The 72089-nt window shown below is 36.6% G+C and overlaps 2 protein-coding genes across 2 annotated transcripts; both read right to left on the bottom strand.

Moving 5' to 3' along the window:
* Positions 1-2988: 2988 nt before the first annotated feature.
* CRISP2 (cysteine rich secretory protein 2) lies at positions 2989-17768 on the bottom strand. Its single transcript, XM_008691810.2, has 7 exons — positions 17685-17768; positions 13402-13518; positions 12425-12512; positions 8342-8487; positions 7829-7926; positions 5140-5228; positions 2989-3165 (listed from the first exon to the last, which is right to left on the bottom strand). The coding sequence occupies exons 1-7, from the start codon at positions 17751-17753 to the stop codon at positions 3038-3040; spliced, it is 735 nt and encodes a 244-aa protein (XP_008690032.1). The 5' UTR covers positions 17754-17768; the 3' UTR covers positions 2989-3037.
* A 13357-nt stretch (positions 17769-31125) lies between these two features.
* Positions 31126-60117, bottom strand: LOC103664017 (cysteine-rich secretory protein 2-like). The gene is made up of 8 exons (XM_008691809.2): positions 59209-60117; positions 49383-49453; positions 45983-46099; positions 45091-45178; positions 38774-38919; positions 38256-38353; positions 36285-36373; positions 31126-31781 (listed from the first exon to the last, which is right to left on the bottom strand). The coding sequence occupies exons 1-8, from the start codon at positions 59234-59236 to the stop codon at positions 31654-31656; spliced, it is 765 nt and encodes a 254-aa protein (XP_008690031.2). The 5' UTR covers positions 59237-60117; the 3' UTR covers positions 31126-31653.
* Positions 60118-72089: the final 11972 nt, after the last annotated feature.

Genomic DNA, 72089 nt, shown 5'->3' on the forward strand with positions numbered 1-72089 from the left:
GGCCAACTCTGAGACCTGTGGGGAAGTCAGGTGCTCACTTCGCTCTACTTTCCCCAGGATCCATGCTGGGCTGCCTAGGACTTGGGGAGGTGAAGGAGGTTGAGTGTGAGTCTTTACTGTGTCTTTTCTTATTTCTGTGCTTCACTCAGTTGCTGTATCCCTCACCTAGCATCCTTGGCTCTGGTGAAGGTATTTTTGTAAAGGATGTTTTTGGGTGGGGGATGAGTGCTAGGAATTCCTGTGCTGCCGTTTTGCTGACATCGGCTTGCAACCAACACTGTGACATTTTAAGTGCTTACCTGTATCATTAAATTTTTGCGAAATATCCTCATGAGATTATATATATAATGATTATAGTCATTTCGTAAAAGAGGAAGCTGAAGTCTGATCTGCTTTGTCACTATATTAGTTGGCATTTTCAGGATTTATATGAATAGAATCACACAGTGTGTACACTTCGATGTCTTCTTCCACTCAGCCTAGTGACTTTGAGATCAATGCTGTTGGTTTATCCGGTTACATGTGAATGCGTGTTGGGATTGTTTCTAGGTTTTAGCTATTACAAATTAATCTACTATGGATGTTCAAGTACAAGTCTTGACGAGATCTATGTTTTCTTTTCTCATGGCAGATAGAAATGGAAAGGCTGGATTTAGGTGTATAACTTTTTAATATGTCTGCAGATTCTCTTATATCTTCTAAACATTTTCTCATTTCTTTATTTGGGTCTGTGATAAATTGGAGAGTTACTTCTTGTATACACTGCAAAAGTCTGGATCAAACTTAATTTTTTTTTAACTATGAACATCAATTTTTCCACCACCATTTGTTGATAAAACTATTCTTTCTCCATGGAGTTGCCTTTCCACCACTGTCAAAAATCAGCTCTCCATATACAGCTGACTCTTGAACAGCACAGGTTTCCATTGTGTGAGTCCACTTATATATGGATTTTTTTAATAAATACATTGACAGTACTGACAGTACCGTGCTATACAGAAATGATTTTCTTAACAAAATTTTCTTTTCTCTAGCTTGCTCTATTGTAAGAACACAGTATAGAATACATATAAATGCAAAATATGTGTTAATTTACTACTTATATTATCAATAAGGCCTCTGGTGATCAGTAGGCTATTAGTAGTTAAGTTTTGGGGGAGCCAAAAGTTATACACAGATTTTCAGCTGCGCAGGGTGTCAGTCCCCCAACCCCTTCGTGTTTTTCAAGGGTCAACTGTATATGTATGTCTATTTCCAGACTGGTGATTTTGTCTGTCATTTCTTCTGTGCATAAGGTCAGTTTTACTCCTTCCTTTCTAATTGGATGCCTTTTGTCTTATCTGATTGACTGGCCAGATCTAGTGTAATGCTTGGTGATGAGAGTGGACATCTTTGCCTTTTTTTTCTGATCTTAGAGGGAAAAAAATCAAGTCTTTCACCATTACAGTGTTAGCTCTACATTTTTTATAGCTTCTCTTTATCAAGTTGAGAAACTTCCCTTCTCTTTTTGATTTGCTGAGAGTTTTATCAGGATTGGACATTAGATTTTGTCAAATGCTTGTTCTTTTTATCTATTGAGGTAAACATACAGTTTTCTTTAGTTTGCTAGTATAGCAGAACACAGTTTGCTTTTAAGTGTTAGCTCAACCCTGCATCCATAGCGCAAATTCCAGTTGGTTAGGGTATATTATCCTTTTACTAAATTGCTGGGTTAGTTTATTAAATTTTTATTCGGAGTATTTTCATCCATGCTCATGACAGCTATAGATTTGTAAGGTTTTGTTTGTTTGTTTCCTCTTGCAGTATCTCTGGTTTTAGGAGTAGGATAGTACTAGTTTCAAAGAACAAATTGAGAAGTATTCCCTCCTACATAATTTTCTAGAAGAGATTGTGTAAACTACTGTTAGTTCTTTAAATGTTTGGTATAATTCTTAACTGAAATCATCTGGGTCTGGAAATTTCCCTTTTGGAAGCTTTAAAATTGTGAATTCAATTTCTTTAATGAGTATAGGATAATACATATAGTCTGTTTCATCTTGGAGGCATCAGTAGTTTATGCTGGTTCTCCAGCTGTCTGGCCAGACCTATTTCTTGACGACTTTCAACACCTCTCTCACCTTTTTTAGATTTGTGTGTGTGTGTGTGTGTGTGTGTGTGTGTGTGTGTTTTCATCTACAAAATGGGCCTATTTAACCCTGTTGTTATCAATCTTAAATGAAAATGCATGTAAAAATTTATAAATGACAAGTCTCTCTGAAATATCATTATTTTTGTTCTGTTTTTTTCATTCTTGGAAGGCTATATTTGTATATACTGTCAGATAATGCCCTCTTTTAATTTATCAACCAAACCTGTAGGGAGGAGATCAAAATATCAAAAAATAAGTAAGAACAGAGCTGATTCTTGTTTTTGTTAAAATTTAATTTTATAGACAAATATTTTGGAAATTTTGTATTATAATCATTTATCTGGGCTGAGTCTAGCTGGGGTGAATTATAAATATAGAAAATATCACACAAGAATCATTCATGGGGTTGCTTACATAAGTTTTTTATTCTAAAAGATAATTAATTTTGCTTAAAGAGGAGGCCATGCGACAAAGGCAGCTGTCAATCTTTGAATTTATTCTTTATTCAAATAAAAACTCATCTAGTAGGAATGACAATGATGTTACGGTGTCTCTCTCTCCCTCTCTCTTTTTTGCATATTGTTTCAGGAAACATGTACTTCTCTATTTTAATCCAAAGTTCTAGCGACCGAAGGTCTATGGTTATACAACTTTCAAAATTGTCAACTTGCTTCAGTTTGTTAAGTTTAAAGTACCAAATTTCTATCGAAGTCCAAAGTTGTCCTCATAGACTATGCTGTTAGTGTAACTCGCTGCATGAAAGAGATTTCTGTAGATCCAGGAGGAAAAGATGAATTACTGAGTGGAACCATATTTGTAACTAACATGCCTACAGTTTCTCCTGTGGTATGTGTCAATAAGATGATGCAGCTCTCTTCACTTAGTGCTGTGCAATGCACACCGGGCATCTCAGTAAATTTTGTTTTCACATAGGCAAGTAGCCTTGCACTTTTCCTTAAGCAATTCATGTCCACAACCAGCTGTTTTCTTCAAGGAATCACAGTTACTAAGGAGATCTTCATACTCGCAACTGTTGGCTGTGACAAAAACAAATGAGTTCCTCATTATCGTCTTCCTCAGTAGCAGCAAAACAATCCCATACATTCAAAAGTGCATGAGGTCGGTAGGACTGGACAAAACAAGTCAACATCACTTACACAATGATGGGCTTCCCTTTCTTGCGGGACATATCATGTGCCTTAGTTGAGCTCACTGATTAAACTATCGCTTTTTTATTTTGAACTTGGTGATATATTTCCAAAATAAATTGAGCTATTTCTTTCCCTTAGCCAAGAAAGTTAAATAAATATAAATAAATCTCTCTACACCTGCAGAGTCTAGTATGGGAACCACTAGTCACATGCAGATATTCAAATTTAAATTATTCTAGATTAGATGAAGTAAAAAAATTTAGTTCCTCAATTTTACTAGCCACATTTCAAATATTCAAAGGCCATATGTGACTAGTGGTTACTTGTAAGACACATGCTGATGGAGAAGATTTCCTTCATTTCATACTATTGAATAGCACTGCTTTAGACTCCAGTGCTTGCTTTCTGGAGAAATGAATTTCTATGGGACGATAAAGATGCAAAACCATGATAATATGCCCCCTTTCCTTCTGGTATTTCTTCTTGGATCCTCCCCAGGGGACACAAACTCAACAAATCTCAAACTAAACTCATCAGACTACCCACATGGCTTACAATTCTTGGGTATGGTCTCTCTGTACCAACCCTAACCCTCCTACAATCTCAGAGAAATGGCTCTCCGACTACTCAGTAATTTAGGCCAAGAACTGGATCAGTTTGAATTCCTTCTTCCCTAATTCTGACCAGCACTCAATCGGCACAGGTAACAAACACTGGCTATTCTATTCCTTGTTTTCCAACCCCGTCCAATTCTCTTCATTTATTGTGTCGGTAATGCAGTAGAGAGATTTTTTTTTTTAAACCCATGGTTTTCAATGGTTTTCTAGCTGGCTTCCATCCAATTGTTTTTCTATACTATTCCTAGAAAGCTCTTTATAAAGCATGGTTCTGACCCTGTCACTCTTTTGTTTAAAATCTCTCAATTGAGTGCTTATTGATAATAGGATAAATTATAAACTTCTTACCAAATAGCATTCAGCAGAGCTATAAATATGTAACTTTCTTTCTTCTTTAGCTTATTTATAGTTTTAATATAATCAATATTCTGAATTATAGCTATATAATTCAGTCAGTAAGAATGCTAACTAAAGATGAATGCATTTGAAAGGTAAAAATCTCAATTAATGAGATTCTTTCAACTCTATTATTCATAATACTTTTAATACAAGTATCCCAACTATAAAAAGCTAAGAGCTATTTCTACTTCTATTCATTACAATTTTAGAAATTATATATATGACATTTATTTTCTCTCTTTTGGTAACAATATTTTTGTGGGTTCTGTGAGCCAACACTATATACAAATTTGATTTTGTCATTAAAAATGTGCAGTAAACTACTATCCAATTGTAGGGAAAGTGATTATTTATTAAGTTAAACACTATGATTCCAATTATACTATAGAAAAAAAGAGGTAGTCAGCATAATGAACTCATTAGCACAAAAGTAGTGTAATATTTGGTTTGCCTATCTAGATTCAGCTATAATGTGATCTTACACCCATAAATTTGCATTTCAAAATAGGACTTTTGACACACTCATACTAACTTTGATGAAATGAACTATTTACCAGAAATATGTATAATTAATATTAGTGAGCTATGCATAGTCACAAAAAATACATTGATGACAGATCTTTCATTATTTTACATATGGTAATATTCTTTTCATTATAAATAATATGTAACTTACTAAAATGTGTAAAATGTTTATATAAACACACACTGTATGGAGGAACATATTTGTTCTCTGCATAAAGATATTATTTAAATTGGTTACTTTAGGAGATTTTTTAACCCATGAAAGATAATAAAATATCAACTTTTTATTATAATAGCAAGGTGATCACTTCAAACTTACTGCAGAGTCCATTGTCACAGTTACCAGGGCAACTGGCACAAGGTGTCCCTTGTTGGTAAGGGGTATTCTTTTTACTCACATTATTGCCACTGAAATTTAAAATACATAACGTCAAATGTTTTTTACTTTACAGTTTAGTTTATACTCCCCAAGGGCAGTATAAATTACCAAATATACATGACTACAAATGCTTTCAATTATGTTAAAAAACTGAAAAATTACAGTTCCCAGTGAGTAATTCAGGTAACATTCAAATTAAGGAAACACTTCACATATTGACCCATCTCCTTGACTATAATTCTTCAGACCGAGCAACTAAATCAGATTAACTGGAGTCTAAAGTTTTCAGAGTATATTTCAGTGTGGCCACACTCCCTTCATCCCCCAGTAGACTTGGTCAAATTAGTGAGGCAGCACCGCCCAATGTGCTAGCTAGAGGTAGAATCTGTCCCCTAGAGAGACAGAAGAGCTCCTGGGGGCAGGAGGCTGGAGTTTGGAAAAGAATACTGAATGTTACAATATCATTTTATATTTGAAAGATAATAAAGTACAAAATTTCTCTGATATAATCTAGAAAGAGTAAACTCCAGTACATATATACATCTATATGTATTTTACTTTTTAGATGGGGATAGTGATATTCAAGTAGTTAGTGGTGTGTGTTTCTGGGACAGGCAGGGAGAAAGAAATTCGTGAGCTTCTAGAGGTGTGTGAGAGATTTTTAAAGTTACCAAAAAGGGAATGTTCATTAAAAAATGTTGACAAGCATGAATAGCCAGAGTGTGATCACATTACAGTGACTAACTTACAACTTGCTGGTGATCATTACTTATTGGCCACTTAATTTATTTGAAATACAAGTGAAGTCCAAATCTCAATAGTGTCAAGTGGGCCAAGAACACAATGCCATGCATCTGAATCTCACTCCCTGCAGAGAATCTAACTGACCATGTGTGAGCCCCTGGAAAATGTGAGATAGACACAAACATGTTCTGGAAGTTCTGTCACCCCTGCTTTCCCTCATTATTCACTCCAACTCTCACTTCAGATACCTGGCTCCAGACCCTTCTTTCTTACAGCCAGCCGTGAGTTTGGACGCATTCTCCCTAGACCCTCTCAATTCTTTCTACTCAACCCTAAGAAGTGCTTGCAGGAAAATGACGTTGGAGGTCATACGTCTCACAATGGAGATCCATATGCTCGGGTTATCTACAGTCTCAAAATAAATCCCGTAGGAGTCTTGGTTCTAGGGGTCACCCTGCCTCCAGTGGCAAGAAACTTCAAAGATTAAAAGAAATTAAAGGTAACAGATAAGTGGAGATTAGATCTTCAGTATACCCACAGAATTTGTTATGGGTAAGTTCAAACATAATCCTTGATGAAAGGACATATTTCCTGCTACAGGTCAAGACCTTAAAGGATGGTTCATTATGGAGATTTTGTGAAAACTTCCGAAAAACAAAGACTGAAGATGTTCTTCTTTTCTGGACTCTGAAGTACATTAAAGATCTCTTGAAAAACCTTTAAGATGCAAAGGAACGAACCATCTGTGATGGTAATAATGTAGGTATTTTTTTAGATAAGCAGGGCAAGGAACATTTTAGCAGGAAGAGCTGAAATCACAATCTGCCATCCCCTACTTGCCACCCCACTACCATCCCTTGCTTAACCATCAAGCTGCCGTCCTGCTAAAGTGTGAAGTTGATGAGAACGGATGATATCAAATCTAGAGCAATCCACGCTAGCCATGCTCACAGAATATCTGTGAGCCCAAGGGAAAGGCGGCTGAGAGAAAAGATGTCACTTTATAACTGAGGAAAGAGAGTTTCTGATTTTATACTTGGAATTGAGAACCTGGTCTGTTCCCTAATAGATTGAATGTATCTCAACCTCAAGGCATTTCCAAAGATTTATTCTATCTGGATGGACCTAGAGGGTATTATGCTCAGTGAAATAAGTTAGAAAGAGAAAGACAGATACCGTATGATTTCACTTTACTGGGGATTCTAAGAAACAAAATAATAATAACCAAAAAAATATAAAAGCAGAAACAGACCATAAGTACAAGAACAAACTGAAGTTTGACAGAGGGGCAGTGATGGGCAGCGATGGGGGAATGGGCAAAATAGTGGAAAGGCAGTGGGAGGTACAGGCTTCCAGTTATGTAATAAATAAGTCATGGAGATGAAAAGTACAGCAAAAGGACTATAGTCAATAGTATTGTAATAGTTATAATAGCATGGGATGCCTGGGTGGCTCCGTCAGTTAGGCGTCTGCATTTGGCTCAGGTCATGATCCCAGGGTCCTGGGATTGCGTCCCACATCAGGCTCAGTGGGGAGCCTGCTTCTCCCTCTCAGCCACTCCCCCTCCTTGTGCACTCTCTCTGACAAATAAATAAATAAAAATCTTTTAAAAAGTAAAAAAATAGTTATAATAGCATTGTATGGTGACTGCTGATAGCTACAGTTGTGGTAAGCATAGCATAAAGTATAGACCTGTCACTATGTTATACACTTAAAACTGATGTGACGTTGTGTATGAGCTATGCAACAATTTAAAAAATAATAAAAGGAATTATTCCTTCCCTTTACTGAAATATGTTTTATATTCATTTGTTAACTATACAAGAATTTTAAAATATTAAATTGCACATAGGATTATTGCATCAAACACTAAGTATATACTTACGCGGGACAATATTGGCAGACATAGTAGTATTTTAGACTCTCTTGATTGGGACAATAGGCAATTCCACATCCAACGCGGTAAGAAGAGTACCAAACAAGCTACAATTCCAAGAAGGAATATATGAAAGTACATTAAAGAAGGGGGAAAATATTAAAAAAAAATAGTAGCAAATGTAAAACTGAAAAAATGATACTATTATAGTCTGTAGCCAAGTACATCTGAAAATATTTACTTCAGTTACTGAAGCAAATCATAAATTTTAAAATATTAAATCTTAATATCCTTCACTATTTTATCCATTTCTCTTTGATAAAGTACAGAGTATACTTGCTTACCAAGAGTTTTGCAAGCGATGGAAAAAAATGACAGCTCTAGAAGAAGTACCAGCCAATGCCACGACTATTACATCTCTTCAGGCTCTTACCCAAATTGAACATTGGACTTTGTCATAATTTAGAGATGCTTTCATATTAGAGCATTTGTGGTAGAAGTATTTTCATTTGTTTGTCTTACCTGGGTGTAATGTCCCACAACTGCATCAGAACTCTTAGGTCCCACGCCATAGACAAAATTATGGCTCTCATCATACCAGTTTTGGATTGCATCTGACCATGGAGCAGGGTAACTTGACATATAGAGATTCTCACCACATTTCGTACCTAAAGAGAAACGGATCATTTTTGAGGAAGCAATAAAACATGCAATGGCAAAAAAAAAAAAAAAAAAATCAACTACAGGAACACAAGGATGTTGCCCTTCAAACACAGTGCCTATACCTGTAACTCTTAGTACATAATAAAAGGGTTTCTGTCCTTCTCAGCTCTAAAGCTGAACAGAAGAGAGATCTGTCTAGGGGAACCTGGGTAGCTTAGTGGGTTAAGAGGCTGACTCTTGATTTCAACTCAGGTCTTGATCTCAGGGTCCTGAGACCTAGCCCTGCATCAGGCTTCCCACGCAGCAGGGAGTCTGCTTGAGGATTCTTTCTCTCTCTACCTCGGCCCTCCCCCTTGCTCACACACACTCTCTCTGTCTAAAATCAATAAATCTAAAAACAAAACAAAATAAAAATCTGTCTAGGACATGGAGACTGGCATCAACATGCAAAACTTTGTACATGTTAAGAAGACCTTATGCTTCAAAAATCCTCTGGATTATCAGAGTCACATTCTTTTTTTGCTAAATTCTTCACATTGTAATGACTCTTGTGCCCTCAGCTTTGTACTGTAAATTTGTAAAAGGCTGTGACCAACTTTTATTGTTTTTCTTTTCCTTTTACCCACCCTCACTGAGATTTTTCACATATTGGACCCTATCTAAATATTTATGATTATGATTTGTGTGAACTTGGAAAAAGAGTTCTGCAGGCAGTCTATAAGAGCCCAAATTAACAGACAACTGATATCAGGAGGGATGGCAGATTTCGAAGCTTTTGGATTCTCTCTTAATCACTAAATCAGAATGTCATAAGGCCAAATCTTTCTCAGAGAATTAGGCAAGAAGAGCCTTGCAGAAGGTGACATCAGCAAGATAGTGGAGTAAAGAAGCCCTGGATTCTCCTTCCCCTAACAAACACTCTGATTCAGCCACAATTTCCAAACAAATTGCCCTTATGGGAAATCCACAGCTAATTGAAAGGCTCCTAGACCCTGGGAGAATATGAACCCAGACTCACTGAAGTCAGTAGGGAAACTGGGACACTTTTGCTAGAATGCCTACCCTCAGCACAGTGCCTGCCATATGATCAGGAAGAGGTTCCCTAGCCCCCAGCTTCTCTCAAGGGAAGAAAAAAGTGGGTTCCTGTGTCCAGCATCCCAACCTTCCTTAAGGAAACTCCCCAGATGGCTGGCTTCTGTCTTGGTAGTCTTGGAGCTCTGACAGTCAGGCACAGGAGGAGGAGAATGGAGATGGTGGCTTGGGCTGGTAGATACCATATCTCCTCCCCTTGGCTCAGCACAGAGCAAGCAAATGAAAAATCTTAGTTCTCAGCTTTCTCCTGGGGAAGCAAAGAGTTGATCAGTGTGTCCTATGCTCCAGTTTCTCCAGGGTTGCCTGAAGAACTGAAATCTCTCTTGCTTGTCTTAAAGCTCTTATGGGTTTGGAGTAGTTACAGTATTACTCCCGGGGGGAGAACGGAGATGGTAGTTTGGGTGGTAGATGCCATGGCTCATCTTCCCAGCTCAGCACAGAGCAAGCAACCACCATAGCTGCCTGTTTCTCCCTGGAGTGAGAAAAAGTTGGCCTGGGCATCCAGTGCCACAAATTTTCCAGAGGCTGCCCAGAGGATCGACTTCTGACTTGCTTCTCCGAAAATGTTAACAGATTTAGCATAACCAAGATGTGGAGCTCATGAGGTTAGAGATTTGGGTTCATAGTTGCCACAGTTTCCCTTCCTAGTTCAGCACAGAGTGAGCAGATAAAAAACCCAAGCTTCTAGCATCTTCCTGAGTAGGGAAAGAGTTGGATGGAATGCCCAAAGATCCATCTCTTTCAGGAGGCTACCTGAAGAACTGACTACAGATCTTTTTCTGACCAGAGTTTGATTGGACATTCTCCAAAGATGCACAAATGGCCAACAGGTATGTGAAAAGGTGCTCGATGTTGCTAATCACAGGAAAATGCAAATCAAAACCACAATGAGTTATCACCTTATATCTGTCAGGATGTCTATTAGGGGGGAAAAAAGGACAACAAGTGATGATAAGAATGTGGGAAATTGGAATCCTAGATACTTTTGTTGGACATAAAAAATGGGGTAGCTGCTGTCAAAAAAAGCATAGAGTTTCCTCAAAAAATTAAAAGACGAACTACCAAATGATCCAGTAATAGCACTTCTGAGTATTTATCCAAAAGAATTGAAATCAGGATTTTGAAGAGATATTAGCATTCTTCATATTCATTGCAGCACTATTCACAATAGCCAGTATATGGAAACCTAAAATCCATGGACAGATGAGTGGATGAACAAAATCACACACACACACACACACACACACACACACACACACAATGGATGTCATTCATCCTTAAAAAGAAATTCTGCAGCAGTTGGGTGAGACACTATGGATGAACCTTGAAAACATGATATTAAGTGAAATAATCCAGTCATGGAAAGACAACTACTGCATGATTCCATTTATATGAAATACCTAAAATAGCCAAATTCATAGAATCACAGTGTAAAACAGTGATAGATAAGGGTGGGGGGAAGGAGAAATGGGAAATTACCAATCAATAACCGTAAAGTTTCATGTAAGTAAGATTAATAAGTTCTCGATGGATAAATTCTGTTATACAGCATTGTACCTAGTCAGTAATATGATATAGGACACTTAATTATTTGTTAAGGGCGTAAGTCTCATGAAGTGTGCTTACCACAATAAAAGAAGTAACTTGTTGCCCAGAAACTTTTCTCTATCTTTTCACGCTCTCAATTATGAGTTACATTTTGGTAGCTTGAAATATAATGTCTATGTGCTGCTTAAAGAGAGTATAAAATATTCTTGGCTATCTCTTTTAATACGGAAAAAAGAAACTAAGGATCTAACAGTAGACTTGCATCTATAAGACCGTTTGTTTTAATCCTCTACTGAATGGAGTCATTCTCTTCATAATTTCATTAACAGAACAGCATCAACGGTATAAGTAATTACGTGATGAATTTACAGGTAAAAATTTATTGCTTTCAAATTGAGCTTGCCTATATGTATATTATGGTTGATAACATAAGTATTTTTTGTAAGGTTTATGCATAAAGCATTTTTTCTTTCATAGTGTTTATAATACTTGGTAAGGATTCAAAAATTAAAAAATGAATCAACATACCCAAAGTATTTATCATGATTTTAAAAATTTGAATATTTTTAGAGCAAAATTCACAAAATTCAGGGACAAATCACCATAAATTTGTATCTTATGAATACAAAAGAAGAGATACGAAAACATCAAACAGCTACACGTATCACAAAAAAACAGCAGTGGATTAGAAAAAAATAAGCCTGGTTAACTTTCCAGTATATGACACACTTCATTCAGATTGTGTCTCAGGGAAGTCATTCCTCCCCTGTCCTCATCTTCTCATCTTTAAATTTGGAGAAATGATGATACATGACCTGTTGACTCATGAACTGGTTGAAAAGAAAAAATGAAGTATTGCTTCAGATGTCATTTGCATAATATAAACAATCAACAAGCACAAAATGGTACCTATAATTCTCTCTTCTTCTACAGATATTTTGATTTTAAAAAGAAGAGTATGGGGGCACCTAGGTGGCTCAGTCGGTTAAGCATCCAACCTTCAATTTTGGCTCAGGTCATGATCTCAGGGTGTTAAATCAAGCCCCATATAGGCTCCACACTGGGCATGAAGTCTGCTTGGGATTATCTCTCTCCCTCTCTCTCTGCCCCTTCTCTCCTCCCCACCCCCCGCTCAGACTCTCTCTTCAAAAAATAAAAATAAAAAAATAATAAATACATAGAGCATTATAAGCCACATTTATTCGCTAAGTCTTCTTATAACACCCCAGAATGTTCCATTCTATTTAATTTTCCAGTATTATTTTATTTGTTCATATATTCAAAAAATACTCATTTACGTACTGGTTTTTCTGTCCTCTGCCGCGCTATGTTCTAAAGTGCACTTGTTTGCCCACTTTTGGGCATTTGCTGCTGCTTCTCTGTTCCATTCCTAAATGTCACAAGAAAAAAAATACAATTAAAGATTCAACTCCAATGAAGCGTATGGTTTATAATCTGATTGGTAGTTGATTTGCACTACTTTAAACTTCTAAAGATATATTAACTGATTGTTAGTGGTATGAAAAGACCTTTTTGTTAAGGGTGTATATATGTGTGTGTGCGTGTGTGTGTGTGTGTGTGTGTGTGTATGCGTGTGTGTGTGTGTGTTTATCTGCTCCAGTGCCAATTTCCACATGAAGAGAAGTTCATAAAGTGTCTACTGAGAAAAATATCTAATATAATGTCTGACAATTTATGATAGTACAGGAACCACACATAGGATTTTTAGTAATGGGGCTACTCTAAATACTCAACATGTGAAGTCTTTGAATTATATTTCCTTCATAATAAATGGACCTAGATTATTCCCAATTCCACTTGCAGCCCATTGCATTCAAATGGGAGATAATCTAGCATTTATGAACTATGCTGTGGAAGGTGGGCTCATATTTACCCATAGGACTCTTCAGGTCCTGAGTCTGAGCCTCACGTCGGGCATAGAGATTACTTAAAAAAAATAAAATACATGAAAGAAAGGGACCTCCTTTATTTTAGACTAGGGCAGATAGTGAACAAAAAGCACAATGGCTTCGCATTTGATGTCTGAAGATCTGGCTTCGAATTTTGCCTTCCCAACTTAATAGCCCTGTAACCTTGACAAATTATTTAACCATTATAAAGGAAAATTAATTTCTGCCATGCCCATAACACAGCTCAAATGAAGTAGCAAAATGGAAGCAAAACTTTGTAAGCACAAAGTTCGTAAGAGATGCCAGTTACCAGCTGCCTGATCTTATCACTGCTGGTTCACACCACTAGCCTTTATCACTGCCTCTTACCATCTTTAGCATGTTGCTGGCAGGTGGAGAGACTGATTTCCTTAGTTCATTGTGTTTATTTACAATGTCTTTTTGGACTTGCATTTGAGTGGTTAGCAAAGCAGTAAAGGATGGATCCTAAAGGGAAATAAAATTAGGGTTATCTTCTTAACATTTGTTAAAATTGCACTTAAGAGTGAATAAGCGAATTCGAGGGAACAAAGATCATTTTAAGAGCGTTCAGTTCAAGTCAATATTAGTTGTTAAGCATCGCCAATGAACCTAAGCCAAAGCTATGACAAATAGGAAAGAAATAATTTGAAGCTTTGAGAAGGTGGAAGAAATTAATGGCATGACAAATTAAAATCTCCTCTGAGGTCACAGATGCCAATTTCTAGATTCAAGGTAATTCTTAACATGCTTTTTCTTCTTTCATGGCCCTTCCCAATCCCCTGTTATTTTTCTGGTCCATCTCCTAGTCTTTGTTTATAAAATTATTTAAAAGAGAGATATATTTTGCTCTTTTGCACTGCTACGTGTTTGTTAATCAGATTCTCTATTTTCTGCCCCATGTGGTTTCCTGTACCTTCTCTGTGATTCTTCTAGACATATGAGTGAAAATATTTTATAACTACAAAGGCACACAACATTAAGACATGTTCATTCATATTTGATCAGGTTGTAGCAGGTGGGATGAGGGTGGGGCTCAAGATTCATCCTAGACTTTAAGGGAACTTTGACCTGATGCAGTCTGTATTTAGAGATAATATATTCAGAATGCATTTAGAGAAAGATTGTTCAGGAGTTCAAAGCAAGTAAAATTATTCCTATTATGGTAGATATTATGATTTATTTTATTACAATCTGTATTTCTTAATGCCAGATGAGTTTTCACCCGGTGTCAGAATTCTCTGGTCTGATGAGTTCTAGTCCTAGCAGTCTCTGGTTCCAGGAAGTCTTCCTATATGCCCAGAGTTAGAGATAGGGAAACAACAAAGACCAGAGTTCCTCACATTCAGAGATTTTCTGTTTAAGATATAGACACCTTATATGGACACCTACCCTCCAATCATTGAATTGGAGGTGATTGATCTTTGTTTTGGGATTATTTAAGCAAAGTAGATTATTCAAATTAGAAGATTTGAATTCAAGAGTTGGGCTCTCACATACCAAGTTTTTGAGCATGATTTAGAAAGCAAAACAAACACTAAGACTTTCAGGGGTAGATTTTTTAATGTAAAAAATAGGTATAACAGTGAGTAATGGTGAAAATTAAACGTGGTGATACATGAAGTTGTGCTAATTTAAGGCTATGTTATTGTTAATTTTCTTTGAGATCACACTGAAGCACATTAAATAAAATAAATGGGAAAAGATCTCATGGGGAGAGGACTATCATTAGCTTTATAAATCATAGACCAGTGCATCCATTAGAAAAATAATTCAAGCATGACATGTAATTTTAACTTTTTGGTGGTCACCTTAAAAAAGTAAAACAATCAAGTGCTATTAATTTATTTTGCAATTTTTAAGTGTTATTTCACCATGATAAGTGCAAACTCTAATCCCCATCACCTATTTCCCCCACCCCCTCACCCACCTCCCCTCTGGTAACCATCTATTTGTTCTGTATAGTTAATAGTCTGTTTCTTGGTTTCCCTCTCTCTCTCTTTTCCTTTTCTCATTTGTTTTGTTTCTTAAATTGCACATATAAGTGAGATCATATGCTATTTATCTTTCTCTGACTGACTTATTTTGCTTAACATTATACTTTCTAGCTCCATCCATGTTGTTGCAAATGGCAAGATTTCATTCTTTTTTATGGCTGAATAATATTTCATTATATATACACACATTATATATATTATATATATAATATATATATATTATTCTATCACTATCTATCTATCTATCTATCTACCTATCTATCTACCTATCTATCCTCTATCTATATGACATCTTCTTTATCCATTCATCTATAAGTGCACATGTGGGTTGCTTCCATAGTTTGGTTATTGTAAATAATGCTGCAATGAACATAGGGGTGCATATATCTTTTCTAATTAGTATTTTCATATACTTTGTGTAAATACCTGGTAGTGAAATTACTGGATCCTATGGTAATTCTATTTTTAATTTTTTGGGGAAACCTCCATACTGTTTTCCACAGTGGCTGCACCAGTTTGCATTTCCACCAACAATGCACAATGGTTTCTTTTTCTCTTACATCCTTGCCAATAAGTTGTTTTTTGTGTTGTTGATCTTAGCCATTTTTACAGGTGTGAGGTGACATCTCATTGTGGTTTTGGTTTGTATTTCCCTGATGATGAGTTCCACTGAACATCTTTTCATGTGTCCCTTGGCCATCCGTAGGTCTTCTATGGAGAATGTCTGTTCATGCATTCTGTCCATTTTTAATTGAATTATCTTTGTGTATGTGTTGAGTTGTATCAGTTCTTTAAATATTTTGGATGTTTACCCTTTATCAGATATGTCATATGCAAATATCTTTGCCCACCCAGGGCTTTTTAGTGTTGACTCTTTCTTTTGCTGTGTGGAAGTTTTTATACTGTTGTAGTCCCAATAGTTTATTTTTGCTTTTCTTTCCCTTGCCTCAAGAGACAGATCTAGAAAAACGTTCCTAGAGCCAATGACAGAGACACTACCTCCTGTGCTCTCTCCTAGGATTTTTATGGTTTCAGGTGTCACGTTTAGGTCTTTCATCCATTTTGAGTTTACTTTTGTGTATGGTACAAGAAAGTGGTCCAGTTTCATTCATTTGCATGTGGCTGCAATGTGTTTTCTTAACACCATTTGTTGAAGAGACTGTCTTTTTCCCATTGTATATTCATTCCCTCTTTGTAGAAGAGATTAATTGACCAAATAATTGTGGATTTATTTCTGGATTTTCTGTTCTATTCTACTGATCTATGTGTCTGTTTTTATGTCAGGACTACTACTATAACTTTGTAATGTAACTTGTAATGTTATGAATTATGATATTGCCAGTTTTGCTTTTTTTTTTTTCCTCCAAGACTGCTTTGGCTATTTGAGGTCTTTTGTGGTTCCATAGAAATTTTAGGATTCTTTGTTCTAGTCTGTGAAAAATGTTGTTGGTATTTTGATAGGAATTGCATGAAATCTATAAATTATTTTGGGTAGTATAGACATTTTAACAATATTTGGTCTTCCAACCCATGTGCACGGAATGTCCTTCCATTTCTTGGCATCATCAGGAATTTCTTTCATCAGTGGTTTATGGTTTTCAGAGTACTGGTCTTTCATCTTTTTGGTTAAGTTTATTCCTTGATGTTTACCTGTTTGGGATGCAATTATAAATGGAATTCTTTTCTTATTTTCACTTCCTGCTGCTTCATTATTAGTGTATAGGAATGCAACAGATTTCTATGCATTGGTTTTGTATACTATGACTTTACCGAATTCATATATCAGTTCTAGTAGTACTTTGGTGGGGTCTTTAGGGTTTTCTACATAGAGTATCATGTCACGTGCAAATAGTGAGAGTTTTACTTCTTCCTTACCAATCTGGATGCCTTTTATTTCTTTATGTTTTCTAACTTCTGTGGCTAGGACTTCTGGGACTCTGTTGAGTAAAGGTGACGAGAGTAGACATCCTTGTCTTGTTCCTGACCTGTGCTGGGGGCGGGGGGGAAGCTCTCAGTTTTTCACGATTGAGTATGATGTTGTCTGTGAATTTTTCACATAAGGCCTTCATTATGTTGAGGTATGTTCCCTCTAGACCTACTTTGCAGAGGCTTTTTATGATGAATGAATGTTGTGCTTTGTCAAATGTTTTTTCTGTATCTATTGAAATGGTTGTACATTTTTTATCCTTTCTCTTATTCATGCAACATATTTCATTGATTGTTTTGCAAATACTGAACCACTATTGTTTCTGGGAATAAATCCTACTTGACCATGATGTATGATTTTTTAAATGTATTGACATTATTTTAAGTAATAAATTTTACTTTTAATGGGCTGACTAATAATCTACAAAAATAATATGTTTATATCCTAATCCCCAGAATCTGGCAATGTGACCTTCTCTGGATATAGTTAAGGATCTCAAGAACATTGTAAGTATTCAATAACCACACGTGACTAATGGCTACTGGAGAGCTCAGCCTAGACTGTCATCTAGATAATTGTGCTAAGTGATCTGAGCTACCAATGAGTACTTTGTGATGTACCAGACACTCTTCCCCTTCTACTCTCAAAGGACCTAACCATCCCACAAAGTTGCTGGATAGCTTTAGAAAGATTTTCCAATTTAACTTTACCTTTCCTTCTGTGGGTATAGATGGAAGCAACACAGCAGCCAGAAACACCACTATTGGGAAGAAAGCCATTTCTGGGAAGTAAGTCAAAGAGAACAAAGATCTGCATTAAAACATGTAGTACACGGACCTTTGACTCTGAGGAAAAGCCAATGAAGTGATCTTGGTTAGTTGAAAGGAACTATGATTCCCAAATTCATAAAAAATGTAGCAAGAGAAGACTGTTATTTGGTGTCAGTAGAATCATAGCGGACGAACTTGGTCATTGAGAGGGACAATAAAAAATAAACTGAAACACTTGACTGATGCTCTTGAAGTATACATATAAAAGCTAGGGACATGTCATCATATTTCTGCCCAGCTCTGTTGTCCTAAGTTCATTAAAAATGTGGACAAAACAGATTTCTTCAGAGCTAATTATGATACTGTATTGATTATTTATTCCAGTTTTGGGGAAAGGATTATTTTCAGTGTGCACCATGTCTTGGTTTGTTCTGCTCTATAAAAAGTAGAGCTTTTTATTTATACGTGACTCTAATCAAGATTCCAAGGTTATGATTACATGGAAATAAACGTACAGGGGAGCCTGCGTGGCTCAGTCAGTTAAGCATCAACTCTTGATTTCAGCTCAGGTCATGATCTCAGGGTCATGAGATTGAGCCCCATGTTGGGCTCTGTGCTCAGCATGGAGCTGCTTGTTTCTCTACCTCCCCCTTTGCCACTCCGCCCCACAGGGGCATGTTCACACACGTTCTCTCCCTCTCTCTCTAAAACAAATAAATAAATCTAAAAAAATAAATATGCAAACACTTTATTAGTGATTATTTCCCTGACGGAGGGATTGAAAGTTATTTTGATTTTATTACTTATACTTGTCTATATCTCAAATTTCCCTGTATAAAAAAATAAAATACAAGTAATATATTGAAAATTAAGCCTGTTTAAATTTGCTGAATCCATGATTTGGTACAAAAGTTGTTTAATATCCTCACTAACTTTTTAAAAGATACTCGGCATTGGGTTGCCTCTGTTGTCTTTTCTCAACATGTCAAAAAAATTATTTGTCCTTTAAATGAAGCAACAAGCCCACTACATTTTAAAAAAGCACTCATCTTCTGGCCATTAGTCATATAAATTACTCACTTTGTAAACAGAGGATGCTACATTGATTTGTTTTCTTTGTGTGAGACTGGTACTCCCAAATTCTCGAAGAGAGAGAATAATCTAAACAATTTATCTGTGCTGCTTCTTAGGCCTTATTGATTTGTAAATAGCAAACAATTGGCACCTGCTCCATGTATTCCCTTTACCCTCAATAATGTGCTCATAAAAGGGAGAAGACTGAACATTTACTGACCATGTAATGCGAAATTTTGTCTAATTTCACCATCATACTTCAGTGTGTATGCCCATATTTTACAGCTAAAGAAATCGAGTGTTAGAACAGTTAATTTACCTATGCCAGTGGTAAGCTCCTAAGTAACTTCAGAAATTAGCCTTCTACCAAACATAACGTCAAAGGCAATGCACGTTGAAAGGGACATAGTTTCACCCGAGAAAAGCAATCATTTTGCAGTACACTGGAGGCCCTCTTATCCTTATTTTAACAATCCCTGTATTCGTACATAACCATGCATGTTCATAGTAAAAATCATAATATACACAGTTTGTCATACTTTTACATTTCTTCTAGTAAAGATAGTTCTAGAATAGTTGTTTCAAAGTCATAAACCTGAGAATTATTTATATTATCTAAGATGAAATGTAAAGAATTAAATTAAGTTTTAACTTGATAAAGTGACTAGAGTAAAATTAACTTGATTCCCTTAATAAAAATTTATCCATAAAGTTTTGAAAATCATGGCTAAATGTATTAAATATATAATCTTACCATTGGCAAAACGAAAATGATTGACAAAGTGTTCACACTAAAATAAATGAGTTATCACTTACTGTTGGTTCTCAGAGCTGGATGAAGTATTTGTTTTATCTGTAGGAAGAAGGAAGGTGGATAAGAGGTTAGAGCATGATTTTTGTTACATCTGTTCTGTTTTAGCAAATTCTGGTTGTGCAAGTAAATCTAAGTCAATAAATTTCTGAAGCAGAATTTTTCATACCAGTATCTTCAAATTTCATTCCCAGTTTTCTGATATGGCTTTTGACATTATTTGTTTCCATATAGCATTTTTTTAAGTTTTTAAAAAGACAAACTTTATTGAGATCTAACTTACATACCATAAAATTCACTCATTTAAAGAGTACAATTCAATAGTTTTTGCATATTACATTGTTACAAACTGCCTTTTTTATGAAAGTAGATTATCTGTTTATTCAACCACTGTATTAAAACACAAGCAAAAGAACAACCACCAATTTTAGAACATACTATGAAAAGAATTTGAAATAGTGATGTCAAGGTGGCAATAGATTTCATCAATCTATTCATCAGTCTTATTCTTCACATTTATTTTTACATTTAACTTAATTTCACTTCTACCGTTTATTTTTTTCACAACACTGGGAGGTTCTTTTTTACCCTTTAGAAAAGCATTTCCAAAGACTGTACACATACCACTTCTTTTTTTTAACTTTTTATTTCAATTCAGTTTAATTAAATATACTGTGTTATTAGTTTCAGAGGTGGAATTTAGTGATTATCAGTTGCATATAACACTCAGTGCTCATTCCATCACATGCCCTCCTTAAGGTCCATCACCAAGTTACCCCATTCCCTCACCCACCGCCCCTCCTGCAACCCTCAGTTTGTTTCCTATAGTTAAGAGTCTTTTACGGTTTGCCTCCCTCTCTGTTTTTATCTTATTTTATTTTTCCTTCCCTTCCCCTATGTTCATCTGTTTTTTTTTCTTAAATTCCACATAGGAATGAAATCATATGATATTTGTCTTTCCTTGACTGACTTATTTTGCTTAGCATAATACCCTCTAGTTCCATCCAGGTCCGTTGCAAATAGCAAGACTTCATTCTTTTTGATGGCTGAGTTATACACACACACACACACACACACACACACACACACACACACACACATCTTCTTTGTCCATTCATCTGTTGATGGCCATCTGGGCTCTTTCCATATTTGGTTATCGAGGACATTGCTGCTATATATTTTGGGGCATATATGCCCCTTCGAATCACTATGTTTGCATTCTTTGGATAAATATCCAGTAGTGCAATTGCTGGGTCATAGGGTAGCTCTATTTTTAACTTTTTGAGGAACTTCCATACTGTTTTCTGGAGTGGCTGCACCAGTTTGCAATCTCACAAACAGTGTGAAAGGTTTCCCCTTTCTCCACACCTGCACCAACATCTGCTGTTTCCTGAGTCATTCATTCTAGCCATTCTGACCTGTGTGAGGTGGCATCTCTTTAACATGAGTTAATACAGCATGCTTTCCCTCTCTGACCAGCCCTCCCTTCTTCCCAAGCACACTAAAATCTGGATGCTGCTTTTCTGGCTCCGTATTTTTATAATAACCACTGAAAACTGGTTAATCACTGTGAAGGTAACCGGGATCCTACCTTACAGCTGAATTCATGTGGCTCAGCTTTATTTTACTTCCCAGTTACCAACTTTCTATCACTTACTGCTTAAGAGCATTGTCTTTGGAAACCATCAGTTCTGGGAAATCCTGAGCTTCAATTTTCTCTTCTGTAAAATGTGGATTATCATATCAAGAACTTTGCTTTGAAAAGTGAGTGTCATGATATACATAAAACCCCTAATACAATGCCCGACAAATAATAATGAATAGAAATTATTAATATTTTTATTATGATCCTTTACAATGTGTAGTAGTTTGCTGAGTTCATAAGATCTTTCCATGAATGCATGTTGTTTGATTTTAAATTGCTAATTTTAGAAACGTTTGTAAGACCTGTTTTTACTTCCAGGTATCATAGGGAAAAAAAAATCAGCATAATCTAATCAGAGATTCAAATATTCAAGGTCCACTTCTACTGGAAATCTTCTGGCTAACTTTAAGAAAATGATCTAACATCTGGGCTGTTGTATCCTTATCAGCTCACTGACAGACATACATATTAGCCTGATAATTTTGTATTGCTCAATCATTCAATGGAATTGCATTAGATGACCCACAATCCATACTTCAATAGACCAAGATGCCACATATTCCTCCCTATCACTCTCCTTTCCCCACCCCCATTCACCCAACCCATAACCATCTTTGTTGCATCAGTGAAAGCAATGACAAAACCCACAATCATAAGTAGTTGAAAAGTTTGCCGCCATTTTTTTCCCTTGCTACTTACTAATGGAAAAGTACTGGGCCCTTTTTTGCAGGTGTTTTAAGACTGAGATGGCATAGTTCTAAGGTGTCTGTAGGAAGATCATGGTGTTCAGTTTCATAATCCTAGAACAAGGAAAAAGGTAATATTTAAAATAAAGATGGGAAGAATAAAGAGGTAATATCAATAATCTGTCACAAACTTAAACCTTAACTGTGTTTTAGTATTACCCCAATATTTTCCTGTATTTATTTGATCTCACCAATTAAGACCATAATATCCTTCTGAGATCAGATTATGTTTTAATGTCTTGGTATTTCTTTCAAATAACAAAAAAGTAGACTTCTTCTTAAAGAAGTTCACTTGACTTCCTTAGAATATCAACATATTTTCCAGACTCCCAAATCTTTACATGCTCTTTTAAAAAATTTTTTTAAAAAGATTTTATTTATTTATTTATTTGAGAAGAAAAGAGAAAGAGAGAGAAAACACGATGGGGATAAGGGGAGAACAGAGGGAGAGGCACAAGCAGATTCCTAGCACTGAGCATGGAGCCCACAGCGGCTCCATCCCACAACCCTGAGATCATGACCTGCGCAAAATCAAGAATCCCCGCTTAAGGGACCGAGCCACCCAGGCACCTGCCGCCCCCCCTTCACCCCCGGAAAATATATATACTCTTTAGAAGATAATTTCTGTAAGTAGTCACCCACATAGTAAGCATTTACTACATGGATTTGGGGTCACACTTATATGTCTTCATGTCTTTTTCTGGAAGCCAGTAGATGACATATAGTCCAGAAGAGTCAATGGCCATAAGTCTAATTGTTTGCAATACACAGTTTCTAATAACTGTGTATTCAAAGCACAAATAAACTGAGGTTCTTCATTTGACCTCGTGAAGCCCTCATTTACAAATGACTTTAGGCTTCTGCTATGATTCAGAGCATTTCATGTAAATGTAATGATTACTCTTTTAAGACCCCTAGAGCTCCAATAGGATAAACATCGCCGAGAGGCACGTTGAAAGTCTTCGGTGCTTCGGGGATAATCAACAAAACTGAAAGCTGTCCATCTGCACTGAATCAGCGGATGTGCCCACCAGGGTGTCAGAAGAGGCACGGAGGACCAGAAGACCCCTCACCTCACAGATCTTTATCGTCTTCACCCCACCTCCCAGGCCTTGGTCATTTCCTTTCCCAGACTGCTTCCATTCTTACCCTGGCTCCAGAGCCCAGATCTTCCCCCACGGAGGACGGAGCCAGAGACTGGCTGCTGCCCGCTGCTTGGACAGCGAGAGTAAAATACCCAACCGAGCAGGTGTGAGCGACGATCGACGTCACGAGGCTTTGTGCCTTCAGCGCAGTCGTCAGCTCAGTGAATTCCCACGACTTCCTGGTCTCCCTGTGACGCCCCGCTGACAAAATCCTACACATCTTCCCTTGAGGAAAGGAAATGCCTGCTCACACACTTGAAAAGTAGGAAGAAAACGGAGATAATACTAGGATTCAAAGTGCACAGGGGGTGGTTGAAAAAGGAGGTGTTCCTTTTCAGATAAGAATTCCTGAATTAACACAGGCCAGAACTGAAAGAGCAGCTTGGTAAAGTCCCCAGGTAATTAAATTCACAATGCAACACTAGGGTAGTGCCGAAAGTGCATTCGGGGTTACATAAAATTGGCATTTTGTGGGTTTGCACATAAACACTAGCGTCCTTGCCCCTTTTGCCTTCCAAAACAGTTTTGTGGTTAAGAAATTCAGTAAGAGTATAGATCCTTTACCTCTCTGGTTACGTTTATTACGAAAAAATGAATTAAAAGAAGAAGAAGAAGAAGAAGAAGAAGAAGAAGAAGAAGAAGAAGAAGAAGAAGAAGAAAGGAGAAGGAGAAGGAGAAGGAGAAGGAGAAGAAAAAATTCAGTAAGAGTAACAAGAGCAGGTCTTAGGAAAATGCCCAGAATTCCTGATCCGAGGCTGATGGCTTCAAGTTCAGCCGGTATATCTAACACTGGATAAAGATGTACTGCCTGTCTTCACAGAGGGTAGATGAGCAATAGATGCATTTCCTTTATGCTTAGTTGTTTTCAAGATTTAAAGGAATGAGGGGCGCCTGGGTGCTTCAGTCCTTAAGCGTCTGCCTTCGGCTCAGGGCGTGATCCCGGCGATCGGGGATCGAGCCCCACATCAGGCTCCTCCGCTGAGAGCCTGCTTCTTCCTCTCCCACTCCCCCTGCTTGTGTTCCCTCTCTCGCTGGCTGTCTCTATCTCTGTCAAATAAATAAATAAATAAAATCTTTTTAAAAAAATTTAAAAAAGAAAACGGAAGTCTTAAAAAAAAAGATTTAAAGGAATGAATTAACTCATCACATAGAAGGCAGGTTTGGTGAAAAGATGACAAACCAGGGATCAACACCCATCACACATTAACTCTCTCTACCCCCTGCAAAGAGGCTTGAATTTTTCATTTCAACCTTTGAGACTCACCTATGCACAATTGTTAACTATAACAAATACCGTCTCCTAGTACCGAGTGTCATTTTCCCCTGGCAGTGTTAAAATTCCAAGAGATCAGTGCACAGACATTATTTTAGTTCTCTTTTACTGCTATTTCAGTACAAATACCACTAACAAAAATAATTTGGAATTTAGAAGTCATCCTAGCCTGTTTTACTCTTATGGTTCCATTCAAAGTTAACTTCTGACAGTCTGCCTTTCTGACTGTTTACAAAATCTATCCTTGGATCTGTCTTTCTCACCGCTATATTCATGTTTTCACTGTATCTTGCTTAGACTATTAATTTAACGTTTCAAATACTTATATCCACAAAATTGCTACTCACTTATTTATAAATAGAATTGCTTAGTTCATTATTTTTATTAGTGCAACACAATCGTCATCATGTAACAGTCTATAATTTACTATGAATATCCTATTTTTCATTCTGGGGGACACCATACCCGTAATTATTACTTGTTTACATAGATGATGTCAGAACAAGAGCACCTTAAGTGTTGTACTGATAGATATTGTGAGTAAATATATGAGAAATGGACTATATCTTTTTTGATTACTGCTATATGTCAAAAGCCTAGCATGATCTGAATTATTTAGGTAATAGTTTATAAATATTTGTTGAGAGAATAAATATTGACTTGTCCTAGATTCTTAGGGAATGTAGAGAAAAACACACATCATCTTTTTCCTCTAAGACTTATAGTACTGGTGGAAAAATGCACACATATGTACATTACCAAGTAGTTTAGTTTAGTGCTGAGTCATTGAAACAGGAAATATTTACAATAATTGGAAATTCTGAGTTAATATCATCTGGGTAAAAATTAGATGGTAGAGTGACATTTGCATTCCTTTGAAAAATGTATATGACTTGATCAGAAAAAAAAGTTTTGGACACTTGTTTGGAAGGGCAGAAACAGACAAATCAATGTATCACAAGGTGTATGTAAGTCAGGATGATAGGCTGTTTAAAATTTTGGGATGGGGTGCCTGGGTGGCGCAGCCGTTAAGCATCTGCCTTCGGCTCAGGGCATGATCCCGGAGTTCTGGGATCGAGCCCCACATCAGGCTCCTCCGCTGGGAGCCTGCTTCTTCCTCTCCCACTCCCCCTGCTTGTGTTCCCTCTCTCGCTGGCTGTCTCTATCTCTGTCAAATAAATAAATAAAATCTCTCCCTCTGCCACTCCTGCTCTTGTGCTCTCCTGCTCCCTCTCTCTCTGTCAAATAAATACTTTTTTAAAGTCTGTTTTGTGTAATATAAGTATTGCTATCCTGGATTTCTTTTGACATCCATTTGCATGATAAATGTTTCTCTATCCCCTCTCTTTCAATCTGCAGGTGTCTTTAGGTCTGAAATCAGTCTCTTGTAGGCAGCATATAGATGGGTCTTGTTTTTTTGTCCACTTTGACATCCTAAGTCTTGACTGGAGAGTTTAGTCCATTTACGTTCAATGTAATTATTGATAGATACACATTGATTGCCACTTTGATCGTTGTTTTATGTTTCATCTATAGATTTTCTCTGATCCTTTCTTCTCTTTCTTTCATGTTTTGTTGGCTTTCTTTAGTGATATACTTGGATTCTTTCTCTTTATTTTTTTGCATAGCTATTATGGTGTTTGATTTGTGGTTAACATTAGGTTACTATATAACATCTTCTAAATATAACAGTCTATATTAACTATTGTGGACAATGCTGCTATGAACACTGGGGTGCATATGGCCCTTCTCTTCACTACGTCTGTATCTTTGGCATAAATGCCCAGTAGTGCGATTGCTGGATCATAGGGTAGCTCAATTTTTAACTTTTTAAGGGACCTCTACATGTTTTCCAAAGTGGCTGTACCAACTTGCATTCCTACCAACAGTGTAAGAGGGATCCCCTTTCTCCACATCCTCTCCAACATTTGTTGTTTCCTGCCTTGTCCATTTTTGCCATTCTAACTGGTGTAAGATGGTATCTCAAGGTGGTTTTGATTTGAATTTCCCTGATGGCTAATGATTTTGAACATTTTTTCATGTGTCTGTTAGCCATTTGTATGTCTTCATTGAAAAAGTGTCTATTCATATCTTCTGCTCATTTATTGATTTGATTCACAATAGCTAAATCGTGGAAGGAGCCGAGATGCCCTTCAAAGGATGACTGGATTAAGAAGATGTGGTCCATATATACAATGGAATATTACTCAGCCATCAGAAAGAACGATTACACAACATTTGCAGCAACATGGACGGGACTGGAGGAGATTATGCTGAGTGAAATAAGTCAAGCAGAGAAAGATAATTATCATATGGTTTCACTCATTTATGGAATATAAGACATAGGAAGATCGGTAGGAGAAGGAAGGGAAGAATGAAGGGGGGGTAAACAGAAGGGGAATGAACCATGAGAGACTGTGGACTCTGGGAAACAAACTGAGGGCTTCAGAGGGGAGGGGGATGGGGGATTGGGATAAGCCAGTGATGGGTATTAAGGAGGGCACGTATTGCATGGTGCACTCGGTGTTATATGCAAGTAATTAATCATGGAACATTGCATCAAGAACTGGGGATGTACTGTATGGTGACTAATATAACAAAATAAATATTATAAAAAAATAAAAAATAAAAAAATCATCTGTGAAAACAAACCAAAAACAAACAGTCTATATTAAGTCTATATTAAGTTGATGGTTGCTTAAGTTTGAAACTATTTTTATTCCTCTCCTCCCCATGTTTTAGGTATATGGTGTCATATATTACATCTTTTTATTTTATGAATGACCGATTTTTACTGAAAACTTATTTTTACTGCTTTTGTATTTTTTACTTTGCATAGTCTCACTTATGGTCTTTCTTTTCCACTCAAAGAGTCTCGCTTAATATTTCTTGTAGGACTGTATGATCTCCTTTAGATTTTGTTCATCTGAGAAACTCTTTATCTCTCCTATTATTCTGAATGATAGTCTTTCTGGATAGAATATTATTGGGTGCAGATTTTTTCCTTTCAGCACTTTTTTTTTTAATGATTTTATTTATTTATTCGACAGAGTTAGAGACAGCCAGCGAGAGAGGGAACACAAGCAAGGGGAGTGAGAGAGGAAGAAGCAGGCTCATAGCGGAGGAGCCTGATGTGGGGCTCAATCCCATAATGCCGGGATCACGCCCTGAGCCAAAGGCAGACGCTTAACCGCTGTGCCACCCAGGCCCCCCTCCTTTCAGCACTTTGAATATATCATGGCAGTCTCTTCTGGCCTGCAAAGTTTCTGCTGAAAAACCCCCTGAGAGTCTTATGGACTTTCCCTTGTATGTAACTGTCTTCTTTTCTCTTGCTGCTTTAAAATTTTTTTCTTTATCACTACTCTTTGCCATTTTAATTACTATGTGTCTTGGTGTGGACCTCCTTGGATTGAATTTTGGGGGGAATCTGGATATCTTCCCCAGATTAAGGAAGTTTTCAGCTATTATTTCTTCAAATAAATTTTCTGCTCCCTTTTCTCTCTCTTCATCTTCTGAGATCCCTATAATGCAAATGTTATGCTTGATGGAGTCACAGAGTTCTCTAAGCCTAATCTCAATTTGTATAATTTTCTTTCCTTTTCTTTGCCTGTCTTGGTTACTTTCCACTACTCTGTCTTTCAGTTTATTAATTTGTTCATCTGCTTCATCTATCCTGCTATTTTTTCCATCACACATACTTTTAATTTCATTTATTGTGTTCTTGATCTCTGATTGGTTCTTTTTATCTCTGTGTTAAGGGTCTCACTGATGCTCTCTACTCTTTTCTCAAGCCTAGTGAGTATTTTTATGATTATTACTTTAAATTCTCCATCAGGCATATTATCTATATCTGTTTTGCTCAGGTCTCTTGCTGTGGTTTGGTCCTGTTCCCTTCATTTGGGACTTATTTCTGTGTGTCCTCATTTTGTCCAACTCTCTGTGTCTGTTTCTCTGTGTTAGGAAAGTTAGTTACTTCTCTTGCTCTAGACAATAATAGCCTTATGAAGAAGAGATCTCTGCATTGCAGTGTCCCCTGTCCCCCAAGGCCTGGTGCCTCAGGGAGTGTGTTGCATGTGCTCTGCTGTTGAGTCTTGGTTCATTTCCTTCAGTCCAATTGTCCACAGAGATCTTCTTTGGCTATTATGGGCAGTATTTTGTCCCCAGAAAGGGTGAGGTGTGTTTTAACAAGGTGAGTAGTGGTATGCTTGTGAAAAGAGACCTGTCCTCACCGTAGTGGGGACTGAGGTCCAGCAAAACTGATGGTTCCATGCTGTATCTGCATGGGCTGTTTGTTGCACTGTCTCTTTAAGGCCAAAAACTCAGCTTCCTGCCTCAGGCTCCAGCAGAGCCAGAACCCACTGATTTTTAAACTCCACACTTTAAGTTCCACTAGTTGTAAGAATTCATGAAATTCGGCCCCTATAGATTTCAAAGGCAAATGTAGTGGGATTTGTCCTCCCTATTCATGGCCTCCCCAGTGTGAAATCTGTTTTTTGCCTTTTTTCATGCTGCTGGCTCCCTCTCCTTTGTGGCCAGCCATGGCCCATTTCATTCACAGACCATGTCTTCACATGTCTTACATTCTTTGATGTGGCCTCTTCTTTAGTTGTGGTTTGTTCTGCCAATCTTTGGATCATTTTCTGGGTCATTTACACTGAGGGGAGTATTATCTATTTGTATCTGTGGGGTAAGCCAAGCTTAGGCTCCTCCTACTCTGCCATCTTCCCCCCTGGGGTTACATGCAGGCCATCCAGTGGGGAGCAAGATTGGAATCTAGGTCTCTGAAAACCTACCCGGTGCCCTTTTCCACTCTAAATGCTTTTATTTTCTTCTCTTTTCTTTTACTGCATTGGCAGTACACTTAAAATGGGAACAAAATGGTGCAAACTGATAGTTTTGCTTTATCCCTGAGACGGCATTCTGTTGAATTTTGTCAAGTGCATTTTTACGTATCTTTTGTGATGATCACATGATATATTTATTTTGATATGGTACATGACATTAATTGATTTTTGAATATTGAAACATTTCATTCCTGTGATAACCTCACTTGATCATGGTATGTAATTGTTTTTATATGTTGCATCTATGTTCATGAGAAATAATAGTCTGTAGTTTCCTTTTCTTGTGATGTCTTTGTCTTGCTATGGCATAATTTAATGCTATCCTGAGTTGGGAAATAGTTCTCCTGTTTTCTGTCATGACATAAACAAATATTATCCTGAAATTGCAAGATATGCTTTATAGATTTAAGGTACATCCATAATCTAGTGAAATTTAACTCAATCTCTCTTCTAGTCAATAGTCTTTTAACCGGTTTCTTGCTGGCACTCTTGTTCTCTTACAGTTTATACCTCATCACTATCTTCAATATATTCTCATGGCTTGTTATCCTACTTACCACAACATACTAATTCTTTATGTGCCCTAGAGCACACCATATGACCAAGTTTCTGCCTAACTCTCTGGCCCGCTTTCAAAATGATCTTTACCTTGCTTGTTCTGCTCCAACCATTCTATGCTTCTTGCCTTTCCTCAAATATGTCAACTTTATTCCTACCCTAACAATTTTGTACTCACTATTCTCTGTTTTCTCCATTAAATCCTCTTATCCATTGTTCTCTTAACTTCTATTGTGATTCTAATCCATCCTTAGAGAGGATGTACCTGACACTCCTATTAACATTTTCCCAGTCTTTCCTCATTATTCTCTCTTCTGTTGCCCATTTTAGTTCATAGCACTTACTGCTTCCAATATTATCTTAAGTATTTATTCGCAAAATAACTTCCTTCCTATTTCCTCAATGAAAGTGTGAACTCCATGAAGTTCAGAACTTGGTCTCTCTTATTAATCACCCTATTACAAAGCCCCTAATTAAATACCTGAGACATTTTTCAATAAATATTTGTCGAATGCAGGAATGAATTGCATTACATTGTAAAGATTATTATGAAAGAAAATACAAGAAGCTATGAGAGAGAATGGGGGAGCTCTTCAGATTAAATGCTTAAAGGAATCTCTTGGATAAAAGAGCATTTAATGTGAAGGAGTTATTCTAGCAAATAGTAGAAGGATGACTCTTCCAGACAGAGCTAATAGCAAACACAAATGCCCTTTGGTAAGGAAAATCTTGAGGAACTTGAGAGAATTTAATAAGATCATCGATCATTATTGGAGTATAAGAAATAAAAGAGAGTGGAATGAAGTGAGATTAGAAAGGAGATTATAAAAAATATCATTCAACTTCTTACAGATCAGCTTAAGAGTATGAATATTATTAAGTATTTGAGAAGTCTATGGAAACGTTTTGAAAGTAGACTAATTAAGAAGTCTTTCCCTTTAGAGGTTAAGAAATGTGCTACAAAAATAACGTCCAGGAGCTGCATTGGTGGTCTTGAACCTTTTCCTGCTTCCCCTTTACCCCATGACTATACCTGTCCTCAAAATAATTTGTGGATCTTGACACTGGATAACGATGTGAGTCTAATATGACAGTCCAACTTATTGGTATATCTGAAAGATCCATAAAAAAAATAAAATCAAACATTTAGCAATGGAATAGAGGAATTGAAACTGGGTGGGGGAGTGGCTGAGAAAGAATTCCCAGATAATCAGGAGAAAAAATTTCCAAGCATTATAAAACCAAGAAAAAAAGACGTTGTTGTTGTTTTTTTAAATGCTTCTTTTATTTCAGAGTATTTTTAAATTTACAGAAATGTTGCTAAGATAGTACAGAGAATTCCCATATCCCTTTCACCCAGCTTCAGTTTCCCCTAATGCTATCATCTTGCATTACTCTGGTACATTTGTCAAGACTAAGAAATGGATGTTACTATCAAAAACAATTCAGACTCTATTCATATTTCACCACTTTTTCCACTACTGAACTTTTTCTGTTCAAGGATCTGATCCAGGAGACCACATTCCATTTAGTTCTCATGTTTTCTTAGTCTCTTCGGGTCTGTAATGTTTTCTCAGAATTTCCTTATTGCTCATGATTTTTACATGAGCGACAGATAATCATGGATTATGTTATTTTTTAATCCTTTGTATGAAAGAGACTTCTGTAAAATAAAAATAGACCCAAGAGAAAAAGACTCATTATTTGGAATAAAATGTGAAGCTAACATGCTTACAACATCTGTGCTAATGTCAAATCTAAGTAGATGATGTGGTCCTCCTTCACTTAGCCCTGCTCAGTCTGTATTGGGCATTTAATAAATTTTGCCTTCACATTCGCAGGAAGCCTTGCAATTTTTCTTGACAAAATTATGGTCACAGGTATAGTCTTTCTTCAAAACATTACAGTTAGAATAGTCATCTATCTTTTCACACCTATTGGCTGGAATAAAAACAAAGAAATTAGTCAGTTCATTATCATTTTCCTCCATAGCAGCAATGCAAACAATAAATTCAATGTAAGTGGGGAGAAGACAATTGAGCAAACAAGTTGGTATCACGCTGTGATACAAAGGGACACATTAATTCATCACTTAAAATTTGAGCTTTTTGGAATATTTCTAAAATGAATCGACCTATTCTCTTCCCTCAGAAAATAAAAGTACAATAAACTTAAATGAGTCTCTCTACAATTACGCTGTCCAAAATTATAGCCTCTAGCTACGTGGTTGTTTAAATTTAAACTTAAATTAATGAAAATTACATAACATTAAAAAAATAAATTTTCAGGTCATCGATGATTCTTGTTACATTCCAAGCGCTCAATAACCAATCTGTCTATAATCTATCTGGCTACTCTACAGGACAGTGCAAATATTGAACATTTCCATTATTGCAAAAAGTTATATTAGACTCTAGTTATATTAGACTCTAGTGCCACTAGTCTTTCTTTCAAGGGTAAGAAATCATTATGAGAAGATGTGGATGTAAAAACAGGAGGGAATTTCACTATGATTATCAGACATTTCCACTTTGAAGTTCCTCAGTGGCCACAAACTTAATAATTCTCAAACTAAATTCATCATTCTACCTCCAAGTGTGGCATTTCTTTGGAGTTGCTCCTCAACTCCCAACTCAGTTCCCCAAGTATCAGAGAAATGAAACTCTAACTACTAAATAATTCAAACCAGGAACTGGGAATCAACATAAACTCACTGCTCTCTACTTTTTATCGGCACTTACCAAGTGTGCAAGTAACAGACAATGGTTTTACTACTTCCTTCCTATTGCTCATTACTGTCCATTTATCATCATTTATTTCGTCCAAATGCAGTAAAAACATCTATTTGTTTTTCAAACTCATGTTTTCGACAGTTTCCAAGCTGGCTTCCATCCACTTGTTTCTCCATACTACTGCCAGATCTTTATAAAACACAACTCTGATCTCATCACTCTTCTGTTTAAAAAATCTTTCAATTGGCTGCTTATTGCTAACAGGATAAATTCCAAACCCCTTAATAAATAGTATTCAGCAGAGGAGTTAATATTTTCTTCTTTAATGAATGTATAGCTTTGATATCATTCAATATTCAAATTAGAGGTATGCAATTCACCCAGAAAGAATGCTACAGTTCAATCTGGTGAATGCATTTGGAAGGTAAAAATCTCAGTTAGTGGGTTAGCTGTACTGTTCATAATAATTTTAATAACATATCCCAACTAAACAGAAATATCAACTAAATCTAATCCTTTTGCTAAAATATTTTGAGACTTCTCTGAGCTAATAATGTTATATTCAGATTTGATTGACATTTTAAAAGTATGTAAAAATTACTAGCAAACATAAATGCGAGTGGTAATTAAATTAAACTTGATTATTCTAATCATACTATGGGGAAAATGAAGAATTTAGTATGATGAACTCATTGATATATAAAGATTGTTTGGTGTCTGAACCGAAATGTGTCTGCGTTCTCACTCCTTTATATTTTGTACATATTTTCTCTTTATAAAATGCTACTTTTGATGTAATTGCATTAACTTTGATAGAAAAAAATATTTAATTACAATGAATTATTTCCACAGAAACATTTTTATATATGCCAATATGTAACAAGTCCACATACATTGATGGTATGTTTCTTTAGTTTACACATGGTAATGGGGTTTTCACTGCAAATAATACATAGATAGTATGTAAATTTTTTTATTAAACACACTCTATTGGATACTTCTATTTTGTCTTTTGCATGAAGGCATTGTTTAAGTTGGTTACAATCAGAAGATTTCCTAATTCTTCAAAAAACAAAAAAGGAGTCTATGGCTTTTATGATATTGAGGTTTGATCCTTCTATCCTTACACTGCAGAGAATTGTTATCAAGAAATGATGCTGTATTTTGTCAAATGCTTTTTCTACATCTACTGAGAGGATCATATGGTTTTTATCCTTTCTTTTATTAATGCGGTGTATCACATCAATTGATGTGCAGATGTTGAACCACCCTTGCAGCCAAGGAATAAATCCCGCTTGGTTGTGGTGAATAATCTTTTTAATGTACTGTTGGATGCTATTAGCTAGTGTCTTGGTGAGAATTTTTCATCCATGTTCATCAGGAGATGCTCTATGTAGAAAACCCAAAAGACTCCACCAAAAAATTGATAGAACCGATACAGGAATTCAGCAAAGTGGCAGGATATAAAATCAATGCACAGAAGTCAGTCCTATTTCTAAACACTAACAATGAGGCAGAAGAAAGAGAAATCACGGAATTCACCCATTTACAATTGGACCAAAAACCCATAAGATATCTAGGAATAAGCCTAACCAAAAAGATAAGAGCTCTGTACTCTGAAAACTATAGAATGATGATGAAAGAAATTGAGGAAGACACAAAAACATAGAAAAACAATCCATGTTCATGAATTGGAAGACAAATATTATTAAAATGTCTATACTACCCAAAGCAATCTACACTTTCAATGCAATCCTTATAAAAATGCCATCAACATTGTTCACAGAGCTGGAACAAATAATCCTAAAGTTTGTATGGAATGAGGAAAGACCCCAAATAGCTAAAATAATGTTGAAAAAGAAAACCACAGCTGGTGGCACCACAGTGCCAGACTTCAAGCTCTATTACAAAGCTGTAATCATCAAGACAGTATGGTATTGGCACAAAAACAAACACATAGATCAATGGAACAGAATAGAGACCCCAGAAATGGACCCTCAACTCCATGGTCAACTAATCTTCAACAAAGCAGGAAAGAATACCCAATGGAAAAAAGACAGTCTCTTTAAAAAATGGTATTGGGAAAATTTAATATTCACATGCAGAAGAATGAAATTGGACCACTTTCTTATACCATACACAAAAATAAATTCAAAATGGATGAAAGACCTAATTGTGAGACAGGAATCCATCGAAATCCTAGAGGAGAACATAGGGAACAACCTCTTAGACCTTGGCCACAGCAACTTCCTGCTAAACACATCCCCAAAGGCAAAAGGAACAAAGGCAAAAATGAACTATTGGGACTTCATCAAGATAAAAAGCTTTTGCACAGCAAAGGAAACAGTCAGCAAAACTAAAAGGCAACCTATGAAATGGGAGAAGATATTTGCAAATGTCTTATCAGATAAAAGGCTAGTATCAAAGTCTATAAAGAATTTATCAAACTCAACACCTCAAAACCAAAAAATCCAGTCAAAAAAATGATGGAACACATGAACAGACATTTCCCCAAAGAAGAGATAGAAATGGCCAACCGACCTATGAAAAAAATGTTCCACATCACTTGGCATCAGTGAAATACAAATCAGAGCTACAATGAGATACCACCTCACACAGGTCAGAATGACTAGAATGAACAACTCAGGAAATAGAAGATGTTGGTGAGGATGTGGAAAAAGAACCCTCCTATACTGTTGGTGGGAATGCAAACTGGTGGAGCCACTCTGGAAAACATTATGGAGGTTCCTCAAAAAGTTAAAAATAAAGCTACCCTATGACCCAGCAATTGCATTACTAGGCATTTATCCAAAGAATACAAACATAGTGATTTGATGGGACACATGCACCCCAATGTGTATAGCAGCAATATCCACAATAGCCAAACTATGGAAAGAGCCCAGATGTCCATCGACAGATGAACTGATAAAGAAGATGTGATCTGGGGCGCCTGGGTGGCACAGCGGTTGGGCGTCTGCCTTCGGCTCAGGGCGTGATCCCGGTGTTATGGGATCGAGCCCCACATCAGGCTCCTCTGCTATGAGCCTGCTTCTTCCTCTCCCACTCCCCCTGCTTGTGTTCCCTCTCTCGCTGGCTGTCTCTATCTCTGTTGAATAAATAAATAAATAAAATCTTAAAAAAAAAAAAAAAGATGTGATCTATCTATCTATCTATCTATAGATATATATCTATATATATCTATGTATTAGAATGTTACTCAGCCATCAAAAAGAATGAAATCTTTTCATTTGCAACAACATGGTTGGAACTAGAGGGTATTGATACTAAGTGAGATAAGTCAGTCAAAGAAAGACAAACACCATAGATTTCACTCATATGTGGAATTTAACAAACAAATCAGGTGAACAGAGGGGAAAGGAAGGAAAAATAAAAAAAGTTGAAAACAGAGAGGGAGGCAAACCATAAGAGATGCTGAACTCTAGGAAACAAACTGAGGGTTGCTGGAGGGGAGGTGGGTGTGGGTATGGGGTAACTAGGTGATGAGCGTTAAGGAGGGCACTTGATGTAATGAGCGCCTGGTGTTATATGCAACTGATGAATCGTTAAATTCTACGCCTGAAGCTAATAACAAAATATATGTCAATTAAATTGAATTTAAACAAATAATTAAAAAAATAAAAGATACCCATAAAGAAAAAAAAGTCAGGTCATTTTATTATATATACAAGCAAATTAATGACTTCAAACTTACTGCATAGTCCATTGTCACAGTGATGAGGGCAGCTGGCACAAGATTTTCCTTTTAGGTAAGGTGTATGTATCTTGCTAAGAAGATTACCACTGAAATTTGAAATACAAAATGTCAAATGTTTTTCATTTTTCAGTTTAGTTTATGCTCCCAGGGTAGCATCTATCACCATATATACCTGAATATTTGGTCAATGTTTTTCATCATGTCAAATAACCGAAAAACTAAAATTCCCAAAATGTACTCAGATATCAATATAAAGAAAATAACTTACACATTCACTTACTTCCTTGACCATAATTTCACAGCCCTAACAATTGAAATAGGATTAATAGGGTCTAAAATATTCAGAGTACATTTCCACATGACAACATTCTTTCTCCCTCAAAATACTAGGTCAAATGGCTAAAGTAGTGTACCCCAAGGAGCTGGCTAGTGATAAAACATATCCCTTAGAGAGACAGCACAAGTTCCTGGGAGAGAAATTTTATATCTAATTTTATATCTAAAAAAATAATAATTTTTATAATATGAACTAGGGAAGGTAAAGTCCCTGGGCAATTTTGGCTTTAAGATGGAGGTAATGATTTGGGGCACCTGGGTGGCTCAGTTGATTAAGTATCTGCCTTTAGCTCGGGTCATGATTCTAGTGCCCAGGGATGAAGCCCCACGTTGGGCTCCCTGCTCAGTCAGGAGTCTGCTTGTTCCTCTCCCTCTGTCCCTCCTCCCTTCTCTTTCTCACTCTCTCGCTCTCTCTCTCAAATAAATAGATAAAATCTTTTAAAAAAGATGAGGGTAATGATTTTAAAGTAGTTTTTGGTGAGTGTTTTTAAGAGTAGGGATGCTTAAAAGGGTTTTGTGGGTAAGTGCAAATATAATCCTTGATGAAAGGACATATTTCCTGCTACAGGTCAAGACCTTAAACAATGGTTCGTTATGGAGATTTTGTGAAAACTTCTGAAAAACAAAGACTGAAGATGTTCTTCTTTTCTGGACTCTGAAGCATATTAAAGATCTCTTGAAAAACCTTTAAGACGCAAAGGTACGGCTATCTGTGATGGTAATAATGTAGGTATTTTTTTAGATAAGCAGGGCAAGGAACATTTTAGCAGGAAGAGCTGAAATCACAATCTGCCATCCCCTACTACCATCCCTTGCTTAACCATCAAGCTGCCGTCCTGCTAAAGTGTGAAGTTGATGAGAACGGATGATATCAAATCTAGAGCAATCTGCGCTAGCCATGCTCACAGAATATCTGTGAGCCCAAGGGAAAGGCGGCTGAGAGAAAAGATGTCACTTTATAACTGAGGAAAGAGAGTTTCTGATTTTATACTTGGGATTGAGAACCTGGTCTCTTCCCTGATAAGTTTGAATGTATCTCAATTTAAAAGGCATTTCCAAAACTTTGTTCTTTCTGGATAGACCTAGAGGGTATTATGCTCAGTGAAATAAGCTAGAGAAAGACAGATACCATATGATTTCCCTTACCTGGGGATTCTAACAAACAAAATAATAATAATAAAAACTAAAAAGCAGAAACAGACCATAAGTACAAGAGCAAACTGATGTTTGACAGAAGGGCAGCGATGGGCAGCGATGGGGGGAATGGTAAAATAGTTGAAGGGGAGTGGGAAGTACAGGCTTCCAGTTATGGAATAAATAAGTCAAGGGGGTAAAAAGTAAGTGTAGGGACTATAGTCAATAGTATTGTAATAGTGATAATAGCGTTGTATGGTGACTGTTGATAGCTACATTTGTGGCGAGCATAGCGTAAAGTATAGACCCGTTGCTGTGTCATACACCTAAAACTAATATGACGTAGTGTATGAACTGTGCATCAGTTTAAAAAAATGAAAAAAGGATTTATTCCTTTTCGTTACTGAAATGTTTTATATTCTGCTTTGTTTACTATACAAGAATTTTTTAAATATTTAATTGCATGTAGGATTATTGCATGGAACTCTATATACTTACGCAGGACAATATTGGCAAACATAGTAGTATTTTAGACTCTGTTGATTGGGGCAATAGGCAATTCCACATCCAACATGATAAGAAGAGTACCAAACAACCTACAATTCCAAAAAGGAATATATGAGAGTACTTTAAGGAAGAGGGAAAATATTGAACGAAAATAGTAATAGCAAATGTAAAACTGAAAAAAACGTTACTATGATAGTTTGTAGCCAAGTTCCTTTTGAAAATATTTCCCTCAATTATTGAAGAAAATCACACATTTTAAAATATTATATCTTAATGTACCTTCACTGTTTTATCCATTTCTAAGTTTGAAAAAGTACAGTGTATGTTTCCTTACCAAGAGTTTTGCAAGCGATGGAAAAAAATGACAGCTCTAGAAGTACCAGCCAATGCCACGACTATTACATCTATTCAGGCTCTTACCCAAATTGAACATTAGACTTGGTTGTAACTTAGAGATGCTTTCATATTAGAGCATTTGCGGTAGAAGTATTTTCATTTGTTTGTCTTACCTGGGTGTAATGTCCCACAACTGCATCAGAACTCTTAGGTCCCACACCGTAGACAAAATCATGGTGCTCCTCATACCAGTTTTGGATTGCATCTGACCAGGAAGCAGGGTAACTTGACATAAAGAGATTCTCACCACATTTTGTACCTAAAGAGAAATGGATATTCTTGAGGAAACGATAAAACATGCAACAGCAAAAGAAATCTATTATATGAACTCAAGGATGTTGCCCTTCAAACACGGCCTATACTTGTAACTCTTAGTACATAACAAAAAGGCTTCTGTCCTTCTCAGCTCTAAAGCTGAATAGAAGACAGATCTGTCTAGGGACACCAGAGTTACTTAATGGGTTAAGAGTCTGACTCTTGATTTCAGCTCAGGTCATGATCTCAGGGTCCTGAGATCAAGCCCTGCATCAGTCTCCCCACTCATCAGGGAGTCTGTTTGAGGATTCTCTCTCTGTCTCTCTCTCCCTCCCTCTGCCCCTCCTCCTGCTCACACTCTATCTCTCTCTCTAAAATAAATAAATCTTTTTTTAAAAGATTTTATGTATTTATTTGTGTGTGTGTGAGAAAGAGCGTACAAGCAGGGGGAACTGCAGGCAGAGGGAGAAGCAGGCTTCTCGCTGAGTAGGGAGCCAGATGCCAGATTTGATCCCAGGACCCTGGGATCATGACCTGAGCAGAAGCTACCCAGGCATCCCTAAAATAAATAAATCGTTAAAAAAAAAAAATCTGTTTAGGTTGCTGAGGCTGGCATCAACATGCAAAACTTTGCACAAGTTAAGATCTTATGCTTCAAAAATCCTCTGGAATTTCAGAGATGCATTCTTTTTCATGCTAAATTCTTCACATTGTAATGACTCCTACGCTCTCAGCTTTGTACTGTAAATTTGCAAAAGGCAGTGACCAACTTTTATTCTTTTTCTCTTCCTCTTACCCACCCTCACCAGAGATTTTTCAGATATTGGACCCTGTCTAAATATTTACTTATTTATTTATTTTTAAAGATTTTATTTATTTATTTGACACAGAGAGAGAGACAGGCAGTGAGAGAGGGAGCACAAGCAGGGGGAGTGGGAGAGGAAGAAGCAGGCTCCCAGTGGTGAAGACTGATGTAGGACTCGATCCCAGAACACCAGGATCACGCCCTGAGCCAAAGGCAGACGCTTAATGACTGAGCCACCCAGGCGCCCCCCTGTCTAAATATTTATGATTATGATTTGTGTGAACTTGGAAAAAGAGTTCTACAGGCAGTCTATAAGAGCCTCGATTAACAGGCAACTGACATCAGGAGGGATGGCAGATTTCGAAGCTTTTGGATTCTCTCTTAATCATTAAATCAGAATGTCAAAAGGCCAAATATTTTTCAGAGAATTAGGCAAGAAAAGCCTTGCAGAAGGTGACATCAGCAAGATGGTGGAGTAAAGAAGCCCTGGATTCTCCTTCCCCTAACAAACACTCTGATTCAGCCACAATTTCCAAACAAATTGCCCTTATGGGAAATCCAAAGCTAATTGAAAAGCTCCTAGACCCTGGGAGAATATGAACCCAGACTCACTGAAGCCAGTAGGGAAACTGGGACACTTTTGCTAGAATGCCTACCCTCAGCACAGTGCCTGCCATATGATCAGGAAGAGGTCCGCTAGCCCTCAGTTTCTCCCAGGGGAAAGGAGTTGGTCAGCACCCAGCCTTCCCTAAGGAAACTCCCCAGATGGCTGGCTTCTGTTTTAGCAGTCTTGGAGCTCTGACAGTCAGGCACAGGCTAGCCATCTGGAGGAGAATGGAGATGGTGGCTTGGGCTGGTAGATACCATATCTCCTCCCCTTGGCTCAGCACAGAGCAAGCAAATGAAAAATCTTAGTTCTCAGCTTTCTCCTGGGGAAGCAAAGAGTTAATCGGTGTGCCCAGTGCTCTAATTTCTCCAGGGCCGCCTAAAGAACTGACATCTGTCTTGTCAGTGTTGGAGCTCTGAAGGTTTTTGCACAGTGTTGTCCCCAGGGGAAGAGCAGAGATGGTAGTTTGGATTGGTAAATGTCATGGCCCTTCTCCCCAGCTCAGCACAGAGCAAGCTGACTAACACCACTGCTGCCTGTTTCTCCCTGGAGTGGGACAGATTTGGTCTGGTATCCAATGCCACAAATTTTCCAGAGGCTGCCCCAAAGACTGGCTTCTGACTTGCCTCTCTGAGAATGCTAATAAGATCCAGCATAATCTAGATACATGGGGCAAATAAGAATAGATAGAGATTTGGGTTCATAGTTGCCATAGCTTCCCTTCCTAGTTCAGCACAGAGTGAGCAGATAAAAAACCCAAGCTTCAGCCCTCTTCCTGAGTAGGGAAAGAGCTGGATGGAATGCCCAAAGATTCATCTTTTTCAGGGAGCTGCCTGAGGAACTGACTACAGATTTTTTTCTGATCACAGTGAACTTGATTAGACATTTCTCCAAGGAAGATGTATAACTGGTCAACAGGTATATAAATGGCTTTGGGTAACATGGACATTTTAACAATATTAATTCTTCTCAATGGGCAAAAAATACTCTCTTCAATAAACAGTGGTGAGAAAATTGAAGAGCCACATGGAGAAGAGTAAATTTAGACCCCTATTTTACACCACTCACAAAAATTAACTCAAAGAGGATTAAAGATTTAAACGTAGGACCTGAAACCATCAACCTCTTTGAAGAAAATATAGGAAAAACCTCTTTGACATTGGTCTTAGCAATTCTTTCTGGGATAGGGCACTAAAAGTATAAGCAACAAAAGCAAAAATAAATAAGTGGGACTGAATAAAACTAAAAAGTTTCTGCACAACAAAAGAAACAATCAATAGAGTGAAAAGGCAACCTATGAATGGGTGAAAACATTTACATAGCATAGAATTAATAAGGAGTTAATTTTCAAAGTATATAAAGAACTCATACAACCCAATAGCAAAAATTAACCCCTTTTAAAAAGGGGGCAGATTCGTTTTTTGTTTTATTTTTTCTATTTTTTATTTACCACATTTTATTTAGCATTTTACTTACTTTATTTTATTTTGTTTTATTTTATTTTATTTTATTTTAATTCCACTCCAGTTAACATACAGTGTTATATTAGTTTCAAGTGCACAGTATAGTGATTCTCAATGTTATACATCACCCTGTGCTCATCACAACAAGTGCACTCCTTAATCGCCATCACCTTTTCACTCATCCTCCCACCCTCTTCCCTTCTGGTAACCATCAGTTTGTTGTCTATAGTTGAGTCATTTTCTTGGTTTGTCTCTCTCTTTTCTTTTCCTTTGCTCATTTGTTTTGTTTCTTAAATTCCACATCTGAGTGAAATCATATAGTATTTGTCTTTCTCTGATTGATTTTGCTTAGCATTATATACTCTACCTCCATCCATGTTGTTCCAAATGGCAAAATTTCTTTTTTTATGGCTGAATAATATTGCATCATATGTATGCATGTGTGTACATCCATCTTTATCCAATCATCTATCAATGGACACGTGGGCTGCTTCCATAATTTGGCTATTGTAAATAATGTTGCTATAAACATAAAGGTGCGTGTATCCCTTTGAATTAGTGTTTTTGGGTAAATACCCAGTAGCACAATTACTGGATTTCAAGATAGTTCTATTTTTAACTTTTTGAAGAACTTCCATACTGTCTTCCACAGTGGTGGCATCAGTTTGCACTCCCATGAACAGTGCACAAGGGTTCCTTTTTCTCCACATCCTCTCCAACAGTTATTGTGCTTTTTTTTTTTAAGCCATTCTGACAGGTGTGAAGTGATATCTCAGTGCAGTTTTGATTTGCAATTCCCTGATGATGACTGATGTTGAGCATATTTTCATGTCACTGCTGGCCACCTGTAGGTCTTCTTTGGAAAAATGCCTGCTCGTGTCTTCTGCTCAAAAAATGGGCAGAGGATTCGAACAGGCATTTTTCCAAAGAAGACATACAGATGACCAACAGGTATCTGAAAAGGTGCTCAACATTACTAATCATCAGAGAAAATGAGATATCACTTTACACCAGTTCCGATGTCTATTACCAGAATAAAACAAAACAAAACAAGTGATAGTGAAGATGTTAAGAAATCAGAATCATGTACACTGTTGGTGAGAATGAAAAAATAGTGTAGCTGCTGTGGAGAACAGTATGGAGGTTCCTCAAAAAATTAAAAGTAGAACTATGAAATGATCCAGTCAATAGCACTTCTGAGTATTTATCCAAAAGAATTGAAATCAGCATCTTGAAGTGATATTAACACAGTCTTTTTCATTGCAGCACTAGTCAGAATAGGCAACATTTGAAAACAATCTAAACGTCCATGGACAGACGGATGGATGACAAGATGAGATACACACACACACACACACACACACACACAGACACACACTGGAATATCATTCATCTTTTAAAAAAGAAGGAAGTTTTGCAACATGTGATAACATGGGTGAAACTTGAGGACGTGATGCTAAGCAAAATATACCCATTTATATGAAATATCTGAAAGAGTCAAGTTCACAGAATCAAACAATGCAACGATGGTGGCTGGAGATGGGGGAAAGGAGAAATGGGGACTTACTAATCAATGAATTCCAGGTAAGCAAGGTGAATAAGTTCTAGATATATGCTGTACAACATTGTAGCTGTAGTCAACAATATTGTATAGTATATTTAAAAATTGGTCGAGAGTGTAGGTCTCATGTTAAGTATTCTTACTATAATACAATTTAAGAAAACATTGTTGCTTCAATAAAATTAATAAAAAAGAAGAACAAAATGCCTTGCAGCCTAGAAACATTTGCCTATCTTTTTGACTCTTACTTAATATTTACACTTTGGTGGCTTGAAATATAATGTCTACATGCTGATTAAAGAGGGTATAAAATATTCTTGGATATCTTCTTTATTATGGAAGGAAAGAAACTAAGAATCTAACACAACTTGCTCTTAAAACCATTCGTTTTAATTTTCTACTGAATGCAGTTCATCATTTCTCCTCATAATTTCCTTATAATGTTAACATCAACAATATAAATAACAATAGTTCTCCTGAAATTATAGGTAATTATTGACTCCTTTCAAATTCAGCTTGCCTATCATGCTTGATAATGTAAATAAACTTTTTATGTCAAGCTTATGCATAGAAGTTTTCTCTCATAGTTTTTATACTTCTTAAAAGTTTTATAGTTTTTTGCATGTGATATATTCTATGCATTATAGAAACTACACAAACTACTTGACTATTTATCATCAAAAAGTAAAAAATGAATGAATATACACAAAATATTCATGATGATTTTAAGAGTTTAAGTATCTTTACAGCAAAATTCAGAAACAATTCCCATAGTTCGATATATTTATGAATACAAAATAAAGAGCTATCTAAACACCAAATAGCTACACAACATGCAAAAAGGGCAGTGGATTAGAAATCAATAAGCCTGTCTTTCTCTGAGTGACTTATTTCTCTTAGCATAATATCCTCTAGTCCCATCCATGTCATTGCAAATGGCAAGATTTCATTCTTTTCGATGGCTGAGTAATATTCCATTATATATATTTTTCATTTTATAAAGATATATATATCATGTTATATATGTAATTTTATATATATAAATATATATATATATAAAATCACTCATATGTGGAATTTAAGAAACAAAACAGATAAACATAGGGGAAGGGAAGGAAAATAAAATAAGAAGAAAACAGAAAGGAAGACAGACCATAAGAGACTCTTAAGTATAGGAAACAAACTCAGGGTTGCTGGAGGGGAGGTGGGGGGGGGATGGGGTAACTAACTGGGTGATGGAAATTAAGGAGGACACTTGAAGTAATTACACTGGGTGTTTTATGCAACTGATGAATCACTGAATTCTACATCTGAAACTAATAATACACTATGTGTTAATCAAATTGAACTTAAATAAAAGATTAAAAAAAGAAATCAATAAGCCTGGTTAACTTTCCAGTATATGACACACCTTCAGGATGCACTCCTAGGTCATTTCTCCCATGTCCCTAATCTTTGAAACTGGAGAAATGATGATACATGACTTGTTGATTCATGAGCTGGTTGAGAGGAACAAATGAAGTATTGCTTCAGAACTTATTTTCATAATGTAAACAGACAACAAGACAAAATACTTATAATTCTCCCTCTACAGATAGTTTGATTTTTAAAAAGAGCAGTATAAGCAATATTTATTCACTAAGTCTTCTTACAACACCCCAGAATGTTCCATTCTATTTGATTTTCCAATATTATTTTATTTGTTCACTTTTTCAACAATTATTTACTCATTTACTTACTGGTTTTTCGGGCCTCTGGCAAGCTGTGTTCTAAAGTGCACTTGTTTGCCCACTTTTGGGCATTTGCTGCTGCTTCTTTGCTCCATTCCTAAACGTCACGAGAAAAAAAAAATACACTTAAAGATTCAACTCCAATGAAACATATCCTTTATAATCTGACTGGTAGGTTGATTTGCACCACTTCAAAACTTCTATAGATACATTAATGGTCATTGTTATGATAAGATCTTTTTGTTAGGGGTGTGTGTGTGTGTGTGTGTGTGTGCGCGCGCGTGTGTGTGTTTATCTGCTCCAGTGCCAATTTCCACATGAAGAGAAGTTCATAAATGATGTGTCTACTGACAGAAATATCCATTGCAGTATCTGACAATTTATGATAGCACAGGAGCCACACCTAGGATTTTTAGTAATAGTGCTGGCCTAAGTACTCATCAGTATGCGGAGTCTTTAAATTATATTTCAATAGTAATAAACTAGCCTAGATTATTCCCAGTTCCACTTGTAGCCCGTTTTATTCAAATGGGAGACATCTAGCATTTATGGATTGTGTCTTGGAAAGTGGACTATTATTTACCCTAAATGGCAATGATTTTGAAGGAAAGTGGACGCCTTTATTTTAGACTGGGACACAGAGTGAACAAAAAGTGCAATGGCATCACATTTGATGTCTTCTAATTTTGCCTTCCCAACTTAATAGGCCTGTAAACGTGACAGATTATTTAACCATTATAAAGGAAAATTATTTTTTGTCTTGACCATAATACAATTCAAATGAAATAACAGAATGGAAGTAAAACTTTGTCAGCACAAAGTTCGTAAGAGATGCCAGTTACCAGCTGCCTGATCTTATCACTGCTGGTTCACACCACTAGCCTTTATCACTGCCTCTTACCATCTTTAGCATGTTGCTGGCAGGTGGAGAAACTGATTTCCTTAGTTCATTGTGTTTATTAACAATCTCTTTTTGGACTTTCGTTCGAGTGGTTAACAAAGCTGCAAAGGATGGATCCTAAAGGGAGATAAAATTAGGGTTATCTTTCTAACGTTTGTTAAAATTGCAATTAAGAGTAATAAGTGCATTCCAGGGAACAAAGAGCATTTTAGAAAGCATTCAAGTCAAAATTAGTTGTTAAAGCATTGCCAGTGAACCTGACCAAAGCTATAACAAATAGGAAAGAAGTCATTTGAAGCTTTGAGAAGGTGGAAGAAATTCATGGCACGACAAATTAAAATCTCCTCGGAGGCCACAGATGCCAATTGCTAGTTTCAAGGGAATCCTTACTGTGCCCTTTCTAGCCATATGAGTGATAATATTTTATAACCATAAAGATACACAATAGAAACATTAAGACATATTCATTCACATTCGATCAGGCTGCAGCATGTGGGATGAGAGTAGACCTCAAGATTCATCCTAGACTTTAAGGAAACTTTGACCTGATATGGTCTGTATTTAGAGAAATAATGTATTTAAAATGTATTTAGGGAAGGGATGTTCGGGTTCAAAGTGCATTCCGTGCTCATAAAATTATTCTTCCAATTACGGTAGATATGATGATCTATTTTATTACTATCTGATTTCATGGGTGACTCAAAAGGTAATTTTGCAATATGAAAAAATTTCCAAGGCCATTTAGAGGGAACAGAATCATCCAGTTAATAGGCCATTGCTGTCTCTGTTCCTTTTTAGTAACAGAATAAAGTATTAAATTAACTGCTGAAATTGTTGGTATATTTTATCATTTTGTGTGTGGTGGGGGGAGATGTCTAGCCTGGAGGGAGTAGAGTGTGGGAATTGTTCCCACCAGGTCTAAGATACTTGATAACTTAAAATTACACTTGAGTGTTACGTTGTATGAACATGACCAAGAGTTTAAAGTCTAAGTTTAAAAAACAGGGCCCTTTGTTGATCTTCCCTGACATGTTAGGGTAAGTTATTCTCTCCTCTCCCAATACTGAGTTCCCTCAAAGGCCTCCAAATAGCGCAAACTTAGGTTTAACCATGTTTATTGCCACTATTTATTTACACATCTATTTCTCCTCTTTGCTTCTATGTTCCTAAGGACAGGGACCAATAGTGAATTTCTTTTTTTCTTTTCTTTTCTTTCTTTCTTTTTTTTTTTTTAGTGAATTTCATTGTACTCACAGATCTGGCACATCGCCAGCTACTAATTCCTAAGCTAGAAAGTATGTGCATGTGAAATATCAGCAGTGGCCCACCTCTGCTTTACACTAAAAGATAAAATAACATCCTTGGATATTTCCGGTTGACCCTCAAAAACCTGCTTCATAGAATTTTATTTCAAAACACATCAAAATTTGGTCCCTGAGAAAGAAGTAATTATTTCCTCCTTCTTACCCTATCTTGCTTTGTAGATACAAATCCTACGGAAGACATGTCTTTGTTGTTTTTAAATGAGTTTCAAGAAAGCTTTATTAGGTGACAGGAAATATGAAGAGTGTTGAGCATAAAATGGATTTAATAAGGTATCTACCCTTAAATAATATATTTCTATTCTTTCTCCCTCTCCCTCTGCCCCTCCTGCTCATGCACTGTTGCTCTCTCTCTCTCTCTCTCAAATGATTAAATAAAATCTTAAAAAAAGGAATTTATTTTGGTAGACTATATGGCATCAACAATGATTACAATACCACAGGATAACTGAAGTGTTAGGTGGATTCTGATAGATATATAAAAAAACAAAGGATCAATTCTTGATTCAGGCTAGGAAAGCTTTGCAAAAGATGGTCTGCATTGAGGTTATAAAGGATGAATAGTGTTTTCTATTGAGAAGGTGCAGAAAAAAACCATACAGGGCAGAAGGTATAGAGATAATCTGATTAGCAAACATTTAGCAGTGCAAAAGAGCAAAATATATCTCTCTTTTAAATAATTTTATAAATAATTTTATAAATAAAATTATTATAAATAAATAAAGATGGACCAGAGAGATAACAGGGGATTGGAAAGGACCATGAGAAAAAATCTTTAGGGGGCACCTGGGTGGCTCAGTTGGTTAAGCATCTACCTTTGGATCAGGTCATGATCCCGGGGTCCTGGGATTGATCTCCTCTGCAACTGGGCTCTCTGCTCAGTGGGGAATCTGCTTCTCCCTCTCTCTCTGTCCCCCACTATCCTCCCCTCACTGGTGCTCACTCTCTCTCTCTCTCTCAAATAAATAAATAAAATCTTTAAAAAAATCTCTAGGAAAGAGATTACAGAGGCAGCAAACTTTTTGAAGACCTAGGTGATGAATAAATTGTCTTCAGATTGAATATTAATTATAGTAATAAAATGACTATATTTCTGAATGCCACATGAGTTTTGATCAAGTGTCTGAACTCTGATCTGTGGAGTCTTAGCTATTCTTGCATGCTCAGAGTTAAGGAAGAATGTGGAAACAGAGAGCAATGACCAAACTTCACATCCAGAGTTTTTCTGATCAGAAAATAGACACCTGCTATAGACACCTACCCACCAAGCATTTAAGAGAATGGTTGATCCTGTTCTTAGGATTATTAAAGTGGAGCAGCATATTAGAAATAATTAGAGCATCTTATTCTTTATATGCTCATTGTAAGACTATGAAAAAATCCAAATACTTAATCTCTTTACTAAAGTTCCTTTTTTTTTAATTTAAAAAACATGTATAATTATTCTTACACCATGACTATGAAAATAAATGTGGTGACGTATGTGAAGTTTCGCTAATTTGAGATTATATAAATATATTGTTAATTTTCTGTGAGGATCACCTTGTAATGAATTAAATAAAAGGAAATCAGAAAAGATCTTTGGACAGGGTGAGTTTCATTAGCTTTTAAACCTGTAGACCATTGCTATCAATAGAAATATAATGATAGCATCAAAAGTAGTTTTAATTTCTGGGTGGACACTTTGAAAAAGAAAAAATAAATATTAAATTGATATTTATAATATTCTTATTTATCTAATAAATTCATAATATGATGTTTTCATCATGCAATCAATATTAAAATTATTAATGAAATATTTTACCTTCCTTTTTTACCAAGTCTTGAATTCTGCTATGTAATTATGCAGATCTCAATTCTGACCATCTATATTTCCAGTGTTCAATACCCTCATGTGGCTAGAGGCTACAATATTGGTCACCACAGCCTTAGACTTAATTGTGTTAAGTACTTGAGCAACCACTGAGAATTTTGTGATGTATCAGACTCTCACTTTTCACTTTTGAAAACTGATCTAAGAGTTTTCTATTTATAGGTTGCTTCAATTGTTCTGAAAATATGTTCAACCTCGACCATACCTGTCCATTTGCAGGAAAGAATGGAAGCAGCACAACAGCCAGGAACAGCAACTCCAGGAATAAGGCCATTGCTGGGAAAACAAAACAAAGGGAACAAAGACCTGCATTGGATTGTTCAGTATATGAACTTCTGAGGAATACAGGGGGGGAACCAAAACAAGACAAAGCAAAACAATGTAGTGATCTCAGTTGTTCCAAATTCATTAGTATTATAACAAAAGAAGATTTGTTACATGATGCCACTAGAATGATAATGGATTCACCCAGAAGCAACCCTCCAATGGGGTCCTAAAGAACAAAAGGAAGTACTTGATTGAAACCTTTGAAGTACACCTATAAATGTTAAGTATATACTACCCAATTTCACCCTAGTTCCGCGTTCTTGTCTATGTAGCTACTCTCTGGTTCTAGGAATGGTTTCTTCACATTTCCTATTCAGGAGAAGTAATAGCTCCCAACTGTTAGTTATACTGGGGTACTACTGTATTAGTTCTTGCTGGTTTCTTTAAACCCTTCTTAATTCTTTATAAATATACCCTCATTAAGATCTTTTCAAATTACTAATTATCATCTGCCATTTCTTTCCTGCCATGAGTCTGGCTCATGTACTTGACATTCCCAGAACCATAAGTAAACCCACTAAGAAGTAAGTGCTTTCTTTAATACTTTCAACTACTCTCTCAACTTTACCCATGCAGCGAGTGTCCTCGTTCATTCCCATTCAAACTTTTCCCTTAATTACAATGCCTCACATTCCCCCCCACCAAAAGGCAATATTCTCCTTCTGGATCCAAAAACAGAAGGTAGATTTCTCACTTTTAAAGTTAGATTACCCACCCAATCCATATTAATACCCTTAATAAATTCACACCCATGCCTCATTAATTTAACTTCTTGGAATCCTGAGGAAATAATAACATATACTGGAAAAACTTTAGGCATACATTTTCATTACATTAATATTTTTAGGGATAAAAACATTATAATTTATTACATACACAATTGTAGGGAGACAAAATGTCTAAATAAATTAAAATATATACTCTTGTTAGAGTGTATTAGACATAACAATGATGTCTTCAATGGTGTTATAACAAAAACAATGCTTAGGATTCAAAGTTAAAAAAATAGTATATGGGAAATCCTTAGCTTCCATTATGGATGAATATTTGTGCCTTCCCAAAATTCATATGTTGAAGCCCTAGTCCCCAGTGTGCCTGTATTTGTATTTGGGTTTCTAAGGAAGTAATTAAGATTAATGAGGTCATAAGAATGCCTAAAGGAGTCTCACCAGAAACTGACCATACTGTCACTTCAGTCTCAGACTTTGAATACTCAGAACTGTGAGAAAATAAATTTCTGTTGTTTACACCACCCAGTCTGTAGTGTTTTGTTATGGCAGCCCAAGCAGCATCACACACACTCCCAAATTTGGTATTTGAGGGTTAGGTTATTTTTGAATGAGTCTGAAGGTCCATAAAATGTGGTAATTTGAAATCTTCTGGAGCTACAGATCTGCATTCAGGAGCTCATGTGTGAGCAAGACGCTGAGAGACTGGGTTACCTCTGATGACCATGCAGCATCCATATCTCAATGAGTTTTGCTTTTCTCATGGGTATATGACAAAAACTATGACATAGGTTTTTAGACCAGTTTTAAGATAAGGTAACAGAAGAAATTTTATTACATAGCGATATTGACAACCTTGATGGGTAGGGAGATCTGAAAATGCTTACATTATTATTCTCTTGCAGGACAGTAACAGAAACAGGACCTCATCCTGTTCCCCCACAAAACTAACAATCAGACAAAAAGCCAGGCAAAGGACAAATAAGATTACACAGAAATACAAGAGAATGAGTTTATCTTCATGTGGTGAGACGTCCTTTTCTGCATTTTCTGTAATGAGTCTTTATTACTGTAATTGCAGTAATTAGAAAAAGAAAAGCCATTTACTGCAAAAAGATTATTAACTCTTGGGAAAGTGCCTCTGATTTTGTCAAATCTATTAGTTGATTTTTTTGCAACCTGGTGTCGCCAACAGTTTAGTCATTATGGTGATCGTGTAAGAAAAGAACAGAGGAACAAAGGTATTAAGGGACCTCCTGACAGTATCGTTGCTAGGTAGCGTATGGCCAGGACAGAACCCAAGATTTATCTTAACCTCAATATCCATTTTCCACTAAACCCTATTATACTTTTTGGGGAATGGGGGTTCTAGGTAAGAATGAAAGCATTTAATGAATTTTCTGCCTTGACAAAAGAAATCATGTATTATTATAATCTTTTTTGGCTGTTAAATAGCTGGTAGATTACTAAACACCTTTGAGAAAATTAGAAAAAAAAAGGTTAACACAATATTAACAGTTAAGTCAATTATTGTTGTTCTTCAAATATAAAATAAAAGTCAGAAAACAGCTCAAATAACATTTTCTTAGGATATCCATCTTGTATTGAACATATTGATATGACAAACTTTATTTATGTAACTTTGTTGAAATAATGGAGAATTTATTGGCTTTTTAATGAGGCTTTTTTGTCCATTTAATAACTAGAATAAGAAGGGAAACAATCGGAAATGAAAATCACAAAATTGGCAACATATTTCTATAAGGGTTTTACAGGGAATACAAATTGTACAGATGTTTCTACAATGTTTTGGAAATATGAACTCTTCTATATCATTATAATATCACTTATAACAATAAGAGAAGGTTGATTTTGTATATACTGTAATTTTTAGGTAGAACAGAGGAAGAGGTGGGAGAATAAAATGAAAAACTGAAGACAGAAGAGAAAAAATAAGGAAAGAAAAATAAACTTAATTCTATATAAAGCCATAAGCCTAGTGTCCAGAAAAGCCATTTTTGTTTCTCGGAGATACCTGGCCCCATATTGAGCGAACCTGAATGCCTAAACTTGGCACCTGGTATTGTGAGGATGAAAAGAGAGCGCTATAGGTGTTAAGAAGCCTGGGTTTTTGTTGTTGTCATTAATTCTGTTTTATTCAGCTCATCTTTAACTAGCTATATGAAATCGAAAACCTTTATTGAGTAAGAGTATGGTGACATAGGATCACTTCATATGGTTCTTGTGAATGAGATAAGTAATGTTAGAGCAATTTGAAAATATAAAAAAATCACCATATACATACATTCAGACATACTGTCTTAGCATTAACGTTACTATTTGTATTACCATTTGGAATGCCTGGGCCCTCAGCTGGGAGCGTTACCCGCAGAAATCTCTCAGCTCATGGGCACTTCAGTTGATCGGCTGAAGCCTCCCATAAGACTACACCACAGCTTCACCTCGCCTTGAAGTAATCTTGCTTCTCTCCCCTTCCTTCCTAGGGAACTGATCCCATATTCTTCAACTTCCTGTGTCTCAGATTTTGTTACCTGGGGAACACAACCTGGTACACCATTCATTAGATAATCTTTTTTTTTTCCATAACTCTAGTCAGGATGGGCTCCTCATTAATAACCTCATTATCCTTTGATCATATGCCCTTTATGCCTTTGATCAGATTAATCCTTAACCCGGATTTTAGCCAAATCCTCCGAGACTGTGAACATTTTTAAGTCCCTCTCTCCAAAGATACTCACAGGCTAACTCCAAAAACACTAACCTTATCTCTGGATAGGAACATTTAAAGCCCACCCAGTAAATTTTGATTTTATTCAATTTTTCTGATTCATGTTCATGGTCTTATTTCCCTTAATTTCTTTACACTTGACTTTTTTCTGAACTACATTGTGAATAGCTATGGCTAAAGATGGTTCACTCTATTTGGTCGGTGATGGAGCAACAGAAGCTTACAAAGTCTCCAGGGGTCTCTTTCTTACACCGGTGTCCTTGGACATGCACATCCCTCTGTCACAGCCTCCAGTGGGTCTGCTAGAAGAGAAAAAAAGATCCTCCCTTTGCAAGTCAGTGGCAATTAGGTACTGTTCTTTCCTTTAATAGGCACCCATCAGGTTTTACACACTCTATCCATGATAGCATGCTATATGTTGTTGACCATGGTCAAGTGAACAAGGCAGGATTCCAGCCCCCCCTCAGTCTTAACATATCATTAGGGGAGCCCCTCATTCTAGTGCCCACACTGTGAGCTTGTTGGACTTTCCCATGTGTGCAAAAGTAAAATGTAAAGTTTTATTTTCTTTTTTCTTGACCCATTCTGGGACTTTTAGAGAAGGACAGGGAAGAATCTAGGATAAAGCAAGGCTCTGGAAGTAAATATTTCAGATACAGTAAATATGATAAAAACCAATTATCAGTGGTAAGACCAATGTATTTAGTTCCACCTCAAGTCTCGCCCCCAGAGGTCTCCCTAAGTAGCAGGTGCAGATAGGATATGTTTTATGTGCACTTCCATTTGGTAGAGTCACAGAAAAAGCATTAGGAAGAATTAGGAAAGTTACTGACTTTTCCTGTCATTTACTTGCATGTGGACAATTTCTAAATGTGTGTCATTATACATCTCTTCTGTGATTTCCTTAGGAACAAACTTTAGATTGCTTCTAAATCATTTCCCTTAAAAGAGTCATTTCGCTACATGCATGTCACCAAGTCTCTCCTTTTATATGGTTTTCTGCTCTGCCATTCATAATTTTCCCTTTTCCAAGAGATCAGTATTTCAAAGATTTACAATTCTTTTTTTTTTAAGATTTTATTTATTTATTCGACAGAGATAGAGACAGCCAACGAGAGAGGGAACACAAGCAGGGGGAGTGGGAGAGGAAGAAGCAGGCTCATAGCAGAGGAGCCTGACGTGGGGCTCCATCCCATAACGCCGGGATCACGCCCTGAGCCGAAGGCAGACGCTTAACCGCTGTGCCACCCAGGCGCCCCTCAAAGATTTACAATTCTAAGTGTTGGTGGTCTACTGCTAATTATAGACAGCAGGGGAAATTGTATTTTCTGAAGCATAAACTTATATATACAATTAAATTATAGCATATTGCTTCTTCTTTACATTAATTTTAGGACCATCCTACATTTGAAACACTCACTTGGAAAAAAAATAAGTTGTTTTCTCTAATGACATGGTATCACTGCTTATTAATTAATGAAAAACATATATTTAAAAAATTATACAGGCATACCTTGCCTGAAAAGTTTATTTTTGGAAACAAGGATTTTCAAATTATAAACTAGGTAAAATTTGCTTGGTTTCTAAGAGGAGAATTCATAAAAGGTTCCATTTAAAAAGTAAGCTTTTAGGCTTCTATTCCAGTCAGGCTGTCAAAATAGGCAGGCTTCTTATTATCAACCCTACTTGATCTCTGGAAGAATGATAGGAGCAAAGAGATAGTGAGAAAATCAGAGGAGAATTGAGTCTCTCATGACTTCTAGTATGTATGCATGGATGTGTGTGTGTGTGTGTGTGTGTGTGTGTGTGTGTGTGTATGGTGACTGTGAGGTGGAAGAAGGTGTTGCATCCTGGAACAGTTGCTGACCTGATCTCATGGTGGTAGTAATGCCTTTTGGTTGGTGCTCTTGCCTCAAAATAATTATTGTTTCCCTTTTATTGCAAAATTCTGCATCAACAGAACAAGCCACCTGTCCTGGAGCCACATAAAGGAAACATAAAGATCTTTACTGGGTGTGAAGAACTAATGAAAATAAAGATATGTGGACTACTCTACGTTTGTTATTATAGTCACACCTTTCTCTATTCCTTCCCACCCCCCAGGTCATATGAGTATAAATTACTGTGACTACGTCCTCTCAATGCTGTTTCTTCCTGAGGTGTAACCTGAAGAGTGGCCACACATGGAAATAACTCTGGGATCGATTTCTACAACAGAGAAGGATAATACTAAATAATTTAGAAGCCCAGTTCATAAATGAAATGCAAAAATCCTAATAAAATGTCCTAACAAAATATTAATTCACCAATTTTAAAAATGCATTTAAAACTTGACAATAGCCAAGACATAAAAGCAGCCTAAGTGTCCATCAATAGATACATGGATAAGGAAAATGTGGATATAGATATAGATATAGATATAGATATAGATATAGATATAGATATAGATATACACACACATATGTAATATTTATGTATGTAATATTTCATTGTATATATAATATGTAATATTTCATCATATATATGATGATCATATGTATACATGATGAAATATTACACATATAGCCATAGAAAAAAGATAAAAATGTGACATTTGAGAAAATATAGATGGACCTAGAGAGTATTATGCTAAGTGAAATAAGTCAGACTGAGGAAGACAAATATCATATGATTCTACTCATAAATGGAATGTAAAAAAAAAGAATAAAATAAACAATAAGCAGAATCAGAACTATAAGAACAAACTGATGGTTGCCAGAGGAAAGGAGGTTGGGGGTGGGGCAAAATAGGTGATGGGGAGAGGGAGATACAGACCTCTGGTTACGGAATGAGCAAGTCATGTGGATAAAAAGCAGAATGTAAGGAATACAGTCGGTGATATTATAACAGTGATGTAACGGGACAGGTGGTAGCTACACTTGTGGTGAACATAGTTAAAGTATTATCTTGTCAAATCACAAGGTTGTACATCTGAAACTAAGATTGTGTGTCCACTATACTCAAATAAAAATCAAAATTTAAAAGAAATTCATGATCAAGTAACTTTTGTATCAGGACTGTAAGAATAATTCAAAATGTTAAAAAAGAATAGTTCAAGATTAGAAAATCTATTGGTCAAATTCATCACATTAATGGACTAAAGAAAAATCATGTTGCAAAATATGTTGTGAAATTCAACTCCTAATTATGGTTGAAAATGAGAACAAAGGAGAGTTGAGATCATTAATTTGATAATGGCAATATAACTAAATATCTTTAGCAAATATTATAGTTATTGGAGAAACTCTAAGTGCATTCATTTAATATTGAGAACAAAAAAAGAATGACTAATGTCACTGGTACTGTTCAACATCATATTGGAGAGGTCCTGGTCAAAGCCATAAGAAAAAAAATATGTTTGTAAGTCTTAAAGGAAGAGATAATATTAGTATTATTTTAAAATGATATGGTAATTTACCTAGAGAATACACCATAATCAAAAGTTTGCAAGATGTAATATCAACCTATAAAAAAATACCATTGCCATATACTAGCAACACTCAACTAGAAGATAAAATTAAAAAGAAAATGAATAACACACAAAAAATATAAAGTTTATTTATGAAATAACCAAGAATAAAAAATCTTTTTTGAAGACAATTTTAAAACCCTGGTAAAGGGCATAAAAGAAGATTTGCATAAATTGAGAGATTGTCATGCTTTTAAATGGTATGTGTTAATACAATAAAGATAGCAATCCTAATTAAATTAATATGAAAGTTCTTTATAATTCTAATAAAAATTCTGATTGGCCCATGAATAACTGAATATACCTTTTATAAGAAGGATTAATTTGGGTATCTTTTCATATTTGTTATTAAAATAGGCTTCAAACTTGTATTGACAAAATTTGGATATTATATTAAGAATGGAAAAATGGACCAATGAAGGTGAATAAGAAATTTAAGAGACAGACCAAACAAGGTAGCATAAGAAAGCATTAGAGGAAGAGCAGATTGTCTAGCATATGGTTTGGGGAAAATTACCTTGCTATGTGGAGAAAATTAAAACCAGATCTTTCTTAAGCATTACCTATAAAAGTGAATGTAGAAGGATTAAATTTATAAATAGATAAAATCTTTACATGCAAGTTTTCAGGGCCATATCCCTTTGCCTTTAAGTGAGCCACATAATAATGCCATCACATGGTGATTCTGGGTTTTGTGTGAAGCACTGTGTCACTCTTTACGGGCTCATTGAAACACTTAACAATCTAGAGAGTACATAATATTACTCAATACCCCAGTTTACAGATCTGCAGTCCCAGGATCAGATATTTAATAATGAAATGTCATGTGCTTGCATGCAGAAGAACCAAGGGATAAGCCCAGACAGTTTGGCTTCAAAGCCCTAGTTCCTGAAAGGAGGGGATGGAAATATTTCAGTTAGACCAGAAAAAATACCATTATAGGCATCAACACAGGGGCACCTAGGTGGCTCAGTCAATTAAGTTCCCTACTCTTGAATTTGCTGGGGTCAAGATCTCAGGGTAATGGGATCTAGCTTCCCGGTATCCAGCTCCGCGCTCAGCCCAGAGTCTGCTTGAGAGTGTCTCCCACTCCCTCTGACCCTCCTCCCACTCTCTCTCAATAAACAAACAAACAAACAAATAAAATCTTTAAAAAATAAAAGCATGCACTGGGTGTTATACGCAAACAATGAATCATGGAACACTACATCAAAAACTAATGATGTGCTGTATGGTAACTAACATAATAACAAAAAAATAAAAAGTAAAAAATAAAAGCATCAACACATATGTGTATAATGTGCGCATTATGGGTACCCACACATCTATGTATCAATCACTACAGAAAAACATTTGATGCGGTCTTTTCAAACTTTAGATGTTATATTTAATCTTCCTTCTGGTCCCTTCCTTTCCTCTCAACCACTTGTCTGCACTACAGAAAGCAGCCCACGACACTATACAGAGTTTACCAAACTTCTAGATTTCACCATCTAGGACAACTGTAAACATACCCAAGTAATAGTAGCCACCTCGACAGTTCCCAAAAGCAGGGGTTTTTGTTTTTGTTTTTTTCATTTCCACGTAGGATTTTCCGCCCCTTACTTGAATTTACCAAATGATATTACTGGAATTATTAGCACTCTCTGATTTAGACCTTACTTTAGAGGTCTGACACTTCCTTCTCATTTACCTCTTCCTCTTACAAATCTGAGCTCAGTTCAGGGGTACCAACTGACCTTACTATCCAACATCATGGAGCAGCTCCGGTTTTGCAACTTGTCGTTGCTTTAATTCCCTTCAATGTTCGATCTGGAAGGTGAGTCACTCAGGCAGATGCAGGCTTTGGTTTTAACTGACAAAAGACACACCACCAGATCTTCGCTGGCAACAGTACAAGTCCTCCCTAAGCTCCCGGGATGGCAGTTAGCCATAGAGAAGAACATTAATACAATATTTTGAAAGTAAAATCCTCCCTCTGCAGGGTAAATAACTCCTTGTATATTGTCATTACGTATCACTTCTTATTTGCCAAAAAAAAAAAAAGTTCTTGTGGCAGTTGCTTCCTTATATAAAATATCCTCACAGATATTACATTCAAACCTTCATATAAATGTAGTTGCGTGTGTAGATTAACTTTCAATCGGAAAACTTCTAAGTCTTTTGTCTTATATTTGATTTGAGTGAATGTCATGAGGGAAATTGTATGCTATGCTGATAATTGCTAATGAAATTTTTTTATCTCTAGGTTGGTGTTATATTTTGTTTTGATGGATTTAAAATAATTAGCAATAGCTTCTGCACCTTATTTTAATAACGTCTGTATCAACACCTATCTATATATGTGAATATTAGTAAAAATATTAATATGAAAATATGTGACATGTATGTCCTTAGTTTTTCATTTTTCTATTAAAGGAAGTTCTAGCATAATTGTTTCCAAAAGTCATAGATATGGAAATTACATTACTTATTTTACAATGAAAAGTAAAATTTCATTTAGATGTTAAATTCGCTAAAGGTGCATTTGGAATAATAGAGCTACAGGTTACTTTCTTAGCTTAAAAAGAGTATAAAAGTTAAGCTCATTACTCTCAATAAAAGTTATTAACAGAGTTTTGAAAATCATAGATTCTTTTATAATATATCATTTACCACTGAAAAAGCACAAATATATTTGCATAATAAAATGTTTGCCTTAAAAAAATACATTACTTACTGTTGATTCTCAGAGCCAGGTGAAGCATTGGCTTTATCTGTAGGAAGAAGGAAGGTGGAGAGAAAGAAGGTTAGAACTGCATATATACATTACACTTATTTCCTGTTTTTGGCCAATTATGGTTGTGCAAGTAAATCTAAGTCAACAGGTCTGAAACAGGATTTGTCATACCAATAGTCTCATTGCTGATTGTCTAACTGCAGTTTTGGCAATATCTTGTGATTCTCCACATGGCTTTTTTTTTTTTTTTTTTAAGGTGGTTTGTTGTTTTTTTTTTTTTTAGTGGCTCTTATTCAGCCCAAGTGATGTCCTTAGATGGCACCTTTGCTGTGCATTTATTCTCAAGTGCCCTTTGGTTCCTAGAAGTGAATTCTCTGTAAACATTGGGTGGAGGGTATTTAATGTTTCCTCTGTCCAGAGGAAGGCAGGCTGAAGACCCTGTGCAGCGCTTTTTCTCCTATGGAGCTGGGAAAGGTGTTTCCTCATTTCAAGCAAACGCCTTTCTTCTGTATATTTCCCAGGATGCAGAATGAGTCCATAAGTTGACACATTTACTTACTGGGAGCTCTGATGTGTCCAGTACTGTGGGAAATCTCACATAAACTAAATGTAGATACTTGTTCGTATGCATGCATTTCTGCAAGTAAAACTAACTTTGGTTCAGTGTGAGTGCCGTGGGGTCATTCTTCAGTTTACTGTAGCAGGACTCAATTTGTACAGGATATCTAAAATGAATGTGGAATTTACTGTAAATGTTTTGAGACTTCTAAATTTATTTGTTTATATTGGAACTTGGCCCATTTTCTAGTGGAAAGAATGACCTAGAAACCTTGGTTTAAGGAATGCAAGGGAGAAGCACATTCCCTACCGAGCAGGGAGCCCGACACAGGACTCAATCCCAGGACCCTGGGATCATGACCTGAGCCAAAGGCAGACACTTAACCGACTGAGCCACCCAGGTGCCCCCTTTTACTGGGTTCTACAGCAAATTACACCTACTTTGGTATCCTTTCAGGCTTGGCTCTTCACCATGATGCTATGTCAACATTAAACTAACTTTTCACATCTAGTTTGTAGTTTTCTGATTTGGAAAATTTTAAGGCAGAGAGATTTTTACCTCCTTCGTATGAAAATTTTTAGGCCTTTAAAATGGACAGTGCAATGCATTCTGATTCTAATTGGATAAACTTGCTTTTAAAAAATGAATTTAGTTGTACGTGTGTTACATGTAGATACTATGTGGGTGTTCCCACTTCTTTGCATCTCCTTAGGAAGGTTTGGCTCCAAAACATTTTTTAAACCTCATTCTTGATTTCCTGATTTTCGGGTTCTGGATTTCTTCTTAGCAAATAACATTAAGAGTCCTGACAAAGTATGTGGTGATGTGAGGGGCCCACCAGAAGGAGTATCAACCCACGTGTCTTGAGCAACGGCTCCGATCCTGTATTCTGGTTTAGACGGTCAATAGTAAGGCAAGGCTTTTGGACCAGGTGTGTACACCAGTGCTCCTCAGTGCCTGGACCACACCTGCCCAGTGGTGAAGCACCATTCAGGAATATGGTTTTTGAGAAAATCCTCCTTTTCTGCTGCGTTCCTGATGGGGAGCTGGTAGCTTCAGGTATTATGTGCAGTTAATGGGACCAACGAAGAAGTTTGCTGTTCACTCTCAAGACTCACCAAGTACTTTGAGATAAACCATCACCATGGATGTTCCCTGTACTTTGTGGCTTGTTATAACCTCTGTACTCTAAGTATGCTTTCAAGTTCAGGTACAACGAGGTCGAGAGTTACTGGAATGTTAAAACAAGGGATTGGCTCAGGGTGAGACATGGTTGAAGCACATCATTGACCGTATTTCTTTCTCTTCTGGGGTTGGTACGTCATGACCTGGGCCTTGGGAATCTATCATCTAAATTTTTTCATAGCTTTCCTTTCTCCAAAAGTGGATTCTTCTTTAACGGAAGATTCAGGTAGAGTAGAAACTGTCCACGTGCTCTGTTTGTTTGGGGAGAGTTGTGTCTTTGTATACTTCAAAGGATTGCCCCTTTTCTATAGAAACATTTGAAATACAAACTTTTGAAACTGTTCTCTCCGTGTTTTAAAGGTACCTAGAACTTTGGCGATAGTCATAAATTTGTGTGTGGAATGACTCAGTAAGCCCTCGTAACAACAAGAGACGAGTGCTCCTGTTACTTAATTTTACAGATGAGAAACAAAGGCACACAGAGTTACAGGACTTGTCCAAGGTCATGTGGTGGAGTGCGGGGGACCAGGGATGGTATTCTTTCCTAACAGCCGCTTGAGTTCTATCTACACCTATCAGTTAGGTCCCCTTCCAACAATAACCAGAGGTTTCAACAGGCAACTCATTGTGACTAACCGAGGCCACTGGGATCCTGCCTGTCGACAGTAGGGCCCTTTTGAAGGTGGTTTTCTCTAATTTCCCAGGATAATGGATTGAAAAATTCCTTGCTCACGCTGCTCCTGGCCATACTTGGGCCAGGTAAGAGCGCCCAAGTCCACACGTGACCAATCAGCCTGGGAGGGGAAAAGGAAGCTCACAAACCAATGGTAGTCCATTATTCCTGCCAGCACATCTGTCGCCATGGTCAAACCCAGAGTGGTCCCCTGCCTGTGGAATCCTCCTCGTGAAGGGAAAGAAACACTTTCTGTGTACAAGACGTTTTCTCAAAACCATTCAAGTTGTGCACGTGGCTTTAAAAACAGAATTTCAAATTGAGCTATTAAATATTTATTCTTTGGAGCTCTTTTACTCTTACAATTTATCCACATTTTTGGCAGTCAATACTTTGACAGTTCTTAACCAAAGTATTCTCCTCACAACTTCAGAGTTTTCAAGATTACATCTGTAAGGGTAAAGCTAAGCCTATTTTTGTGAACTATAGAGATCTAAAATATTCAATAGTAATCGTTGGACTTTACTTTGGAGAATATCTTAGTCTTTTATCTTTGTAAATGGAAGTACCTAAGGCCTCTCATAATGTAATGACAAAAGACCCCATAACTCATTAGTACATTTAAGTTGCAAGTTCTTATGATATTAAATTTTCCCTTCTGTTTGTATAAAATTCAATATATAACAACGATCTACATTCCATACCAAATTATCATCATTTGGCTCTGTTCATCTAAGGAGGGCTTTACTTAATTGTTCTAGGCTTATTTCCATATCTCAAAAACGAAGAGGGTTAGCCTAATAATTCCAGTTCTTTCTACCTCCAAAATGTTACGATTCCAAATACTGAGTTTTTATAAATGGGGGAGTATGAATTAATAAATCACATAACACATACTTAGCACTGGCGGGCATTTCTGGGTGCTCATGTTAGTATGTGCATTGCACAATGTGGTGAGTAATTCAGTAATTACTGTTCATTTTCATGTGTCTGCTAGCTTTATGAGTTATGTGCTTAAAATGTACTAGAACTGACTAGTGTCTGCTCAACAGATATATCATTTAATTACAGTTCATCAGTAAGTTCCATAACTGAATATTACTCTAGATGTTCTTTATAAGAGAACTTAGAACTCAAGATAGATTGTACCATAAAATAAAATAAAACAATAAAATAAAATAAAATAAAATGAAATGAAATAAAATAAAATAAAAATCAAACGCTGCTAACCATTTGGCTGCCATGTGTGCAGTTAATTCCTAAAATGTATTTTATTTTATGTAAATGTGAGGTGAGGTGAGAGCTCTCAATAAACTGAATCAGCCACTTGGATAAAACCACCTTGGAAACAGCATCTGTGCAGTCATTTTCTATGGGAGAATGTGTTTCATGGGCAAGATCAGATCCAGAAGCACCCAGAGCCCATTATCCTCTGTACTTAACCATAGAATATTGTTAAGAGCCTGGGATTTATGATCTGAAGAATTGGGGTTATATTTCTATACCAATGTGTATTGAGAAATTATTTTTCACATCCCAAAATGGGAATAATATTATTGTTTTATTTAATTGTGAGAAAATGACAAAATATATTTAAGTTGCATGCCATGTAGTAAGAATTTCTGAAGTGTTAGTTCCCTCTCATTTTATGTGCTTTTTTCCCCCTCTGTGTCTGGAGAAACCTGCCCCTAACACTTGTAAGCTGTGGGATTGTGCTTGAAGTTTCTGAGAGATGGCCTGATTTACGAAGGTATAGGTTGTTATGTGAGAAATTATCATAAAAATTGGATAGAAAATGGCATAAAAAGGGAAAATATATTTTCGACTCATAATTAACACTTGATAAATTTCCTCTAACTTTATATTCGTTGTTATGACTACATGATCATGGGTGCGCCATGATACATAAGGTATATTGCTTATCAAATATTAGCACCCCCATTATTAAGTTAAACAAATATTTTAAAAAATGTGGCTACTTTGGATCACAAAATACCATACACATATTGGATTGACAGTTTGACCTTAATCTTCCAAGATGGTTGTTTGCAACGAAATTTGTTCTCTCATCTGCCATGATTAGTTTGTCTTTTTCTATATTGACATCCATCATTGTCATTGTTGGTCTTTTATGACCCATCCCTCCCAACTTTATCAGTGAGTACCTTGTCCTTATTTTCATATCTAAACTCTATGTTAAAAGGGCAAGTCATCTGCTCCTGTGTCTATATTTTATGTGTCTATATTTTAAATCCATTCCAACAATTTTGCTGGAACTGGTGATGGAGTATCTCAGTGACCGTTGCTATTAAACACTACGTCCTGTTTAGAGAACGTTGCATTTCTTACTTCTTAAAATTAATCTTCTATTCTTGGGTTTTGCCCAGTATACTCTAACCAGATTGGCTGTAAAATAAATAAAGTAGAGCTTCCCTACTTCCCTGACCAGCATCCTCTCATCTTAGGCACAGTAACACCTGCATGCTGCCTTGTTGTCATTTCTGTGCTGACCACTGGAACTAACTAGTTACTGCAAAGATGAATAGGATTCCTGCCTGAAAGCTGACCTCCCCTGGCCCAACTTTCTGTGACTTTCACTACCCAGTTACCAGTCACCTATAGCTTACTGGCTAAAAGCAGAATCTTTGGAAACTGTCAGCTTTAGGAAATCCTCTCCAAGCCTCAGTTTTTCTCTTTTGTAAAATCTAGATTTTCATATGATATGTTGTTTTGATGATTAAAAAGTTTATTGTACCTAAAACTTTTAAGACAATATCTGGCATATGATACTTAACAAATAAAATGAACATTTTTATTATCTTCTCTTAAACCTGTTATTTGCTGAACACATAAAATATTTCCATAAATGCATTTCATTTGGTTGAATGGTTAATTCAGGGGTATTTATAAGATCAATTTCTTCTTTTAGGTGTTGTAGGAAAGAATCAGTATAATTTAGTCAGAAGTTCAAGTGTTTAAGGCCCAATTCTATTAGAGACTGTAAGGGTGAGCTTAGGAAAATGAATGATCATCTCTGTGTCCTGGCCAAGAAATTGAGGCCCATAGACATGGGTGTCTTTTAAAATTAGCATTATCTCATAAATAAAGACATGTTGCAAATAATCATCTGGAGTGACTCTTTCCTTTGTCTTAGAAGATGTTGACAAAGATAAATAAACAAACTGAATACCAGGGAAGATTTTGCTGGTGTACAGGAAGAATAAGAGAGTGAGGAGGGAAAGGAAAATAGCTCGTTCATCCTCTATCCTCTTCACTAGCATATATGGGCTCCCCATTGCTGAGCTCATACTTTTCATAAAAATTCACAGGTCATAACAATCAAGCAATTTATAAAGACTTTCATGATTATAAATTCCTAATTCCATAGTAAACTTTTTGTATTTTGAGATTTCAGAAGTGCTCAAAAAAGCTAAGTGGGCCTCTATAGTATCTAATATATTAACTTATTGATGCTTGACATTCCTTATGTTTGAAATTCCCTTAAGAGAAGCACAACTGTCCATCATCTTATTGGGGACAGACTCTGGAGCACAGGTGGGAAAGACGCATTGAGAGGTGATCGGGTCAAACTTTTGGATTTAAAACCATACTTTTTTTTTTTTTAAAGATTTTATTTATTTGACAGAGATAGAGACAGCCAGTGAGAGAGGGAACACAAGCAGGGGGAGTGGGAGAGGAAGAAGCAGGCTCCCAGCGGAGGAGCCCGATGTGGGGCTCGATCCCATAACGCCGGGATCACGCCCTGAGCCGAAGGCAGACGCTTAACCGCTGTGCCACCCAGGTGCCCCATAAAACCATACTTATTTTTTTATTTTGACTAGTTAAGTCAGTTACCTATGAATAGTATTCCTAATTTTACAGGTTATCACACTAAGAAAACAGATGTGTGAAAGTAGGTATTTCATAAAACTATAATTTCAAATCAGAAAAGATAGGTACCACTGGGCAGTGATACACAATAAGAAAATAGTCCATCAGAGTAAAAATTACAGGTAATTAATGGTTCCCTAAAAGGAGAAAGACAAACCTTACAGAGAGTAATCTTATCTGCAGGTGATTCTTTTTGTTTGTATTAAAATGCGTACAGTCATGACACCACAGCGTTTGCTCTTTCAGCTACTTCTGCCTGAAAAGCCCCACATTGATGCCCATCCTATCATTCTTAGATGCAGTTAAATCTGAGTCATTCTAAGTGGAATGCTAGGTTAGGGTAGAGAGCTTTAGACTGCAGTAATAGTTCGCAGGGGCCTCTGGAACATTCCTGAAAACTCTGGCACTGCCTCAGTGCATTAGAGCCTCCTCCATCATTTCAGTCAAGGACAGTCCATGTTCTGCTTTTTCCCTGCCTGGGTCCTTTGACTCTGATGTACGTCACTTCATTGTTTCCTGAAGAAGAGTGTCCATGTTCAGAATGTGCTCAGGTGACCTGACATCTTGTGTTCTTTCCAATGGTCCCAGTCCATTTAGTCACCACAGGTTGTGGTGCAGGATAATGAACAGTCATAGCCATGTGGATTTCTATGACAATTACATGAAAGTAATTTCAAATAATTTCCCAAGGGGAATTTTGTTTTCTAGTCAGTTTCTACAAATCAGCTAAAAAAAAATGTGCACGTGGAATTGTCTTCAATTCACACGTTGTCTATTAAACCTCTTCATCTCCTAGACCTTCCCCACTCCATCTTGTCGTTCTTTCTGTTGTCCTCATTTACCTTCCCAAGCTGCAAGAAGAGAATGATTACAGTGTCCTTGAGGGTTTCTATGTGGCATGACATAGTTGGTTGGGTCATAGAGGTTTCCCCAGGGACACTTCAATTCTAGGTTATTTTGCTCAATACACACACCAATACTTGAGCAATAAAAGCAATACATGATTTAGTGAGCAATTGTTGTAGGCACAATTTATTCTGTCTTCTGTGGGGTGAAAGAGAAGAGATAGTAGACAATCCTTTTGGACATATTCATACGGTATTCCTAATGATATAATCAAAATTAACAAGGGCACTTGATTTTTTTTTTGAAAAGAACTTATGGCTTTGGGTATTCTTCTATGTTTTATTTTGCTTTATTTCATCCTCAACATACAGAATCAGAATCCCTGGTGGAGCTCAGATTTGAGCATTTTCGATAAGCTTCCTAAGTGATTCTTACATTTTGGGAACTCTTTTAAAAGCCATACATATGGGAAGTCACTTGAAAAGTTTTCTAAAGCTGGTTAGAATGGCCATGTAATTTATGATACTTTGAAGCTAAAAGAGGACACTATTAAAAATTATTGTTCAGGGTAACCTATGTATATCAGGGACTTCCTAGACCAAGAAGTACTGTCGTTCTAGTAAGAGCTGAATACTAAGGCACATGTTTTGAATATAAAATCCAGGACAGACTAAAAATTTTGAAATGTATCCTAGACTATTGGCTCCATATTATCCCAACTCATATTCAATTAGAACAGCAGATAATCCCTCCAGGTTATTGCTACTTCCAGCTCATCTATTGCATTCCCAACACCACTATCCTAGATTAAGCCCTCGTTAGGCTTCTAGATCACGGTGCTGGCCTTATAACGGCTCTTGCTTTCCATGTTTGTCTTTCTTCAATTCTTTCTTCCCATCCGATGTCACAGTAATGATGCATAAATTATCATTTTATTACCATGCTTGAAATTTGTTCATGTTTCTATACAATTTAAACTATAATAATAAACAGAATTAACAATAAAATACATACCATAATAATATTGACATGAACAAGAAATTACATAGGGATAAACAGAACACTTATTTAGCCATTGTAAACCAGTACTTAAAAATACCAGTTAGCAAATTGCCACTCCTCTTACCCTTTCAAGTGCTCCTTGCCCCACTGCAGAACTTCCTTAACCTCTGCCTTCAGAGCCCACATGGACATTTCCACAGTTTGGTGATAAACAAGGGTAGGCCTGGCATGGCAATGTCCTCCTGGACCCAGCACCCCTGCCATGGCTTCATAGAGCTCTAATAGGTCAGTGCCTGTGTGGTACACTTAGAATAATCTCCTTTTCATGGTATACAATTCTTCATGATTTGGCTCCTTCATACCTCATGTGCTCCATGGCCCAACTTCTCCCACCCTGCTTCACTGCTCTGAAAAACCACACCTTCTCCCATGTCTTCATACTTGTGCACCTGCTTTCTCCCTACTTTCCTTCTTCCCAAACTCTTACTTATTGTTTATATCCCAGCTTAATTATTTTTTTTCATGATGGTCTTCTGTAGGTCCTGTAGGCATATTTGAATACGTTTCCCATGCTCACATCTTATTTTGTACGTATCTCTAACTCATAATTTTTAACTTTGGTTTTTTATATACATGTTCATTTCCCTTCTAAACAGTAATAATCTTGACCCTTGGATTTTCAAATATATTTATCCCCAGTTCTTAGCACTTTTCCTGCATGTGGTATATGTTAACATATATTGGCATAAAACAAATAAAGAATTAATAAATAAAGAATGCTTATTGGAAAGAATACATAAACTTTTAAAAGTTGGTTAAGATTAATCAGTGAGGTCTTCATGAGTGTGATGCATTTTGAACTGAACTTTGAAGGAGTAAGGGACATGGTGGGTTGGAGATGAGGGCGATTCACATTTCCAATTAGGCCACCAACAAAAGCAAAGCACAGGAAGAAAAATGAGGACATAGGTGAGTAGAGAATGGCAACACTGGGTTAGTAAGCAAATGATAGAGAAGGAAGAGAATTATCTCAACACATTGCACGTCAGTTTGAGGAGTTTAGAGCCATGCTACTGGAACCAGTAAATCCAAAGCTCTATCTCCTCACAATAGACTTGGGTTTGTAACAATTGGAAGTTTGTTCTTCCCTGGGGCTTGGTTCCAACTCCATACAATATCATCATCTGTGTCCCAGAAGGATGCAAATCCATGTTAAGCATTAACTAATCTTTCTGTGCATGTACTTTCCCTGAGCTCTTTATGTTCACTCAAAGGTCAATTGATGGCTGCTTGGGCCTGCTGGTTCATTGTTCCTTAAGCAAATGGTTCTTTGTCAAATGTTAATCCCTCTAAATTAAGGCCCAAGGAATAAAGAAATCCATTTAGTGAATTAGGTGGATTTGCTACACCTGGCACAGTCCCTTGCTCTTTGCCATGTGACCTTTTTAATAACTCACTGGTGTTTAAATATCACCTATGACTCAATAGAATCCAATTCTTTTTATTTTTTTTTTAAGATTTTATTTATTTATTTGACAGAGATAGAGACAGCCAGCGAGAGAGGGAACACAAGCAGGGGGAGTGGGAGAGGAAGAAGCAGGCTCCCAGCGGAGGAGCCTGATGTGGGGCTCGATCCCATAACACCAGGATCACGCCCTGAGCCAAAGGCAGACGCTTAACCGCTATGCCACCCAGGCGCCCCCAATAGAATCCAATTCTTATCGCTGCAAAACCGTATTTCTCCTCTCATTCAGGAAAACACCTCATCTGCTTTTAATATGAAGCTTATAGAATAATTGCAGTTGTCTGTATTATTATTTCTACCTTTCTAAGGTTAGTAATTGTCTCTAGAATACTCAGAGTGAAAGCAATCCACTCTTGATCAGATTAAATAAATTCTAGCCCAAGATTTTATTATTGTTCCCAAGTTATACAAAATTGTAATGACCTATGCTCATTTCATTTCATCTTAAGCAAAAGCAAAAGTTTTTAGGACAATGGGGGATCCTAGACTGGGATTAGGAAACAAATTCTAATTATAGGTTTATTCATATGAATAATTAATACTAATCCCTTTGGGTGGATTCAGATTATGTTATTTACTCAAGTGATACTGCGCTAAACAAATTTCCTTCTTACCTGGAGTAAGGACACTTCTGTTCTGCCTGCTGGACGAGTTTTTAGTTACAACTACCACACGCTGTTCTCCGGTTTTCTAAATTTCCCCGTTTTAAGTTGGGCCTCCAGCTATTCTTGGTTATTTATCCATGTGCTTTTATTGCTTGAGGGTTCCACCTCCATTCCCACCCTAGCCTAGGAAAATATTTGAGTAGGACTCATGGTTGTCAAGATTAGTTCTGAGCCAGCTTTTAACTCACCCAATGCTTCTCTTCATTTTATTGCCTAATCTGATTTTTTTTTTTTTTTTTTTTTAGTTTTCTCTCCATTAGCCCCAAACTCAGAAGGCTTCTTTTCTGCTAGTAGTACATTGTGCTTCCCATGAAAATCGCACTCCCTCTGCCTGATGATGCTCCAGACACATGAGGCTTCCTAACACTTTGGGATGAAAGCTTATTTCCATACTAGACACATTACGCCTTCTGGGCTCTCTGCCTGGATTGCTCTAGCCTGGACCTAAACCCTAGTCATAGCTTCATGACGAGCCTCATGTCCTTTCAGCTTTTAACTCAAATATTAGTTTTTTTAGAAAGGCCTTTCCTGACTCCAGACTGTTCTGCACATATGGCTCAATACAAATTTGTTGGATAAGTGACTGGACAAATCTGGTATTATAAATGTCATATCTGAGAAAATGAAAAGATGTTGGAAGTCCTGGAAATGTATGGATGAGATAAGAGGGCCAGAAATAGATATTGATTGTCCACATTTGCTTAGCACTTTACGGTTCAGAAAGCACCTCACATACATCATCTGAATTTTTGAACCTCCATGATGGAAAAGCGTTGCTCTCTCCATTTCGTAAGAATGGAGGCTTAGAAAAATAAAATAAAATCTTAAGATCATGCAGTAATAAACAGGATAAGTTGGAAATTAAACTATACTCTACTCTCCAAATTTAATGCTTTTTTCTTCTGTGACATATTGGAGTCCCCTGACTTAAATAGTTGGATTTGTAGGTGAAATATCAGCAACATTAGGTCAATGGCAATTATCGTAAATTGCACACGTTCATGGATAGATATTCAAATACCTATCCTGCTGCAGAACACCTATGTTCAGCCCTCCATGCAGCTTTGGGGTAGCCTCTTCTCAGTTCAACCGCCAACTGCTAACTCCATGCTTTAGTTTTCTTTCTGTAACTGGGGTTAATTATGTACGTGTTTCATGGGGTGGTTGCAAGAATTAAACTAGTCTCTACATGTAAATCTTTTTCAGAACATTGCTTAAGACATGAAAACTGCTGTTATAATTATTGTCATCTTGTTATGAGTATAATTTTATATGTTTAATAAAGACTTTCCTTACTCTTGAGAAAACACTAAAAGTACAAAATATGTGACAGTTTTATCTGTAATTAATTTTTCAGGACTTCCATCATTAATTACATGAAAGAGGAGTTCTTCTTTATTTTTTATCTTCAGACCTTTGGTTGACCGTGGCTTGACCCTCAGCACTTTTCTTCTGAGGTTCCAGCCAGCCCTAAACAGGAAGTGCTAGAATGTATCTAACTGATCCTGGATTTGTTTTGCAGTTGTAAATTACAGAAGAAGAAGAAGGTCTCACTGTGAAATACATCAGAATTTAAGTAAAATCATAGATTTCAGTGATTGAAAGGACATTTAAAAAAAAAAAACGGCATCAATTATCATCTGATTTCCTTTTTTCTCCCTGAAGATTAAGATTATTTATTTATTTATTTGAGAGATAGAGGGGGTACAGAAGGAGAGTGAGAGGGAGAAATAGACTCCCTGCTGAACAGAGTCTGATGCAGGGCTAGATCTCAGGACCCTGAGATTATGACCTGAGCAGAAGGTAGATGCTTAACCGATTGAGCCACCCAGGCGCCCCCTATCATCTGATTTCTAACCCAATTCCTTAGCATGAGTAGACACAGTCCTTCATGTCCCTTTACAGTAAACACAGAGACAAGAAATTTTCAGCGCTTGGAACTATTCGATACAGTGTGAGTTTTGTGAGTTCATAGGATTATGTTTGCTTTTCTGTCTTCACATTGCTCCAAAGTAGATCTTGCTGATGGATTTCACTTATATGTAATTACATTTTGAATATTGAGGTCCCCAAACCAGAGTTTGGTGACAGACGCCAATGCTGTGCCTGGTAGAGAGTTCTCTTGGCCCATTTCCATGATTTGGCTCTATTTGCAAGAGAATTACTAGGATTCCTGGTATGAAGGGAAGAGCAGTGATTATGTTCTTCTTAGAGACTTTATACTCAGAAACTTCTTCCGCATGCTCTGAACTGCCCTGAAATCTTTAATAAGATTGCAGAAATAAGAAGCAAAGCCATCCTGCAGAAATTTCAGTAATGCATAGTCTGATACAATGGTTCTCAACTCTATTGGACCCAATGCTCCCATTTTGTTTATTTGCTTGCTTTTTGTACATTATATCTCCAATACTTATTTATTTTATAACTAGGAGTTTGTACCCTTTGTTCCCAATGCTTTCCTTTTATCACAAAATCTTTTTTAACATCTCCTTTATTATTCTAACAGAAATTCAGGGAATAAGGGGGCACCTAGAT

Source organism: Ursus maritimus, unplaced genomic scaffold (assembly GCF_017311325.1).
Source record: "Ursus maritimus isolate PB19 unplaced genomic scaffold, ASM1731132v1 scaffold_29, whole genome shotgun sequence".
NCBI lineage: Eukaryota > Metazoa > Chordata > Mammalia > Carnivora > Ursidae > Ursus > Ursus maritimus.

Bases quoted from the DNA above. Each gene is read 5' to 3' on its own strand.
- CRISP2 (XM_008691810.2), bottom strand. From the start codon at position 17,753: ATGGCTTTCTTCCCAATAGTGGTGTTTCTGGCTGCTGTGTTGCTTCCA. The intron at 12,513-13,401 runs GTAAGAGGCAGT...TGTGACATTTAG, and splicing joins CCAGCAACATGCTAAAGATG to GAATGGAACAGAGAAGCAGC. The intron at 8,488-12,424 runs GTACGTAAATGA...GTTTCTCTTTAG, and splicing joins GGCAGAGGACAGAAAAACCA to GTACGAAATGTGGTGAGAAT.
- LOC103664017 (XM_008691809.2), bottom strand. From the start codon at position 59,236: ATGCTTCACCTGGCTCTGAGAATCAACA. The intron at 38,354-38,773 runs GTAAGACAAACA...TTGGAATTGTAG, and splicing joins TTGTGGGACATTACACCCAG to GTTGTTTGGTACTCTTCTTA. The intron at 31,782-36,284 runs GTAAGTTTGAAG...TTTTTATTCCAG, and splicing joins CTGTGACAATGGACTATGCA to CCAATAGGTGTGAAAAGATA.